This window comes from Littorina saxatilis, linkage group LG2, assembly GCF_037325665.1.
Source record: "Littorina saxatilis isolate snail1 linkage group LG2, US_GU_Lsax_2.0, whole genome shotgun sequence".
NCBI lineage: Eukaryota > Metazoa > Mollusca > Gastropoda > Littorinimorpha > Littorinidae > Littorina > Littorina saxatilis.
Window position 1 is genome coordinate 33834691 of NC_090246.1, and position 66661 is coordinate 33901351.

Sequence of the window (66661 nt, forward strand, 5' to 3'; positions counted from 1 at the left end):
AAACATTTCGTCTTGATTAAATTATCAAAACAGGGTAAGGGTTAGGGTTAGTACCCCCAAACAAACAAATTGATACAATAACTAACCAATCAATCAGTTATCTATTCAACCAATTACCCCACCAATCAACAAAACCAAACAAACAAGAAAACAAACAAACAAGCAAACCAGGAAGCACAAAAACTCCTTACCAACAAACAGCTTGTGTGCAGTAAAATATTAACCAATTAAACAAACAATGCAACATCAATGTGTCTGTTATCAGGCCCCCAGAGATTCGGTGCATGCGTTTTAATCTTACGTGGACTGACGGGAAAAAAATACACGTACACAAATCAAATGGAAACATTCTGTATCCGGTTAGGCCAATTTCTATGATGAATGTTTACACTCAACAACGTCGCAAATCAAATCAAATCAAATCAAATTTTATTTTTCGAGGGTTGTGGCATAAGCAATACAACGAGCTTTTTTTCAACCATGGAGGGAGCGGGGGGGGGGGGGGAGGGGGGGGTAAGTTTCACAAACCGAATAAACCTAACAGAACAATTAGACAGGGTAAATATTACAATGAAAGATCTGACACAAAGGAACTGTAAAAACACATAGATACACACAGGTAGACTGACAGACAGACAGGCAATTACAGACTCCAAGACAAACACAAGTATACCGACACATACACACACACACACACACACGCACACACACACACACACACACACACACACACACACACACACACACACACACACACACACACACACATCCTTGTTGACATGACTTTACATGTTCAGCACAAATAACTTTTTTGGACATGGGCCAAACAAGGGGTGTGTTGTGTGTGATTCACACGTGATCTGCATAATATGATATGTCACAATGGATGACAGAAACGCACCCGGATCTCTCACTCTCCTCCCCTACCAACTTATCCTACTTACCCCCCCCCCCCCCCCCTCCCCCTAGTGCCCCACCTACCTTACTCGAGTCCTTACCCTTAGCCATTATACATTCCTCTACCTGCCCTTCTTCGGAAAACACACTCCCTTTTCTGTTTGCGTAGCAAACCCTCGACCACCCAACCCCCCCCCCCCCAACCCGGGCTACCCTTCCGCCCTCCCCCAACCATCTTTATCTGCAACCGTTCTCCTTTGTTGTTGTTTTTTTTGGTTTTTTTAATATATATATAAAAAAAAAAGTAAAACAGAATACCCCGACCTGCTTTTTTTTCAAATGCACAGGGACTTCACATTGAGAGGGATGTGGGTCGGAGGGACCACTGAGGGGAAGGGGAAGATGGGGGGGGGGGGCGGTATGCTCTCCTGCCTTAGAGAGAGAGGAACGCGGCAGTCAATCATGTTACGGGCATCATATACTCGATTTCCCCAAAACAGCTTTTTTTGCCTGCTTTTTAAACTCTGCCAACAACGACGCATGAGGCTAAAAGTAAACCAAATCACATCACGGGAGGTTTTTTTACATTTTGCTGTAAAAAAAACAAAATAAATTAACACAAAAAAGGTAGCGTAAGAAAGAAACAAGGCATATACATCAAAGTACACCGGAAAACAACAACAAACAACATCAAAACTGACACACGCCGGTTGTTTTTAATGTACTAAATTTGTATTTTCGTATGTTGTACTTACGCGGCATCTGAGCTTGAACAAGCGCTACTACGGTGAAAGTAGCAAGTAGAATCACAGTATTCATCTGTTAAAATAGAAATAATTGAAAATTACGTTTAAAACGGAAACAAATACACACTAAATAGACGAGATTAAACAAATGTTATATTTTCAGCAGTAACGCATGTACCGGATATGAATCTTTTATTGAAGCAATATCAACACAATTCCATTCACAGTTGTCAAAGAACAAAAATGCGCGAACAACTGATTACCAAAACAATGAACGTTTTGACTACAGCGACCTCAGCTACGAAATAAAAAGAAAATTTAAACAACACACACACACACATTCATTACAGAGAAACCCTTTCGTTTCGCTAGCAATAATTGATGTAACAAACAAACAAACAAACAAAAAACTATATGAAAAAAAAAGTACTCGCACGTTGAACGTAGGTTACAGACTGAGTTTTTTCATTTGGGTTTATTTTTCCCGTCTTTACACCTGTTCCTTGAACAGACTGTTAGTTGATGACTAAACTTATATGAACATTAAAAAACAAACTAAAGATTACCTAAACTTCAAGTAAGTTAAATTAGCTTTTTCAAAAGCTATTGAAAAAGAAGAAAACAAATTGTACAATGATTTATTTGCTTAAAGAAAACGAGGTAAACAAAAATTGTTTAAAAAAGATGCCATGGAATAAAAATTAAAACATTAAAAAACGAAAATAAACTGTCCACATACTTTGAGTAAAAACAACCATGAACTGTAGAAGTATAAGATGACAACGATGCCATGATACGACGTATACACTATCAAAGAAGAGTTGAATTCACATTTATGATATCCCGCCATGTAACGCTAGATAAGATTATGTGAGCACTTAGTTTTCAACTTGTTGTGCTTCTTTGGTAGCATGTTCTTGACTTGTCATGTGTGCCAATACGAATAAAATTGTATTCGAACCATTTTCTGAAACTATCAAAGGACAAAGATTCCACGGTAAAATGGAAATCAAACACTATAACTGTCAACATATTCTCTTTTCTTTTCTTGTAAGTAAAAAAAAAAATAGGTGTGGTTAAGGTAACATAGCCAAAAAATAGGGTAGGAAGGTAGGCAATCACTTTTTTTTTGTTTTTTTTACTTTTTTTCTAATGTGTACAAATTAAACCTACTTGACAGGGAAATAAGTGTGCGACTCGAGCGCTTTCGCTTTCATTGCGTTTTCTGCACTCGTTGTTGTTGTTTTTTTTAAATTTTTTTGACAAATGTAATAAAAAGTTATAGGGTCGGCCCCTAAAAATAGGGTAGGTCGGGTTACCGTAACCACACCTATTTTTTTTTTAGGCCTAAGAAACAAACAAACTAAAAATGTATCACAACGAAGCCAAAGAACTGTAAAAAATAAAAAATTAAAAAATCTAAATTGAAAAAGAGAGAAAAACAATTATACAAACACAATCAAACTGTCAAAATAAGTTCTCACATACCTTGAAAATGAAAAGCCCACGAACGGTAGCAGTATAATGAAGAAGACAACAGCCTCAAGACTTGACAATTCTCGACAACTGCCCACTTCTCGCTCAAGCAGCAATTAAATGGCAATAGTCAGATACGATCTCCGCTATTTAACTCGCAAGGAGTGTCACTCTGTCTCCGTTTCTCTCCTTCAAGATCCGCTTTGGTTTCTAATCCTCAATCTTCTACCTGTATAGATGTTTATGAAATTCCGGGTGCCAACCTTGATCGAAACCCTCACGTACTGTGCATGCGCAAAAGGGCGTACAACTTATTCCCACATTTATTTGCACTTACACCCATTTGGCGATGACAGTCACATAAAAAGACACGGCGAATAAGCCCCTGAATCAGCAAGTTGGCCACGTCAAATCCGTGTTTGCATTCAGGTTTGTCTGCGGTTCCGGGTGACGGATAGACCGTTCCCGGACATGCGTTACTTGGTCGTTCACTCCGTGAAGTTATCGCTTGCAACAAACACGGATACTAACATAGGGCTTCGGATAACAAGAAAGTACTGCGAATATTAAGAAAGTACTACGGATTAGAAGATAATTTTGTGCCGGAACGCGAAAACTCGTCACATGTGAAATCTGAGAAACACTTTTTGTATGCAGCTATAGAGAAATACGTGTGGTGTGACAAAAGGAGTTTTCAACAAATAAAAACATTTAAAAAATGAATGAATAAATGAATACATAAATAAATAAATAAAGGAATAAAGGAATAAATAAATGCATGAATGAATGCATAAATGAATAAATAAATATTACAAAATGAAAAGAATACATCAATGTATGAATTAATAAACAAGCAAACAAACAAATAAATAAATAAACGAGAAAAAAAAGAAAAAAAAGAAACAAACAAACAAATAGATAGACAAATAGATAAAGTGATAGAGGAGTAAAGTAAACAATAAAGAAAATTAAAAAGGGAAAACATTAAGAAGGGGTGGTGGGGGTTGGGCGGGGGGGGGGGGGGGAATTGTAGGTGACGTCGGCGTTAATAAATCAAGTAATTATGTCCAGATAATGGTAAATTAACAATACACTGATACCCTTTACTCGTATTCACGCTCGGCTTGGAACACTAATTAACAAAAACCCGAATTGTATATTAGACCCAGGCGAATTAAACTTCCTGATACAGTGTTATGTATACTCTTCAGGGGCGGACGAGGGGGGGGGGCACAGGGGGCACGTGCCCCCCCCCCCCCCGAAAAAAAAAGAAAAAAAAAAGAAGAAGAAAAAAAAAAGATTTTTCTATGCTGATTCTATGACCATTTCTAAGTTCAAATGGCACCAGATGGCACCATTTTGCTTCTTTGGGCAAAAATTTTTTCCGGGGGGGGCATGCCCCCGGACCCCCCTGGCAAATTCGGGCGCTTCGCGCCCATCACAGTCACTTTCGATTCAAAGTGCCCCCCCCCCCCCCTTACAAAGCAACTGATCCGCCCCTGCTCTTCAGCTCCAGTAGAGCCAAACGTTTGTCTCTGGGTCTGTGGACGTTTTACAGTGCATGGTGACCATTTTCCCAAATGAAGAATTATGATTTAAAATGCGTCACAAGATTGCAATGCCCTTGGGGCCCGGTAGCTCAGTTGGTAGAGCACTGGACTTGTGATCGGAAGGTCGCAGGTTCGAAATCGAGCCGGGACGGACACGGGTCAAATTTTTGTGCAGACCTAGAGACGGAAGCCATGTCCCACCCCCGTGTCACTATAATGGCACGTAACAGATCTTGGTCATTCTGCCATAAGTGCGGATGCATGGCTGATACCACCTAAACACGCATACACTTGTATATCTCGTCAAAAGCCGTGAGGGCGTAAAACTCGAATCATATAACCCATAATCTTGTCCTTAAGAGGCGAAATATTTAGCATGTACGACATAAAGCACTCTCTCTTTCTTTTGCAATGCCCTCCCTCCGATGAAAAAGTGTCCTGACAGTATGAACGTGAACCGACAAGAAACATTTTCTGCGACGGTGGCAACTTTTCTTCTCAGTGCTCAGAACTTGCCCGATTGAAACATAAAAAGCCTGTTGTTAATCTGATTTTATACAAATGACAAACACATATCGATCGTGACACAGCAGTTTCAAATTCAACTGTAGTGTTTTCCGTGAACTCAGCAGTGGCTAGGACACTCGACCCCTTATTTACTGAGAATATGGTAGGGCCCATGCGACTTCCTCTTTCCTGACAAACTGACACCACGTCCCTCCATTCTTTATTATTTAGATTAGATTTGCAATTTAAGATTAACACTGAAAAACGCAACTCTTATTCGCTACCACTTCACTAATGTAAGACTGGATTTGCACTGAAAACAAGATTTGGAGGGGAGCCCCCCCCCCCCCCCCCCCCCCGAGAGTGCGGGTGTGCGAGAATTCGTGCCTCTGTGTGTGTGTGTGTGTGTGTGCGCGTGTGTGTGCCGGTGTACGTGCGTGCGTGCATGCTCTCTGTCTGTCTCTCTGTTTGCTGAAACATTTTCTCATTCTTTTTCTCAAGTTCTTCTTCTTGTCGATCACTCAGATGGAAACGCCGGTTCTCCGCGCAAATGTTGCCGTGCGCTGTAGGTCGTCCAGACTGCCACAGACCTTGTGAGCAGGTGAAAGGCGTCGTTTTTGTTGTAGTGTGGGTGCTGCTGCGACCACTTTTTGTGTTGCTTGGCCTTGAATTTTCTCATTCAATTTGTGGCAGGTATTTTGGCTTTCACGAGATTTTTTATATGGTCTCTCAATGCCCGTTGGCTACTGTACTTTCAGATTTATACGATGAATAATTTATTCACGGAATTCCGGGAGGTTTCATTATCTGTCAGCAACAAGCTCGACGATTGGTCGGAAAAGGAAATCGGATTTGGCAAACTTGACCTCTTCACCGAGACTGGGAATCTCCGGAAAACCCAAATCCGGTTTGGGTTGCGGCCGAGGGTCTGAATGCAGAGAGATTGCTGGTTTGAAAGGGGATGGGCGGTGCATACAAGTGGGAAGGCGTGAACGTTAAAGATACAGTCCCTACTGTGCACATGATTTGGCTCACCCTCCTGTTTTTACATTTAGTCAAGTTTTGACTAAATGTTTTAACATAGAGGGGGGAATCGAGACGAGGGTCGTGGTGTATGTGTGTGTGTCTGTCTGTCTGTCTGTCTGTGTGTGTGTGTGTGTAGAGCGATTCAGACTAAACTACTGGGCCGATCTTTATGAAATTTGACATGAGAGTTCCTGGGTATGATATCCCCGGATGTTTTTTTCATTTTTTCGATAAATACCTTTGATGACGTCATATCTGGCTTTTTGTAAAAGTTGAAGCGGCACTGTCACACCCTCATTTTTCAATCAAATTGATTGAAATTTTGGCAAAGCAATCTTCGACGAAGCCCGGGGTTTGGTATTGCATTTCAGCTTGATGGCTTAAAAACTAATGAGTGAGTTTGGTCATTAAAAATCGGAAACTTGTAATTAAAATTATTTTTTTATTAAACGATCCAAAAACAATTTCATCTTATTCTTCGTCATTTTCTGATTCCAAAAACATATACATATGTTATATTTGGATTAAAAACAAGCTCTGAAAATTAAAAATATAAAAACTATGATCAAAATTAAATTTCCGAAATCGTTTTAAAAACTATTTCATCTTATTCCTTGTCGGTTCCTGATTCCAAAAACATATAGATATGATATGTTTGGATTAAAAACACGCTCAGAAAGTTAAAACGAAGAGAGGTACAGTAAAGCGTGCTATGAAGCACAGCGCAATCGCTACCGCGCCAAACAGGCTCGTCACTTTCACTGCCTTTTGCACTAGCGGCGGACTACGTTCAGTTTCATTCTGTGAGTTCCACAGCTTGACTAAATGTAGTAATTTCGCCTTACGCGACTTGTTCTTCTTCTTTTTGGTTCAGGGTTGAAACTCCCACGTTCACTCATGTTTTTGCACGAGTGGGTTTTTACGTGTATGACCGTGACCGTTTTTACCCCGCCATTCAGGTGGCCATACTCCGCTTTCGGGGGAAGCTAGTTGGGTATTTAGTGTTTCTTTAACCCACCGAACTCTGACATGGCTTACAGGCTCTCACCGTGCGCACATGGTCTTGTGCTTGCGTGTACACACGAAGGTGGATAAGGCACTATAGCAGGTCAGTCATAAATTGACCTGGGAGATCGGAAAAATCTCCACCCTTACACCAGGCGGCCGGGGCCGTGATTTGAACTCACGACCTTCCGATTAGGAGGCCGATGTCTTATCCACAAGGCTATTGCGCCCGTCAGGCTCACCATCCACAAATGAAACAGCCTGACTGATTTTTCTGGGAAGAGAATTTTTGCTGTTGCAGAATTATTTTTGGCAGATTGCATATTGATATGGGTGTAAGTTACACAATTAATCAATCAATCAATCAATCAATGAGGCTTATATCGCGCATATTCCGTGGGTACAGTTCTAGGCGCTCTGCAGTGATGCCGTGTGAGATGAAATTTTATACGGCCAGCAAAGAATTCCCACTGTGCACAGGAGGCAGTCAAGCTGTTGATTGTTGGTATGAGTCCAAGCGGACGGACGCTTTTATCACTGAAACTCCTTGGCAGACTCGAGGTGGTGAACATAGTCGATAACACAGGAAGCAGTCAAACCCCCCGCGGGTTAGGGGGAAAACTGTTTACCCGATGCTCCCCAGCATGTCGTAAGAGGCGACTAACGTAACGGATTCTGTTTCTCCTTTTACCCTTGTTAAGTGTTTCTTGTATAGAATATAGTCAATTTTTGTAAAGATTTTAGTCAAGCAGTATGTAAGAAAATGTTAAGTCCTTTGTACTGGAAACTTGCATTCTCCCCGTAAGGTCATATATTGTACTACGTTGCAAGCCCCTGGAGCAAATTTTTGATTAGTGCTTTTGTGAACAAGAAACAATTGACAAGTGGCTTTATCCCATCTCCCCCCCCCCCCCCCTCTTTCCCCGTCGCGATATAACCTTCGTGGTTGAAAACGACGTTAAACACCAAATAAAGAAAGAAAGTAAAGGAAGCAGTCAAGCAGTTGATTGTTGGTATGAGTCCAAGCGGACGGACGCTTTTATCACTTGCAAACTCCTTGGCAGACTCGAGGTGGTGAACATAGTCGATATCACAGGAAGGAATGCACCTTTTAAACGTGTATTCATAACAGCAATGAGTGCACGGACAGGGTAAGGACTGGTCTGTGTTTAAAGCAGAGTTAGAATCTTCAATGACGACGGCACAAAAAAGCACGGGAAACATCAATACTCAAAAGCCACTATCACAGTCAATAAACAGCAATATAATTATAATTATGAAGAATGCTAAACTTACTTTCACAAGGGGAGTATGAATGAGTGGGTGAATGGTGTTGCAAAAGTGCAAAGAAAGAGAGAGACACTGAGCGGGGGGGGAGGGGGGAGCAGATAGAGTGAGATATCGAAGGGAGGCAGCAAAGCTCTGATAGTCGACAGGTGAGTTGACATCGGAACAGGGCCTTGTATTTAATTTGTTAAAATGATTCATCTGCTGTCACTTATTTCTATGTAGAGTGACATGAGGTGAGGGAATATCGCGGTAATGTAATCTCTCTCTCTCTCTCTCTCTCTCTCTCTCTCTCTCTCTCTCTCTCTCTCTCTCTCTCTCTCTCTCTCTCTCTCTCTCTCTCTCTCTCTCTCTCTCTCTCTCTCTCTCTAGATATATATTTAGATGAAACGGCAACATTCTTGCCCATTTCACCGAATTCACGGAATTGCCGATTTCGCGTCATTAGCAGTTGTTTACCGATTACGCGAAATGGGCAAACATTTTGCCGATTCTGCGAATTCAGCTATTCCGTGAATTCGGCACGACTTATATATACTGAACTCCAAAAGAAACGCAAGTTAAGAGTTATTTAAGGTTTTGTTAAAATTCATGCACTAAAGGTGGGTTTCAGGTGAACATTCTGCACGAGCATGAGTTAGCATAGTGTCCTGCACGTAGCCTGTAAAAATCACGTGTGCAGCGCCCAGAGTGCGCTCTCTGCAGCGTGCTGAAGATTGAGACTGTTTTTCGCTCGCGCAGCCCACACAAAAGCTGCCAGACCTGATTTTTTTCGTTAAGAGTACTCAGCTCACACAAGGAACAAAAACCTGTCTCCGTCCACTGTCTGAAATCAGCCATTTGTACAGTAGAAGCATGCCAAGACTGAGCGCCATTGACCGGGAGAGAGCAATCGGGCGATTGCAAGCTGGAAATCGCCCAGCTGCCATTGCAAATGTCATGGGCGTGGCAACCTCGACCATCTGTCGTCTGTGGACCTGATTCCAAGCCAGCGGCAGCACCCGGGATGGCGCTAGAAGCGGACGACCTCGTGTGACTACTGCTCGACAGGACCGGGTCATCTACCGTCAGCACCTGCGCCAACCGTTCCTCCCAGCTACAGAAACCTCTAGGAACACCGTCAACCGCCGTGTGCGCTCCATGAGAGACAGATGTCAGGCCCTTGTCAACGCCAATGGGGGACACACGCGTTACTGAGCATGGCGATGAGAACTTTCTTTCGGTAACGTTTTTATGTTAGTGACAATCAAAGAACATTGCCCCAAGATGCTTGATACCAATTTTCGTGAAATTCGTTCGATTATATCTCGTCAAAATGAAATGCCAAAGAATGAGATTAAATTTCTTAATCTTGCGTTTCTTTTGGAGTTCAGTATATATAGAGAGAGAGAGAGAGGGAGAGAGAGAGAGAGAGAGAGAGAGAGAGAGAGAGAGAGAGAGAGAGAGAGAGAGAGAGAGAGAGAGAGAGAGAGAGAGAGAGAGAGAGAGAGAATACATTACTGCGATATTAATGTTCCCTTACCATATGTCGCTCGATCTACATATAAATAAGTGACAGCAGATGAATCATTTCAACAAATTAAAATACAAGGCCCTGTACCGATGTCAACACACCCGTTGACTATCAGAACTGTGTTGCCTCCCTTCGATAGTTGTAAAGGGTTGTGGTTAAGGTTCGTCGTACTGGCATCAACTCGCACAAAAAATGTCTCTCCTTACACACTCCTTTCCCCTTTTTCTGTTTTTTCCCCCCCATTGTTTGCTGGGATGGCTTACATACAGATGTAGCAGTCAGAAAGACAAACAACAGAATAATGTTGCCCTCCTGAGTTCCCTTCATTTGCGGCTATGGAGGGAGAGGTTGGGTGGGGTGAGTGTGGGGGATTGTTTTTTTTGTTTTTTTATAGGCCTGGGGTAGAAGAAGCGAAAAATGTCTAAATTGACAGACAATAAGGACAAGCAATTTTTTTCTTATTTTTATTACAAGATTGCAGTGCAAAAATACCGTGTGTTTTTGCTATGGTGTTTTAATATTTAGTGCCCTTGCATCTATTTTTAGCGTGTAGAAGTTCCGTAATGATCTCAAAAGTAAGTACCTGTGTCAGCTGTGATCCGGGACAAGCATACACTCGTTAGTACCTACAACGAATGAATGTTACGAAGCTGAACGTTTTTTGATGTTTCTGGAGGGAAGGGAAGCCTCTCCTTGAACGAAAAAGGTAAATTCGACAGCAAGCTGTATAGGGAATGAAGAAGAATTGATCCAGATGCAACCCCCCCCCCCCCCCACAAAAAAAATGCGTTTGGGAGGTACATGCATAAGCCAGGGGGGGTTGCGCAACTCCTGTAACCCCCCCCCCCCCCCCTAGTCCGGCCCTGCACGCACACACACACACACACACACGCATACAAACACACACACACAACTTGCTCAGACACACACCGTACAACTCACACACAAGCTCAAACACACACTCACACACACACATATACACACACACAAGCTCAGACACACACAAGCTCAGACACACACACACACGCACACACACACACACACACTGCACTCACACACACACACATTCAGAAAACACGCAAGTAAACTAATATAAAATCCCAGAAACAACAGATCTGCAAATCTCATACTCCATTTTACGCGTCCAGTGTTCCGTTTCAAAGGGATTAGAGAGCAGCACTGATAAACGGTAGCCTATTTACTGGAAAAGTGAGACAGTAAAACTGTCACATCCGTGTCATTTTCAAGTGGGTTACCGGCGGTTATCTTACACCGGCAGCGGACATTCGACTCTCTGTCTCCGGTGCAGTCAGTTAATTATTGTCCCAAGATTTTCTCTTAATCTGGTTTTTAAATTTACTTCTTTTTACATTTAGTCAAGTTTTGACTAAATGTTTTAACATAGAGGGGGAGTCGAGACGAGGGTCGTGGTGTATGTGTGTGTGTGTGTGTGTGTGTGTGTGTGTGTGTGTATGTCTGTGCGTGTGTGTGTGTAGAGCGATTCAGAGTAAACTACTGGACCGATCTTTATGAAATTTTACATGAGAGTTCCTGGGTATGATATCCCCAGACTTTTTTTCTTTTTTTCGATAAATGTCTTTTATGACGTCATATCCGGCTTTTTGTAAAAGTTGAGGCGGCACTGTCACACCCTCAATTTTCAATCAAATTGATTGAAATTTTGGCCAAGCAATCTTCGACGAAGGCCGGACTTCGGTATTGCATTTAAGCATGGAGGCCTACAAATTAATTAATGACTTTGGTCATTGAAAATCTGAACATTTTAATTAAAATCATTTTTTTCTAAAACGATCCAAACTTACTTTTATTTTATTCTTCATCATGTTCTGATTCCAAAAAACATATAGATATGATATGTTTGGATTAAAAACACGCCCAGAAAGTTAAAACGAAGTGAGGTACAGAAAAGCGTGCTATCCTTCTCAGCGCAACTACTACCCCCCATTCTTGTCAATTTCACTGCCTTTGCCACGAGCGGTGGACTGACGATGCTACGAGTATACGGTCTTGCTGAAAAATTGCATTGCGTTCAGTTTCATTCTGTCTGTGAGTTCGACAGCTTGACTAAATGTTGTATTTTCGCCTTACGCGACTTGTTGGATCCTGCTGATGGACACAGTCTGGAGGCGTCGTAGAGAGCGTTTTGCAGGTGGCGCTGTTCTAGAACGAAATCGTTTGATACGGGGCTCTGTGATGGTCTGGGGAGAGATAATCTAATGTCTTAGGACATCTCACTACCAATTAGTGGGAGATTAGCTATTGATCGCAGCCGGGATAAGATTTTGCAGTTTTTCGTCGTAAGAAATGCAACTGTTGTGAATTTGAAATCAGAGGGTTGTGTAGAGTAACAAGCTCTAGCGTTGTTTTCGCCGCTGGCGTGTTTGTCGTGAAATTTTCTGGAGACAGTCCCCAGTTCTTTAATAAAACAATACAGAAAAAATTAAATCATGTAACCTTGTCATTTCTCTATGGCATGCGTTTAAAAAAGTGCTCGTTTGAACACCCCGTGTGAGTGTGTTGTAATTGTTTTGTGCGTATTCAGTCCTGTGTGTGTGTGTGTGTGAGTGTGTGTGTGTGTGTGTGCCGTGTGTGTGTGTGTGCGTGCGTGTGTGTGTGTGTGGTCAGTGTGTGCGTGTGCGTGCGTGTGTGTGTGTGTGTGTGTGTGTGTGTGTGCCAGTGTGCGAGCGTGCGTGCCTGCGTGCCGTGCGTGTGAGCATGCATGACTGAGCGTGCGTACGTGCGTGATTGCGTGTGTTTCTATCCATCTATATCTGCGTATCTATATCTCTGTCTGTTTTTCTGTTTGTGGAGTGTGTCTGCGTTCGTCTGTGTGTGCTTAAGTAGTACTGTTTTATACCCGTGACTGTGCCGGTGTCCTTTTGCCTGTGCCTGATCGTGTGAATTCTTCTGTTGGTCTTATATTATGCCAGCCTACTCTCTTTTGTCTCGCTATTTATATTAAAAATGACCCTTTTTAAAAATGTGTCTTTGATCACAGATTTTGAGCTTTCAAAACGGGCACGAACAAAGCGTTTGTCTGCCGCAGTGCGACTGTTGGCAGCCAAGGAATTTATGAGGACTTCAGGACACACCAAGTTATGTTAAATCCTGAAATTGTTGTGGGCACAAACAAAATCACAGTTACGGAAGCACAATCCTGCACAACACAAATACAAATACACAAACGCACACATCCACACACACACACACAAACACACACACACACACACCACACACACACACACACACACACAAGCACACACAGAGAGCATAGCACGGCACAGCACAGCACAGAGAAATATAGGGGGTTGCAGCGGCGGGAGAAAAAAAACCTGAATAATTTATTGAAACCTTTTCCCTTCGGTAATATTGTAACAAAAACGGCAAAGCTTGATGAATTAACAATAGATCTGCTGAATAAAGAGACATACAAAATTCCCAAGGCAATGTAGCCTGGTGAAAATATTTCATTCTAGACCTTTCATCGACCATGAATAATATATAATCTATGAGGTTTGCTGGTTTGATTCACACCGCCAAACTTTAGAACTACCGCGGGCTTTAGGGGATAAAGAGCTATTCCGTATTCTGTTTGTTTTTTTTAACATTAAGTCATGTTTTGGCTAAATGTTTTCAGACAGACTAATATAAGAATCGATACGAGGGTGCTAGTGTGTGTGTGTGTGTGTGTGTGTGTGTGTGTGTGTGTGTGTGCGTGCGTGCGTGTGTGTGTGTGCGTGTGTGTGTGTGTGTGTGTTTGCATGTGGAGAGAAATTCCAAGAAGAATACAGAAAGGTTGGGGCGGCACTGTCACGTTCTGTTTTAAATCAAATAGATTGAAATGTTGGTCAAGCAAGCACACAGACACACGCACACACACACTCCTGCACACAGTCCTGCACACACTCCTGCACACACTCCTGCACACACACACACACACACACACACACACACACACACACACACACATACACACACTCCTACACACACACACACACACACACACACACACACATACACACACACACTGACACACACATTGCTACGTCACACTTTCTCAGTTCCATGACCTTAATTGCTTTGCACGTTTTTACTGGTGTTTAGTTCCAGCAGCGTTAAAATCCGATACCAGATACAAACCAGGAATGTCAACGACATCTGCACAACAGTCAGGAAATACGCTGGGCAGCTGAGTGACACTCGTTTGTCATACATGGTAACCCACACAGACAAAATAATGTAAGTGCATGCGGGGGTCACTGACGTCTGTTAGTGCATACGGCTACAATTACTCTTCCTTTCATACTCGTTTTTATAGCTCGCAACAGACGACGGATAGTATTAGTTTTATTTTACTATTGGGGATGACTTGCAAAATGCGCAGCCCTTTAAATTATTAAAGGCACAGTAAGCCTCCCGTAAACCATCACAGAGCTCCCCGAGCGTCTAAATACAGTACAAGCATACTTCCATTTGAACGCTCACCGAACGGGAACATCCTGGCTGCTTTCTGTCGAGCGTGAGACATTTTCCAAGAATTTATTTTCGTAGACTTGTTCCGTTAACAACAACGGCGCCTCGTTTTTGCGCTAGACCTAACTTTTAAAATCTAAATAATAAATTGACAGCTTGTTACACAAACATTCTTTAATCATAAAAGAATTCGTTTTTCATCAAGACAAGATCTGAACAATTCGAAGTTGTGAAAGTTTAAAAAAAGAAAAGCCCGGAAGCAGGGTCACGCAAGGGTCGTAGCAGACGACGGCCGGTTTATCAGTGCAAATCGCCGTTCCTCTCAACAGTCAAAAGCCATCGCTAGAGTTCTTGTGAACCACAGCCGTTGTTTCGTGCATAAAAAAAACGTGCTATTGTAGATAAGCTCACGTCGAGTCGCATTCAAATGACTAACTATGACGACTGCATTGTGAAAAGGGAAAACTGGATCACACGGGTTCACGATGGCTCAGGGGTAAGATAAACCACGCAAAAATAAATTCTTTGAAAATTGTTCGCTCTTTACGGAGGGCACCTAGGATGTTCTCAATTGGTGAGTGTTTAAATGAAAGGGTGTTTGTACTGTGTGTAAAAGCCTGACCGTATCTGTGATGGTTTACGGGAGGCTTACTCTGCCTTTAAGTGGGTACTGCTTTGCTCTCAGATGTGTCAAAATAAAGGGCTGCATTGCGCCCAGAAACATCAAAATAGGATGATCCTTTGCGCTCAGAGACATCAAATTGGGTGCGCGTGCTGCATTGCTGTATAGTTTGCTTGGTTGCTTGCTTGGTAGCTTGCTTGGTTGCTTGCTTTCTTGTAAGTTTATGTGTTTGTTTGTTTGTTTGTTTGTGTATGTGTTTGTTTGCTTTTTTGTTTGTTTACTTGGTTTGTTTGATTTCTTGGTTCGTTTGTTTGCTTGTTGTGATTGTTTGTTTGTTTGTTTGTTTGTTTGTTTGTTTGTTTGTTTGTTTGTTTGTGAAGCTCAATTACATACTGAAGACACATTCACACAAAATCACAGAAAAGGTAAATGAAAAAAATTTGTTCGCAGCAGCACAGTTGCCATTGTAATATATAATCCCAAGGTAAGAAACCTTCGATCCAGGCAGGACATTGTTGGGAACGAAAAGCACTTTCGGAGTGAGCCCTGTCCTTTTAATTAATCTGAAGCGAAGCTTTCTGGCACCTCCTAGGACGTTGAATGAATTCCACGCACAAAGCAGTACGTAAAGTACGGAGAATGCTATGAGATACTTCAATGTTATTTGATACACTCACGGAATCAGTCACACTTAGCCATATTTGACAACATGCATTCGGATTTTGGCACACATCGACAGTAGGGGGTCTTTCGAATTTTGGCACACATCGGCAGTAGGGGGTCTGGTCTGTCTAGCCTTTGCGGCCGGCGTGACAATTCTGAGTGTGCGTTGTATTTCAGAAAAGCAAGTTCGTCATAAAAATTCAGCGCTTTGCTTCGTTCGTACAGAGCTTATTTTTGTTGCAGTTGCCCACCTGGCTTTATTTTGAGTAGACATAGCTTAGACTGAGTGACAGGCGTATTCGACTAAATAAACAAAAACGCTTAGGTCGGTACACACAGTCTTTCCTATGCTTTTGATTTGGTTCGTTGTTGTTGCTGTGTGTGTCTTTACACCCCCGGTATAGGGGTGTGTATAGGTTTCGCTCGATGTGTTTGTTTGTTTGTTTGTTTGTTTGTTTGTGTTCGCATATTGATCTCAAGAATGAACGGACCGATCGTCACCAAACTTGGTGAACAGGTTCTATACATTCCTGAGACGGTCCTTACAAAAATTGGGACCAGTCAAACACACGGTTAGGGAGTTATTGGTGGATTAAAATTATACAAGGACTTGTACAGGGACATCTTAATGGTCAAAGGGAAATAACCATTCTCACTCAGTCACTGCCACCAACTGAGAAGGTTATTTCCCTTTGACGGGGGTGGTTTTCCTACCTCGTAGGAATTTCTTGTTCTTTCTGTCTTTGTATTGTGTTTCTTGTTGTCTTTCTTTTTTTCTGTCTTTCTTTTTGTATGACTTTTGTTTCTTCTCTTTATTTCGTTCTCTTTTAAAGCAACATTGTTTGGGTACATTTGTCCCTGCATTTGGGTTTGCTTTCGTGTGTGGCCCGGAGGGAGGGTGTCCGGGTATGTGTCGGGGGGTTTACTAAACACTATGTCGGGTCCCGGGTACTGCCGGTAGTTAATTAGAAGTGTACCGTCTATTTAGGTTATCCCTTGCGTTTCACATCAAATCCTATGATCCTGCTGTTTTTCCAAACACACCGGCGTTTCATTAATCCTGTTGATAAACTACTGCTTCGCGTGGTCTCCGGATACAGTTGTTGGTAAGCAGCATATTGAAGAGTAGGAATATTGCGAAAGGTTTACGGATATTTGTACACTGACTCATAATCGGTGGGGAAAAAAGAAACTCGAAGTGTTTGATGTCCTCGATTGCATCTACACTGTAGAATGTTCCGGTGACAAGAAAGAGCGTGTTTGATAAAAGACCTTTTAATCTACTATACCCCCGGGGGAGGGGGGAGGGGGGATGAGGGGAGGATGGGGGGGGGGGGAGGGGTCATCATGTGCTTGATCATATGTTTTGTTTTTAAAACCTAGACCTTTGTTGAGAGGTTGATTGAATAATGACTGCTTACTCGGGTCTAAATGGTCGCTACATATGCCGATTACCGAAAGGTGAAAGAAGATTATGAGAATTATTATATCAATAACAATTATAAATAAAATATTTAAAAAAGGCTCCTAATATTATTAACAAGTTGTGAATTGTTCTGTATTTCATTTTTGCGGAATGTCTATCAAAGCTAATTCGCTCTAATTAGGCCTTGCTGACGGTTAGCTGAAGAGAGAACAACTACCAAGCACAAAATAAAACTTTTCCATGAGTAAACAAGCTTGTCATTTGTTTGTTTGTTTGTTTGTTTGTTTGCTTAACGCCCAGCCGACCACGAAGGGCCAAAGCAGGGCGGTGCTGCTTTGACATATAACGTGCGCCACACACAAGACAGAAGTCGCAGCACAGGCTTCATGCCTCACCCAGTCACATTATTCTGACACCGGACCAACCAGTCCTAGCACTAACCCCATAATGCCAGACGCCAGGCGGAGCAGCCACTAGATTGCCAATTTTAAAGTCTTAAGTATGACCCGGCCGGGGTTCGAACCCACGACCTCCCGGCCGATCACGGGGCGGACGCCTTACCACTAGGCCAACCGTGCCGGTAAGCTTGTCATTAGCATAAAACAAAAACGTTGTCCATATTCGGGGTCGTACCCCAACTACCCTCAGTTTAGCAAGGAAAGTGCTTGCACCGTGTCATAGTTGACCATTTCAAGGCTATGAGCACATGTATTTGTTGTGATACCATTTGTGAAAAACAGAAAAGCTCTTGCTGACACTGTGCCGACTTGCAGGTGCGCAATAACAGAGCTCAAGCGAACGACATTTAACATCGCGATAAAAAAAAAACCGAATCATGATGACTGATTTGGTCTCGAGTGGCTTCAGCTTGAATAAAAACACATTGTTGCAAACTGTGTGTATACAGGGCCGGACCCGGGGGGGGGGGGGGGGTTCCAGGGGTTCCGGAGCCCCACCCTTGGAAAAAGCATGTACCTTGCTTTGAGTGTTTTTAATTTTTTAATTTTTTTTTTAATAAATTCGCTGATTTGCCCCCCCCAAAAAAGGAGGAACCCCCCCCCCCCCCCCCCTTACAACTCATTTGGTCCGGCCTTGTGTATAGTCACGTAGGCCGTGTACGTGTCACAGTTGTAATGTTCTTTCGTTTGTGTTTGGCTCAACTGTAGTATTTTCTTTTTTTTTTCTTCCCCGCCCCCACCCCCCCCCCCCCCCCCCCCACCTCTTTTTAAGCAGCATTTGATATATTGTGATCTTATTTTATTTTATTTATTTTTTTTTTTTTTTTTGGGGGGGGGTGATTTTTTTGGTTCGAAAGGGTGTTTATGTCTTGAGTGAAGCTCGGGACACGATTTTGGATTAGTGAGATCTTACGTTTATCACCTTTGGTTAATGCAGTTTCTGTGTCTCCAGAAGTCCAATGCTCTTATGTTTGAACAGGGAGCAGAAGATAGCCAACGTTCGTCGTCTCCATTTGAATTACTCGTTCCCTGCAGTGAACGCTTAACATAAGATTGAATAGTCTTCCTTCGTGGTTGTTTACGTGTGAAGTTAAAAATAAAGTAATCTTTCTTCTCTATAGTAGCATAATTCCAACTAAAACGTCAAACTTTATAACTTAGCGATTCTACTCACAGAACAGAAGATAACAAACAGAACAGAACAGAACAGAACATACATATATGCACGTGCTCATCTTCAACACTGGAACATGACATGCTATGTGGTACCATGTCTGTTTTTCACCAATTCTCAACACGCTGACATAAATTTGATCAAAGCCACTTTGCTGGAAATGCTCCTTGCAAGGAATTTAAAAACAAGTCGCGTAAGGCGAAATTATTACATTTAGTCAAGCTGTGGAACTCACAGACTGAAACTGAACGCACTGCATTTCTTTTTACAATGACCGTAGTCCGCCGCTTGTGCAAAACGGAGTGAAACTGACGAGCCTGTTTAGCGCGGTAGTGCTTTCGCTGTGCTGCATAGCACGCTTTTCTGTGCCTCTCTTCGTTTTAACTTTCTAAGCGTGTTTTTAATCCAAACATATCATATCTATATATTTTTGGAATTAGGAACCGACAAGGAATAAGATGAAATTGTTTTTAAATCGATTTCGGAAATTTAATTTTGATCATAATTTTTCTATTTTTAATTTTTAGAGCTTGTTTTTAATCCAAATATAACATATGTATATGTTTTTGGAATCAGAAAATGACGAAGAATAAGATGACATTATTTTTGGATCGTTTAATAAAAAAAGAATTTTAATTACAAGTTTCCGATTTCTAATGACCAAACTCACTCATTAGTTTTTAAGCCACCAAGCTGAAATGCAATACCAAACCCCGGCCTTCGTCGAAGATTGCTTTGCCAAAATTTCAATCAATTTAATTGAAAAATGAGGGTGAGACAGTGCCACCTCAACTTTTACAAAAAGCCGGATATGACGTCATCAAAAGTATTTATCGAAAAAAAGAAAAAACATCCGGGGATATCATTCCCAGGAACTCTCATGTCAAATTTCATAAAGATCTGTCCAGTAGTTTGGTCTGAATCGCTCTACACACACACACCTACAGACAGACAGACAGACAGACACACACACACACACACACACACACACACACACACACACACACACACACACACATACACCACGACCCTCGTCTTGATTCCCCCTCTATGTTAAAACATTTAGTCAAAACAATACAATACAATACAATACAATAACTTTATTAATCTCTAAAAGAGAAATTGCATTGCTGAGCTTTTGTGTCCGTAATAAAACATACATAAAACATTCAAAAATAAACATTTGTTCTTTGTCATTCATACATTCTTGTGTTCTTATACATTTCTTCAATTCATACATCAATATTCTATCATAATTATGTACATACATTTATTCTTTTTTAACAGTCTGTCTTCAAACGCATCTCAGAGAGGGAGGCTAGAGATTTGTGTTGTGCCATAGGTAAAATCATGTGCTTAGCTATGAAGTAATGTTATCACATGTTATTTAAGGAAAATGAGTAAATATATGTACCAAGCGTATAACATCAGCAAAACTGAGAAAATACAGCACATTGGTTATCACATAAGAAAGTATATTAAAAATAAATTAACATGCATTCACCATCAACAATGCACAAACGAAAGTCAGCACCTTGCCGGTTATCACATATTGTCTAAGAGAGTAGAATAAGAGTATATAATCATAATCATGCAAAACAAAATCAACAATACTGAAACAATACAAAACTTGACTAAATGTAAAAAGACAAAAAGATGAGTGCAGTGTTCAGAACGAGTTGAAGCGTGATGCTCTAATATCACTGTCGCAAACACATACAGATGCGACACTGATACAGTAATTAGACTGAAACGAAAGCATTTGCCAGAATGCACAGCATTGTCATGCCGTGCCATTCTCCGACGGGCGTGTGTTGAAAAGTTGTGCATTGTATTTCATGTGTGAATAGGAGAGGATTACAAAGTGTAATCATCAAAAATATCCCATTTCATCTACTGTTTTGTCTTTGTTTATTTTTTTTACTTGTTTTTGAAAAATAAAATATATTTTTATTTGGGTATTTCTTTCCCGTTCGTGTTATGTTTGTTTGCTTGCTGTTTTGTTTTTGTGTTTTTTCCCTTCATTAGTTTCCACTTTTCTCTTCATCTTTAGCCTTTTTGGCACCTGTGCTGATGTAAAGTATTTAACTCCCAGGACCTTTCATCATATCAAGTTCAGCCCTGCGTTGAGGTAGTCCAGCATCATGCGAGGGTGAGGTGGAGGGGGGGGGGTTGAAAAATCGAGTATTATCGATACCTGACGTCATATGTATCCGAAAGTCTTTACCAGTGACTGTGATCTGTTGGAACACGTCGGGGTGCTTGAGACAAACCGACTTCAAACTTTTGGGGTTCAAGTTTTCAGCCACCATCTCGTCAATAATCAAACTAACCACTCTTGATAAGCCTGCGAAAGTCAGAGGTTATTTCCACGCGCTTTGCGTGGGGTGGCACGTTCAACTTTGATCCTAACCTTTTGTTGACAGCTTCGGGGATAAGAGCGTACACGGGCCGACTGTAGGGTCACTGAGTGACGGTACATCGCGCACGTGCTCTTCAGCATGGTGCACAGAGCAGTGATGAGAGAGACGGCGTGCTCCGCGCTTGAGGAATGTGATGATTATCAGAGCCGTGTGTTTTTCAGCGAGTTCAACACTTCAGTGTGACAGAAGTAGGCAGATTTAGACCACAACGGGTGTCAGAGAAACTAAATCGTGTGTATGTGTGTGTGTGTCAGTGTGTGTGTGTGTGTGTGTGTGTGTGTGTGTGTGTGTGTGTGTGTGTGTGTGTTGTGTGTGTGTATGCGTGTGCGTATGTATCTATGTGTTTTTGTGTATGTGTGTGTTCGTGTGTGTGTGTGTGCATGTTCTTGTGCGTATGTGTGCTTGTTTGTGTGAGTGTGCGTACATGCGTACGTGCGAGCGTAAGTGCGTGTGTCGCTTGCATTTGGTGGGAGAAGACAACCTTCTCGACAACCTTTACCAATTAATCAAGTCAAACATTTGATCTGTATTAAATGCTTAACTTGATCTGGGGCAGAGTGGCGTGCCCTTTGAGCCACAACCGTGCTGATCGAAAGCTCTCTAAATTATCGGGTCGCAGTGATTGGTCCCATTTATCTTCATCGGTCTGGCGGGTCGGGGACATTACGACGCTAATCGAGAAACGACAAATATAAATGCGGAAGAAGACGAAATGAAAGGATTCATAACACTCTGGTGCAGTGAAACCAGAATGTTGTGGTTAAGCTATGCCAACAGGAGCCGAGAATGGAGAAAATCGATGGTGATGGTGTCGGTGGTTCACCTGAACTGGGGGTGGATGGGGACAACCGAGGGATATTTGGCAATGAGGGAAAGTGAAAGAAGCCATTTGCCCTGGCCTTCCACAAAGACGAACACTTTTCAGTACTTAAACTTAACAGTTACTCGGCTGAGTCAGAATAACATGAAATAACATCAAGGTTACCAATATGAAAAAAAACACAATACCCTGTGTTTTATTTTGATGATTACACGCCCTTTCTCTTGCAAATGTTATACAGTTTCAGATCCATGCCGGTTAACTGCTTTCACTCGCTGTAGTTGAGACAACGTGAGTTAGTTTTAAAGTTGGACCATCTCAAGTTTTCTTTATGACGTTAGTTAACACTCCTCAGATAATATAAGATGTTTGGTGGCTTGTTGACAGACCAGCTTTTTTGTTGGTCCAAGGGGACCATATCGTCTTTTGTTTCATCTTTATCGACCAAGGCCGAAGGCCGCGGTTGATAAATATGAGACAAAAGGCGATATGCTCCCCGAGGACCAACAACAAAGTGCTGGTCTGACAACAAGCTACCAAACATCGTTTTTGTCATCATTTTGGTTGTGCAACAAAATGCACAATAACCCACAGGGAGACGAATTTTTAGAATCGAACTCCGGGCCACAAAGCATCGTCACAGTAGCAAGAGATAACACGTCAAACTTGTATGTGACGTCAAACGTAGCTTGTTGACGCTTTTCTTCCAGTCTGAAAATGTACAGAGCTGCGATACCTGTGAATTCAGTAAGTGTTGAGCATATTTCTTTTCTTTTAAGTGTTTAGGACTTTTCGTTGTGGACTTTGCGATTACAGAGATAAGTTGCAAATTGACCATGAGTCGCCGCGGTAATTATCAACATTGATTGAGTCTTTGAGAGTGAATGCTTACAATCGTTGTCCTCGGAAACACAAATCCAAAGCCACGATGGTTCCACACATCAAACAATCAGCCTGATTGGCTTTTACTTTGACAATCCACGTTTCACATGAAAGCTCAAACCCATTCACCACCTCGAGTTATTGCATGGGGAACATGAGATTTATTTAACAGGTGTTTGTGAATGAAAACTCGTGAAAATGATGACAATACCTTTTAACATGTTTCTGCTGCGTTGCGTAATTTCACCAAACTAAAAGCCGCTAGGAACAAGTTATTAGCGGGAAATGTACACTGTAAGATTTCAAGATGGTTTCAAGACCCTGAAATTAATCCTGATGGCTCTTCAGATACAGGATTAGCACTGGGGGGAAATTACGTACGACCGATAGCAACGTCCGACCTCAAGAAGTAAGGAAATGGAATCAGAAGCTATCAAGCTGAACTGCAGATAAACTAAACTAAGCGAAGGAATGCAAAAATGCAGTCAACACTATCAGATTAATTAGCTGGTACTACATGAGATTTATCATGAAATATTTTGTCAACGGCTGATTCGTTATCACTCAGCAGCTCTCGGCTAGTGATGTTTCCTCGTAGGATGAGACAGGCACGTAACACAACATTAATAACAACGACCCACCTTCTACCCCTCTTTCTCAACATCATCACTATTGTCGTCGTCGTCGTCGTCGTCATCGTGATAATCATCAACATCATCATCATCATCATCACTATCATCATCATCGTCATTAACATCATCATCATCGTCATCATCATCATCATCATCATCAACATCATCATCATCGTCGTCGTCGTCGTCGTCGCTGCTGCTCGTTGTTTTAATCATCGTCAAAATCATCACTGGCACCACTCCATTTCCTCAGGCTTCAGTCATGTGCAGAGTCTGAACTGCGTAAAAGTGCATTCTGAAGTTTACAAACAAAATGATGCGCAAGAACAAGAACAACAAAATAATAATATACCAAAGCAAATCCAGGCGCCTGCCAAGCCTCCACAGGAACCGTGTCAATATTTGACCCACAGTATCATCTCAACCTCTCTATCAAGATCAAAGGACGCCCTCACTTAACCTTTAAATATGAGAAGATTTTCAGATGTTCTCGGCATACGCATCGTGTTTCCGAAAACTTTCGCAGGCTAGTTTAGGTTGGGAAAGAAGGTGAACACAATTCCCGAGTAACAGTGTATAACCTTGTGATTAACCAGAGGTGGCAAACATAAGAATTAACTCATCCAGAAACGTGTTTCGGGCTTCCTTCGAGACAAATAACATTATCACAAAAAGGAAAAAAGAGGAAAAAAAACAGTCACAAGAGTTTGACACACATGTCCTAAAACAAAACAAAAGATAATACAGTTGGGAAGACTGAAAGAACATCAAAACTGCGAAATGAACACAGCCTACGTGACTCAACACACAGTTCACAACTCTCTTTTTTCCATATAAAAGGAAGGCAGCGAGCCAAGTGAGTGTTTAAACCTTAAATCCCTGTCGAGACCCAATCAGTTAAACATCGGCCTGATTTGTATTTTATCGCGATATTAATGTCGTGTGCGGGAGCTCCGTTAATGAGTATCTGCACGTCGGCAAAGTGTCAGCGAGAGCTTTTTCGTTAATAAAAAAAATGGTTATAAAAGAGCTTTACTTTAAAGATGTTACTTTACTCTGATCGGACAAAGAATTACACCAACACACCTAGTATCTTGCTTTTATTTCTGAGGTATAACTTTACAACAAAGAAAACACCTCTCATTCGTCCATCTCCGGCCGTTTTGGCGACAACAAAACTACGACAAATAAGAAAATCGTTTCTTTCGTGCATTTGTACAGAGGATTAAACGGTCTTTTATCAGTTTCGCTCTCCCTTGCAACCGGGACATTCTGGAAACGCTCAAAAAGACCACAACTCGCCTAGTTACTCTTACTCCGAGCGACGATTCTGGAGTCAGTTGAGAATGTCCGTTAGTCTTTCGCGAATACGCTGAAATAATCCAAGGCATAAAGGTGTCCCAGCTAATGACGCCAGAGGCTACGGAAAGCTCGTGTGTGTCTTGCAGAGTAGTGAAATTGATGTGTTTAAAAACAGTGAGATTACCTGACTCTAACATTATAGTCCAGGCATATTAGAGAACAACGTTGAAGTGACAATGACTATGTTTAAAATGTCCCTTATCAGAAAGTTCAACCTCAGTCCTTTGATGTTTATTAAACACATTTTCATATAAAGTTGGCGCTTCATACGGAAAAATGGCTTTGAAATTGACCCAAATCCTTCTTTGGGCTCTGTAAATGTCGTTTGGGGGTATGGTTGTAAAATGGTATCTACTGGTCACCCCAATGTATAAACTGAAAACTCTTTCTGCACCAGAACACGCAGAAAGGATTGTATCTGCCTGATGTCTGATGCTTTTCAAAATCCCCAACCACTAACACCTTCAAAACGGACTTTAACTGACACTGTTGTTTTTCCCTATATAATCCTTACTATTTTTCCGAGACGTCGTCGTGTTGTGTATTTAGCTTGCCACAACCTCATACATGGTCCTAAAAGTTAAAGTTGAAGAAAATACTAAAGATAAATGAAAAAGCTGACGCAGTGTCATTCGCACCGTGAATCCCCCCATGGGAACATACTAAAGTCTGGTTCCAAGTAGGCTCAATTTCCTTCTATTTCTTTGTATTTCTGCCTCGTAGGGGTAGGGGTGTTCAAACCAAAGGCACCTTTAAACCAAAATTCAAATCACACATCTTACAATACTAAGACACTCAGCAGTAAAAGGGTGTCTGCTGGTAAAAAATTCCAAACAATCCTAAAAGTACTTCACTACTAAAAGTGCTTTTAAAAAGAGCCGTTATTTTTCCCTCTATATTCAGTATTGTGTTTTCTGCGAACATGTAGTCTATTTAGATGGTTGTCGTGTGCACTTGAGTTGCTAAAGCGTTTTCAGTTGGGCATATGTCGAAAAGCAAAGAATTAGCCCTTTGAAAACCATCAGAACTGTCACACAAAAATAACATTTACCTATCTCACCAACTGACCAAACATAGGGCTTTTCCTTATGTATTATGTATTGTCGTGTTTTTTGTAGCATACTTGTGAAAACAGCCACCACTGTTGTAAATGATACTTTAAAGAGCATTATTTCATTTTTACAGTTGAAGGACAACCTGGACTGCCGTATATTACAGCTGTTTTACAATCAGCCAAAATTTTCTTAACAAACGTATGTTAAGAACAACTCCCATAGTGAAATTGAAGGAAAACAAATTGAAAATCCCCCTGCCATAGAGGAGCTAAAGAATCAACAATAAACGACTGCATGGATAGCTTGATGCACGAATGCATTGCGGACATGTTTGTCTCCAACCAAGAGAAAGTTCCAAAAAATCCCTTTTGTGCTTCTTATTATACAGTGACGTCAAAGACAGCCTTTTCTGCTGTTCATACATTCAGGGGTTATGGTTACACTAAACGACGTAGTTGTAGCCATACTGCCATCCAGATTTATTTTTTCATTGCGAGCAGTCACAGGGTGTTTGTGCTGTCTGCCAACCGTTAGATGACCCCGCCCAAGTCTGTTAAGGGACCGTTTGACCGTTATAGAACGCGTCTTTTTGATTTTTTGGCACAGTTGGAAACGGTTGATTTTTATCCCTACCATTGTTTCCAAACATTATATAGGAATGTTTTGTGAACAACGGATAATAGCCGCTACTCGCATGTGTAGCAAAAGTGAGCGTACATACTCACCCTGGTCGTCCAGCCGTTGTCCGTTGCCCGTCTTTATCTGTCTGTACTGAACATTACCTTTGGATATTTCTCCAACGCTATGAAGTGAAGAAACACCAAATGTTGCAAAATGTTGTATGACCCCATTTTGGCTGATTGTAAAACAGCTGTAATATACGGCAGTCCAGGTTGTCCTTCAACTGTAAAAATGAAATAATGCTCTTTAAAGTATCATTTACAACAGTGGTGGCTGTTTTCACAAGTATGCTACAAAAAACACCACAATACATAATACATAAGGAAAAGCCCTATGTTTGGTCAGTTGGTGAGATAGGTAAATGTTATTTTTGTGTGACAGTTCTGATGGTTTTCAAAGGGCTAATTCTTTGCTTTTCGACATATGCCCAACTGAAAACGCTTTAGCAACTCAAGTGCACACGACAACCATCTAAATAGACTACATGTTCGCAGAAAACACAATACTGAATATAGAGGGAAAAATAACGGCTCTTTTTAAAAGCACTTTTAGTAGTGAAGTACTTTTAGGATTGTTTGGAATTTTTTACCAGCAGACACCCTTTTACTGCTGAGTGTCTTAGTATTGTAAGATGTGTGATTTGAATTTTGGTTTAAAGGTGCCTTTGGTTTGAACACCCCTACCCCTACGAGGCAGAAATACAAAGAAATAGAAGGAAATTGAGCCTATTTGGAACCAGACTTTAGTATGTTCCCATGGGGGGATTCACGGTGCGAATGACACTGCGTCAGCTTTTTCATTTATCTTTAGTATTTTCTTCAACTTTAACTTTTAGGACCATGTATGAGGTTGTGGCAAGCTAAATACACAACACGACGACGTCTCGGAAAAATAGTAAGGATTATATAGGGAAAAACAACAGTGTCAGTTAAAGTCCGTTTTGAAGGTGTTAGTGGTTGGGGATTTTGAAAAGCATCAGACATCAGGCAGATACAATCCTTTCTGCGTGTTCTGGTGCAGAAAGAGTTTTCAGTTTATACATTGGGGTGACCAGTAGATACCATTTTACAACCATACCCCCAAACGACATTTACAGAGCCCAAAGAAGGATTTGGGTCAATTTCAAAGCCATTTTTCCGTATGAAGCGCCAACTTTATATGAAAATGTGTTTAATAAACATCAAAGGACTGAGGTTGAACTTTCTGATAAGGGACATTTTAAACATAGTCATTGTCACTTCAACGTTCCCTTCACTAAAGTGGCTAAGATGCCTGGACTATTAGGGCGACAAGGATTTAGGGTTTGTGTTCGTGTACACTACATTGGGGTGTGCACGTTAAAGATCCCACGATTGACAAAAGGGTCTTTCCTGGCAAATTTGTATAGGCATAGATAAAAATGTCCACCAAATACCCGTGTGACTTGGAATAATAGGCCGTGAAAGGTGAATGCTCGCCCTAATAGGCTTGAGGTTTGCTGGCCGATGTGAATGCGTGATAATTATTATATTGTGTAAAAAATTCTTTCTCACACGGCATAAATAAATCCCTGCGCCTTGAATCCGTGGTTGAGATATGTGCGCGATATAAATTGCATATAATAATAATAATAATGTATTAACGCAGCACATGACCCATATAATTGGTACCCTTCCTTTGACTAATTTGAAGTATCTGGCACAGTGTTGCCCCCCTCCCCCCCCCCCCCCGCCTCACCCAAGCCCCTTCACATAAACAGGTACATACAGATACAAGGACATGTTTCAGATCACGTAACCGTAACTGTGTATTTTGGATGAGGCATATCGTTTTAAAGACATTCTTGTTTGCCGAAAAGACAATGCACACTCGCCATTGTTCTCATGCCACGTGAGTGAGTCAAGCCAGAAAAAAATCTTCCAACACACAATCAAGCAATAAAGCAGCCAACCAAAGGAACTAAACAAGCCCCAAAAAGGAAGAGTCAAGTCAAGTCAAGTCAAGTCAAGTCAAATCAAGTCAAGTCAAGTCAAACAGTTTATTTACCAAATGCAAAGCACAGGATTTTGTTATGGTGTATGCATCCAAACTTCACACTCCTTCCACACGCATATTATATCATAATAAATATGTACAGATAAAGTGTTCAATTTCACTGGGCCTATTTACATGTGTACACCAACCAGACAGTTCAAAACGGACTGGTTGTTCTTTTAGCACCAATTTGACAGGAGTAATCACAGGTTACATGGATAAAGATAAATGAATTCCCTAAAATCATATCTAAAAATATAGTCATCAATATAATAAATCCGAGTACACACTAACACAGTTATTCAAATGACACAACCCTTACATCTATTAAGATATTTCATTTAAGGATACTCGATCCCTTTCAAAAAAGAGGTAACTAGATGTGCGACGGGAATGATAAATGAGTGTCTAATATGTGACCCTCCACCACGAAATGAGTCGCATGTCACCTCGCGCGGTTCTGCGCTAGGCTTAATATAAGTCCGGGGAGTGTCTTGTAACAGTGTGAGGGTCACCTTAGTCACAGGCTTATAACTCAAACAGTTTTTGCTCTTTTCTAAAACGGGTTTCACCACTGGATAGAGCATAAAAAACTCTTTAGGAAAATGTAAAAATATGAAAATCATGCAAAGGTGACATGCGACTCATTCCGTGGTGGAGGGTCACATATGTCCATTTTAAAATCTAGTCAACCCGTTTACTAAAACTTACACCTTGTGATATGTATATGTTCTTTGATCATGATTTTACTGTGGGGTCCTGATTTGGCCTATATGGTCCGCTGGACCCAAAAAGCAACAGATATCAATCAATCTATCAATCATTTTACTGTGGTAGAGCTTTTGCTCTTTCAAAATCAGTAGTCGCTGAAAATAAACTTCAGCGACAGAAACATCAATGTTGAAGTGTTATGAATGTGTATTGAACAGGCGATGAGAACAAGGTGTGTGCGTGATGCGTGTAAGTTGTGCATATGATTTGTGTCGATGAGAGTGGCTAGGGAGTGGCTGTTTTAATTAGCTGTGCTCTGGTCTTTCACCAACACATATTTAGAACATAAATTAATTTATGATACAATCATCAATGGGATTGTCTCCCGCACTTGTTAACACACCTTAAAAACCTCTTAAGCACTATTTGTTTCAAAAATCAGAACGAGCGTAAAGGTGGTTTTCAATGAAAATTAAGTTTTTAAAATGTGTGTGTGTGGTGTGTGTGTGTGTGTGTGTGTGTGTGTGTGTGTGTGTGTGTGTGTGTGTGTGTGTGTGTGTGTGTGTGTGTGTGTTTTCAATATTCAACAGTAAAGTTCAATGTTACAAATTGAAACCATCGATCATGCATATTTTATCGAAGAAGAGTGTCGAGGCATGAAACATTAGAAATGCGACCAGCCGTTGATGTCGCCTCGAATCCTGATGATTCAGCAGCAACACTTGGTGTTGTAAAACCACCATGCATTTATAAAGTTTAAACTGCTTGGTTTACAACATTGCTGACATTTCAGCCTTACCATCGCGTCGTCAGTTTTGGCTCTGTCTGTTCTGTTTGTCTTTCTATAACCACCATAAGTTCACCGCACCACGCAATTGTCATTTCAGTTCAGTGTGTGTTATGTGTGTGTGTGTGGTGTGTGTGTGTGTGTGTGTGTGTGTGTGTGTGTGTGTGTGTGTGTGTGTCTGTCTGCCTGCCTGTATGTCTTTATGTCGGTCTGTTCGCCTGTTTGCCTTTGGTTTGTGTCTGACTGGCTGGCTGTTTGTCTGTCTGTCCGTCTGTCTGTCTATTTGTCTGTCTGTCTGTCCGTCTGTCTGTCTATTTGTCTGTCTGTCTGTCTGTCTGTCCGCCTGTCTGTCTGTCTGTCCGTCTGTTTGTCCGCCTGTCTGTCTGTCTTTTTGTCTGTCACATTGGGTGTGCACGTTAAAGATCCCACGATTGACAAAGGGGTCTTTCCTGGCAAAATTGCTTAGGCACAGTTAATAATTGTCTACCTATACCCGTGTGACTTGGAATAATAGGCCGTGAAAGGTAAATATGCGCCGAAATGGCTGCAATCTACTGGCCGTATACAATTTCATCTCACACGGCATCACTGCAGAGCGCCTAGAACTGTACCCACGGAATATGCGCGATATAAGACTCATTGATTGATTGATTGATTGATGAAAGGGAGGAGATGCTGCAGGCCTAAATTCAATATTCAACAGACGTAAACTTTTGTGTTACCACTTGAAACCACCAAACCGTTGGGATCATGCATCTTTCATCGAATAAGAGTATCGTGGCATGAAATAATTATTAGAAATGGGACCAGTCGCTGATTGAGCCTCGAATCCTCAGGATTCAGCAGACAGGCTTGTTTTTATCAAATCAAAGTTATCACATTTTTGAATTTTTGAGACAATATTGCTGACGTTGCAGCCTTTTCGTCGCGCCATCATCCTCCTCATCATCTGTCTCTCTCTCTGTCTCTCGCTTTCTCTCTCTCTTTCTTTCTCTCTCTCTCTCTCTCTCTCTCTCTCTCTCTCTCTCTCTCTCTCGCTATCTCTCTCTCTCTCTCTCTCTCTCTCTCTCTCTCTCTCTCTCTCTCTCTCTCTCTCTCTCTCTCTCTCTACACTACGCAACACTACAATACAATACAATACTATACAAAGTATGTATTTATTGTCTCAAGTTGAGACATCCATCATATGGTTGGTTCGTCGCATCCGCCTCTTCTGTTTTTTACATTTAGTCAAGTTTTGACTAAATGTTTTAACATAGAGGGGGAATCGAAACGAGGGTCGTGGTGTATGTGCGTGCGTGTGTGCGTGCGTGTGTGCGTGCGTGTAGAGCGATTCAGACCAAACTACTGGACCGATCGTTATGAAATTTGACATGAGAGTTCCTGGGAATGATATCCCCGAACGTTTTTTTCATTACATTTAGTCAAGTTTTGACTAAATGTTTTAACATAGAGGGGGAATCGAGACGAAGGTCGTGGTGTATGTGCGTGTGTGTGTGTGTCTGTCTGTCTGTCTGTGTGTCTGTCTGTGTGTGTGTGTGTGTGTGTAGAGCGATTCAGACTAAACTACTGGACCGATCTTTATGAAATTTGACATGAGAGTTCCTGGGTATGATATCCCCGAACGTTTTTTTCATTTTTTTGATAAATGTCTTTGATGACGTCATATCCGGCTTTTCGTGAAAGTTGAGGCGGCACTGTCATGCCCTCATTTTTCAACCAAATTGGTTGAAATTTTGGTCAAGTAATGTTCGACAAAGCCCGGACTTCGGTATTGCATTTCCGCATTGTGGCTTAAAAATTAATTCATGACTTTGGTCATTAAAAATCTGAAAATTGTAAAAAAAATATTTTTTTTTATAAAACGATCCAAATTTACGTTTATCTTATTCTCCATCATTTTCTGATTCCAAAAACATATAAATATGTTATATTTGGATTAAAAACAAGCTCTGAAAATTAAATATATAAAAATTATTATCAAAATTAAATTTTCCAAATCAATTTAAAAACACTTTCATCTTATTCCTTGTCGGTTCCTGATTCCAAAAACATATAAATATGATATGTTTGGATTAAAAACACGCTCAGAAAGTTAAAACGAAGAGAGGTACAGAAAAGCGTGCTATCCTTCCCAGCGCAACTACTACCCCGCTCTTCTTGTCAATTTCACTGCCAATGCTGTGAGCGGTGGACCACGAGTATACGGTCTTGCTGCGTTGCATTGCGTTCAGTTTCATTCTGTGAGTTCGACAGCAACTTGACTAAATATTGTATTTTCGCCTTACGCGACTTGTTCATTTTTTCGATAAATACCTTTGATGACGTCATATCCGGCTTTTTGTAAAAGTTGAGGCGGCACTGTCACACCCTCATTTTTCCATTAAATTGATTGAAATTTTGGCAAAGCAATCTTCGACGAAGGCCGGACTTCGGTATTGCATTTCAGCTTGGTGGCTTAAAAATTAATTAATGACTTTGGTCAATAAAAATCTGAAAATTGTAAAAACAACTTATTTTTTTCTAAAACGATCCAAATTTACGTTCAGCTTATTCTTCATCATTTCCTGAGAATATGTTATATTTGGATTAAAAACAAGCTCTGAAAATTAAAAATATAAAAATTATTATCAAAATTAAATTGTCGAAATCAATTTAAAAACACTTTCATCTTATTCCTTGTCGGTTCCTGATTCCAAAAACATATAGATATGATATGTTTGGATTAAAAACACGCTCAGAAAGTTAAAACGAAGAGAGGTACAGAAAAGCGTGCTCTCCTTCTCAGCGCAACTACTACCCCGCTCTTCTTGTCAATTTCACTGCCTTTGTCATGAGCGGTGGACTGACGATGCTACGAGTATACGGTCTTGCTGAAAAATTGCATTGCGTTCAGTTTCATTCTGTGAGTTCGACAGCTTGACTAAATGTTGTATTTTCGCCTTACGCGACTTGTTTAATATTTGTTCCTGTTTAATTTTTATTTTATTTTCTGTTTTTCTCAGCTCGGTGTCAACTAATAATTATGGCGAATCGGTTTGATGAAATACATTTACAGGGCTCCCCACGAACGCCCGTCCTAGAGGGTCCCGGGACCCCCACTTTTAATGTTTAGAGGGTCCATGGACCCGGGTACCCCCTTAGCAGAGTTTTAGAGGGTCCCAAGAGTCCCGGGTCCCCAAACCCCCTATTTACATATATCGCATTGTAACCGCGAATACTGTGATATGAACTGTTTTGTTTGTTTTATCAGAATATTCTTCTTCTTCTTCTTGTCGATCACTCAGATGGAAACGCCGGTTCTCCGCGCAAATGTTGCCGTGCGCTGTAGGTCGTCCAGACTGCCATAGAGCTTCCCTTGCACCGTGGTCGCCTCCGCCCAGATCTGGCTCCTGAGGCCATCGTGTAGTGGGCAAGTCTGCAGCAGGTGTTCCGTTGTCATGCTGCCTGTTTGACAAGGGCACTGGTCTGACTGGCCAATTCTGAGCTTGGTGAAAAGGTGGTGGTTCATTCGGTTGTGGCCTGTCCGCAGCCTGAATATGAGGACCTGCTGAGACCTTGTGAGCAGGTGAAAGGCGTCGTTTTTGTTGTAGTGTGGGTGCTGCTCCAACCACTTTTTGTGTTGCTTGGCCTTGATGATGGTCTTGGCTTCTTTGAAGGTGGTTGATCTGTCATTCTGGTCCTTCGTAGTGCCCTCCTTTGCCAGAGTATCTGCGAGGAGGATACTTCAACAAAACCAAGTCAAATACAACACACACGAACACTTTGTTCCCGCGTAAAAAATGGGATAATTAGTGTTTGCACTTTGACTTAGCTGACGACTAAAGTCTGAAAAGAGTATACGGGACGCACGTACGACAGAGGAAATTGAGTGCGTCCCGGGACCCGCTCTTTGCTGGTTTAGTGCGTCCCGGGACCCCCTCCATGAATTTCTAGCACGTGATTTCGGCTTATAGTGCGTATAGGACGCAGGGACGCGCTCTATGGGGAGCCCTGATTTATTGTCCGAGATGCACCAAAATCTCTTCATGCAACGCTCAACTCTGACAGTGATCTTGCACCAACTATCAGAATAGGCCTCGTTCTTATGTTTTTTTGACAGAAAATGAACATTTCAAAACGTCCGAACATGTCAGAATAAGACAAACTTAGTCCTATGCATTGTTGTAAGACGAACATGTTATTAAACTGCCTGTAAGCTCCGCCTCGTTGCGTCGTTATGCAACTGTTCTGATCGAAGAAGGTCATACTAATTACATATTTGCTGTGTGCGGCAAAAGCACGATGTTTGTTGAACAAAAGAGACATGGAGTTCTATACAATATTAGTGAGAAACCGCATAAAAAGCCACGTTCTTATACGCACCACGGGACATGCTCGTAGTTTACAGCAGTGGCATACGAAAATTTCAGATGTGCATGTTCCATTTGATTGTCGTTATTGTGTGTGGTGTTAGAAATTTTCTGAATTAACTTGTGCTTACTGCTGTGTTGTGGTGTAAATGTTTCTTCCTCTTCGTTGTTTGAACTGATATTGGTGATGGTACGTTCTTTTGGAGACTGACGCGACTTGTGCCACAGAGAGGTGTCCACGCCTCTTCTCATCGAGGACATCGTGCTGCATGCATCTCATTAGCCAGATTCATCCTCTTTTGCGGTAAGTTTGCAACTCCTGAATGTACTTCCAGTAAACGATTCACATACAAAAATGCTCTTCGTCATAAAGAGGGCGTCATCTTAAAAAGTAACCGAACTATGGTTTGGCATTGGATAACTTCAAAGGCTGAACTGGACACACACAATAGATTGTTTTTGAATACTTGGTTTGCAGTTTACATATTAAATAACATTGTACTGTACAGGAAACAATGCGCTTTGTTGTAAAGGGGGCGTCATCTACAAACAAATAAAATAAAAGATCTGAAATTTGGTTTATCGAACGTTAGAAAGTAAATTCAATAAATGTTGTTTCTTCTTTGATTTACATATTTAAAGCAAATGATAATTGTTTACATATGAATTTCCTCAGTGTGCAATCTAATCTTGATAGTAGATGGGTGTTAAAAGGAGGGAATGAGGGGAGATTGAGGGATCGAGGGGGTGGGGGGGGGGGGCGGGGAGGGTGGATGTTAGAGAAGATGTGAGTCGGAGTTGCGCGTCCAATTTTCAAAACCTCATCAAAGTTACTCATTTTTTTAGAGCTCTGATTTTATACCAATATCCAAATCCTGTGACACGTTTTTAAATCTAAGTTGTTGGAAAATAAAAGGATGTGATAAATGTAGTTTCCAATTTGGAAACGTTATTTCTGCTTACGGGCAATGGCGCTTTGATGCACATGTGCTTGGAATAGTATGATTCGGACCATGCTGAGTATTGATCAATAATGTTGCAAAAAAACAACTATTGGAAGACACGGCAGTTTTTTTGTGTTTTTTTTACAAATATAACTATTGTGACATCAGAACAAAACATGTTGACCCAGTAATTACATATTGCATACATATCTAGGCCCCTAAAGAATATCACACGGTTTTACTGAATGTGTGTGTAATCTTCACACTTCCAGTTGCTTTTGGTTGAATATATTACCAGCTATTGTGTTTTCAGCGTAGCAATAGGGTCCGATATTTAGACGAGACAAGTATTATTATTATTATTATTGTGATCATTTTTATCATTAATCGACTCGTCGCATTATACTTGTTCGAGTCTAAATATCGGACCCTATTGCTACGCTGAAAACACAATAGCGATTATATAGCTGTTCTGACCTTGATTTGTTGTTCCAAACTTACAAAATGACAGTTTTTGAGTCGATGCGTTGATCTCAGGTTTTGATAGCAGTTTCTTATGCGCATTAGTTTTGCGCAGGCGCCACACTGACTTCGAAAAAACCCTCTATTTGACAACACAGCTGTTAAACAGCTTTTTATTAGTTCATTCGAATACAACAAAAAGAAGTTTGAGTTTTTTTTCATGTTGAACAAGACTGCTTATGAAGAAGACCAAAGCACAACATCAACGGAAAACTAGAAACAACTGAAGAACTAGGATGCAACAAGGGGAGGAGAAGAGAACAGCTAATCCGTACAACGCGAGCAGACGACAAGAAGTTTTCAGTTTGGGTGAATGGCATAATTTATACTTGTCTCGTCATGAAGCGAACTTTTCAACCTAAGTTATAAACGACTACATGAATGTTAGTGCCATGGGTTGTACATCAATACTTCAGGGGGGAAGTGGGGTATTTAGTGTGGAGTTACGAGATAAGAAAAGCCGAATGCGAAACTGAGTTTGTGTTAGTCGGCAACTGAGCTCACACAGGCACACAAAAACGGCTGTTCCGTTTTACTCCCCTGTTTGTACTACATCTTTCGACTTTGGGCATTTTGTGGTGTTTAGGGACAGAAAATAATTGGTTTAGTCCTGTTTCATCGGGAAGTTAGCAGAAAAGGGTATGCTATCGACATTTGTAAAGCTGAAAAACATTCCCGAGAAGAATTTCAAGTTGTCAGTGTATGCTGTTGTCGATAGAAACATCGCCGCGTGGTACAGATGGGTAAACCGGAACCATGCGTCTTTGTTATTGACAATATGCTTTTGGATATTGAGAAAAATGGCCGACTTCCGTAGCATTATGCTTTGATGATCGGAAGAGACCATCCAATCACAGCCCCCGAATTCCCCCACGTGTTCATCAGAATAGCTATATAGGTAAATTGTTTCATTTTACTATTTCAAGATATATATATTGTGGTTATTGGAATAAATAAATAAATAGAATGTGAGGGCAATCAACAATTACTGAAAGGATAAAATGTAAACATTCTGATACATGTATAAGTCAAAACATGGACGAAGTTTTTCAATTGTAAACATTTGTCACCATTCAAAATCTTCTTTCCGGTGGATAGCTTTGCAACTTTCGGGATCTTATGCCTGCGCGCAATAAGTACTTCAAGTAAAATGACTGAACATTACAAGCAGTTCTTCAAATGTCATTCAGCTCTCTGGACACAGTTTAAAAAGACCGTCATTAGTTTTTGGCGATTTGCATTTTTTTTTAAAGCATGGAAAAACAAGATTATTGCAAGTACTGCAAAAGTCGTATTTGCATTTATTCATGTACCCCTGGTGAGTATAGTCAAATAAAACTTTGGGATTTTTGTTATTGCAACTGAAGTCAAATAAAACTTTGGGATTTTTGTTATTGCAACTGAAGTCAAATAAAACTTTGGGATTTTTGTTATTGCAACTGAAGTCAAATAAAACTTTGGGATTTTTGTTATTGCAACTGAAGTCAAATAAAACTTTGGGAATTTTTTTTATTGCAACTGAAGTCAAATAAAACTTTGGGATTTTTTTTATTGCAACTGAAGTCATGCATTTTGGGGATCTGCGAGGATCATGTCCTATGACCAACTGTGCAATACTACCACACACGTAAATCAAAACAAAAAAGTGAGGGGTTTAAAACAAAAACAAATCCGGCGAGTTGCAATAAATCTGACAAAAATGCCTGTCATGTTCAGACATTTTACTTGCAGTATCTCTTGTCTGTATGCTTGATGGCATAAGATCCTGATAGTTTCAAAGCAATTCACTGGGTCATTGCTCAAGGACATCTTTTGTTTGTTGTGACACAATAATATTTCGTTTGCGACCCCTTACGCGATTAATTGACACATACATCATTCAGAAAACCGCATCACGGTGGCCGAGTGGTAAGGCGTCCGCCCCGTGATCGGGAGGTCGTGCCCCGGTTCGAACCCCGGCCGGGTCATACCTAAGATTTTAAAATTGGCAATTTAGTGGCTGCTCCGCCTGGCGTCTGGCATTATGGGGTTAGTGCTAGGACTGGTTGGTCCGGTGTCAGAATAATGTGACTGGGTGAGACATGAAGCCTGTGCTGCGACTTCTGTCTTGTGTGTGGCGCACGTTATATGTCAAAGCAGCACCGCCCTGCTATGGCCCTTCGTGGTCGGCTGGGCGTTAAGCAAACAAACAAACAAACAAACATCATTCAGAAAGGTGTAACACAAGTAGTACACAAAACGACCCTTCCTAGATGGACAATGGATGGGACTTTCTTTTATGCTAGTGTTGCCTAATTTTAGTCTTTGTCGATTCTTTGGAAGTTATACCTTAGAATCTGTAAGATCGACTTTGGGGGGTGCCTTCATTTGAGCGGCTTTTAGGTGACCCTTCTAGAAAGAATTTTCAGGCAGAAACGTGTGCAAGCTTAAGTGACATATTGTGCATTCGAACTCGTTAACTGAGATACAAAAAGTGTTTGACAAGTTTATTTTTATATTATTAATTTCATCGAAGTGTCGCACGTTTTAAGTGAAATATTTTTTTCATCCTGCGTCGTCTTATATCTTTCGGAAAATTTGCAGAAGTTACATATGGCTTTTATGTTCATACTTTAAAGAGGGTTTGTTCTTAGAGACAACCCGGACAAAATATTCCTATAAACAGATAGTTAAAGGGATACTATATATTGATCTGACCGTTTTGGAGGAGTTTCTGGCAAATTTTGAGGAATCTGAAGAATCTAAGGAATCCACTGCACACGACACGGTTTGCTCGAAAACACACCACAAGTATGGTAATTAATTAGAAAATTAAACTAGACTTACGCTAGGAAGTTGAAGTTTAATTGAAATTATTAAGAGTCTATTGACAGGAACGGAGGAGTTACGTGAGTATTGTGCGCGCATGAGCAAGAAGTCAATGTTAAGAGCTGTGTGTGGTCACTAGACTGACGACTTATAGGGAGGGTCAGTTTATTGAATCATCATAAATCTACTGACAAGGGAGGGACGTAACTCCTCCGTTCCTGTCAATAGACTCTTAATAATTTCAATTAAACTTCAACTTCCTAGCGTAAGTCTAGTTTAATTTTCTAATTATTATTCATCTATTGACTACGTCACTACGTAGTCACGTGAGACTTCAGAAACAGTCTATGTGAACTCACACTCAATCAGACAATTAAAGAGTTCTAACTTTTATTCTCAAAGTAACCATCAAGAATTATCTGACCAAAATTTGAAACAGAAACATCTTTCTTGTAGAACTTAACAAACACTCTGTCACTTGCCCAACTACCAGCTTTGAGTATAGTTTTCAAGGGCACACTCTAACTCGCACTTCGTGTGGAATGTGCTGTGTATTTCTTTGTGTCTATGCCAGCACTCCGTAACACAGCTTTGATCCACCTGGAAAAAGTCTGTTTTCCTACAGCACAATGAGGTTTTGAATAACTGATGAAGAGTTGCTTCCCTTTCCTTAAGGGCTTAGTTACAGTCAAATATTTCTTCAAGTGACGTACAGGACAGAGTTTCTCATTATCTGTGAATTCGAGTATTTCAGCAGGTTCTGTGTGAAACCCAGGTTTAGTAGTCTTATGCTTGCTTGAAAACACTATCACACACTTCTGATCAAAAACTCTGATATCATCCACCATTAAAGAATGTAGAGCATGTCCCCTTTGACCTGTGACTAAAGCTACTAAGGCCAAAAAAAAAAACAGGTGTGGTTACGGTAACATAGCCAAAAAAAATAGGGTAGGTAGGTAGGCAATCACTTTTTTTTTTTTTTTAACTTTTTTTTCTAATGTGTACAAATTAAACCTACTTGACAGGGAAATAAGTGTGCGACTCGGGCGCTTTCGCTTTCATTGCGTTTTTTGCACTCGGTTTTTTTTTTCTTTTTTCTTTTTTGACAAATGTAATAAAAAGTTATAGGATCGGCCCCTAAAAATAGGGTAGGTCGGGTTACCGTAACCACACCTATTTTTTTTTTTAGGCCTAACATACACGTTTTCAGTGTCAGTTCCTTCAAAGAAAGTTCATGCAGTTGATGAAGCTTGTCAAAATAGTCTAATACAACATTCACATTCCAGGTGTCAGTATACTTAGGGAAAGAAGGTCTTTCTTCAAAAACACCTTTAATCACTCTGCACACAACTGGATGACTTCCTATCGTCTGACCCGATAGCATGGGTAAGTAAGCTGACAACGCACTACGGGCAGAATTGACAGTACTATAACCTGCTCCAGCGTCAAACAGCGAAGCAAGAAAGTTAGCTACTCTTGCAGGTGAAGCTATGTCAGCATCAAAACTATTCTCTGAAGCATAAGATCGCCATTTTGAAATATAGCAGTTATACACAGCTTGAGTCGATGATCTGAAAGACTGAATCATCAGGTCTGCAGCACGTTGTGAGAAGCCTTCCTGGAGATAGCGTTCCCTGATACATTGCATACCAGAAGTCGAAGGGAACGATGAAGAGGGTGCAGTATGCCCGGGTGAGAAGGTAGCGTCAAGAGTTCCTTCCCTTCCATCTCCACTGGTTCCTGGATCAGGAGATTGTTGAGCAGAGGCCACCAAACCTGCGTCGTCCAGCGTGGAACCACCACCACTCCAATGCCCATGTCTTGACGAATCTTCATGAGAACTTGTGTGATAACACTGAAAGGAGGAAATGCATAAAACTCAACATTTCCCCAGTTCATGGAAAAAGCATCTACAGCAAATGCTTCTGGGTCTGGCTTGTAGGACACATACCTGTCCATTTGTTTGTTTAACCTGGATGCAAATAAGTCAATAGTAGGCTTCACCTGCAAAGAACTGAGAGCCTGAGTTAATACTGTCTCATCCAGCTTCCACTCTGTATCCAGATTTATTTTCCTTGATTCAGAATCAGCAGCAGTGTTATCTTTCCCTGCAATATGAGCTGCACTTAGCCAGATATCATGAGTGATGCACCACAGCCACATTGTATTGGTAATAGAGTCACACGTATCCGAATGACTAGTACCCATGTGATTGATACAGGCAACAGCCGTGGTATTGTCAACAAGAATGCGCACATGCTTACCAATAAGTTGATCCTGAAAGCACAGCAGTGCAAAGTATGCCGCTTTTAACTCAAGGTAATTAATATGGAACTGTGTTTCAACAGGCAGCCATAAACCACCTGACTGTGCGTCTCCAAGTGCACAGCCCCAACCTGTGAGACTAGCATCAGAAGAAAGAGTGATATCTGGTGCAGACTGGTGTATGTTGTTGTAAGAAGCCGACACATTATCTATCCACCACTGTAGTTCTGACTTTGCAGAAAAAGACAGACTCATGCAACAATCAAAATCCCCTTTACTGCTAGCAAGCGCTGCTTTTTTCTCCTTTTCAAGCTGTCTGTAGTATAGAGGCCCATATTTCACTGCAGGGAATGCCGCTACAATTTTCCCTATGACTTTGGCTAAGTATCGTATTGTCATTGAGAGTTTGGACATTGCAGTCTTACAACACGAAAGCAGGTCTGCACTCCTATCAGGTGTAAGAGTGGTAAACTTGGTTGTGTGACTCGATATCAAACGACAGTTTATGCCTCAAAGGATTTCATCCCCCAGTGCGTCTTGATAGGCCAGATGGATATGGAGGGGTAGCTGTTTATGTGAAAAACGATTTTATTTGCAAACCAAGGCCTGATTTGTTAATTCCAGGCCTTGAAGCAGTCTGGGTAGAAACTAAATTATTGCAAGAAACTGTGCTGGTTGGTTCATTTTACCGACCACCAGACTCTCGGATTGACTATTGGCACTTGGTTGACGAATCTGTAAAGCAAGTAATGAGAACACCACATAAATTTCTAATTCTTGGAGACTTTAACGAAGATTTTTTGAATAATCCATCTCCCCACTTTCTTAATTTAATACAAAAAAACAATCTGCACCAGCTCGTTACTGAACCCACACGTATTACAGAAACTAAATCCTCATGCATCGATCTGATCCTGACCACGAGTATAAACTTAATCAGTGAAGTTGTAGTGTTACCCCCCATTTGTAGTGACCATTCTGTGCCATGTGTAAAATTAACGTCACAGAGATTAAAAAAAGGTCAGTTCAAAAGGACTATATATAATTATGCCAAGTTAGATGTTGATACATTTTTGTTTGAATTGAACAAAATTGATCTTTTGAACACAGTTTTAAATGCGTCCATTGACGAAGCTGCTGCCTTGTTTTCTGAACATTTATTCCGTGTTGCAAAAACATGTATGCCTGTTAAGATAATAACAGTACGTGAAGATGATGCCCCATGGATGACTGAACATATTTTACAATTACGAAACGCAAAAAATTGTATACATCAAGTTGCTAAGCGCTTAAATACACCTGAGCAGTGGGCATTATTCCGCCTGACTAGAAATCAGTATACAGATGAAATTCGTAAAAGAAAAAGAGATTATTTTCTAGAACTTGATGAGAGGATAAATTGTAAACAGAACTTCGGAAGCAAAAATTGGTGGCAACTTGTTAATTCCTTCTTGAAGAAAAAAGGTGTTGCATGTAACGAAATTCCACCGCTAGAAGATAATGGAAAAATTATTGATAACATTTGTGAAAAAACGATTTTGTTTAATAATTATTTTGAAAGCCAGTCTAAAGTTGAAAATCCAGACGATCCCCTGCCCGAGGCAAATTGGTGTAATACATCTTTATCGACTTTTGAATTAACAGAAGCTGAAGTTGTCCAAGTGTTAAGGAATTTAAATTTATCCAAGGCCGTGGGCCCTGACGGAATACATAATAAATTGCTTGTAGATGGATTACCTGTTATCGTTCCACCGCTTACAGTTCTCTTTAACAGATCCTTGTCTGAGGGTGTTTTTCCAGTTGTCTGGAAAACTGCCCACATTACGCCCATTTTTAAGAAAGGCGATAGGAGTGCTTGTTCCAACTACCGTCCAATCTCTTTGCTGAGTTGTATTGGGAAGGTGCTTGAAAAATGTATACAAATCCGTGTGTTTGGTTATTTGAAAAATTATGATTTGATTACACACTGCCAATCTGGTTTTATTGCTGGTGATTCGACTGTTTATCAACTATTGAGTATATATGATGATTTTTGTGTTGCACTTGATAAAAACATTATGTCACAGGCAATATTTTTTGATGTATCCAAAGCTTTTGATAAAGTCTGGCATCGCGGTCTGCTCCACAAGCTTGAGGCGATAGGTATAAGAGGTCCCTTGCTTGTTTGGTTTGAACATTACTTGAGCGATCGCAGACAAGCAGTAGTATTGAAAGGAACCAAATCAAGTTATGCTACCCCTTCTGCTGGTGTCCCTCAGGGTTCTGTCTTAGGACCTCTTTTATTTCTCATTTATATTAACGATATTGGTGTTGGTCTTGAATCAGTGTTGAAACTCTTTGCAGACGATACGAGTATGTATTTAAGTTTAGATAACGATGATGTACGAGCAGAGATTTTGAATTCTGATTTGGATAAAATTCGCACATGGGCTTCTAAATGGAAAGTCACTTTTAATTGTCAAAAGACAGAATTGTTGGACATTTGTAGGCAACAAAATGTTTTACTTCCACCATTGTATTTCGAAGATGCACACTTAGTTGATGTTGAAAATCACAAGCACCTTGGCGTCATTCTACAAGGTAATTGTAAATGGGATTCCCACATAAAAAGTCTAATTGCTAAATGTAGAAAGTCAATTGCGTGTTTTGGTTTATTCAAGCATCGTTTAAACAGAAAATCACTTGAAGTTATATATAAATCCTTTATGTTACCATTGTTTGATTATGCGGACGTTATCTGGGATAACTGTACACAGTGTTTGGCAGACGAGTTGGAGACATTGCATCTCGATGCAATCCGAATCATTGTAGGTGCAGTACGTGGCACAAGCCACCAAAAACTGTATAACGAATCGGGTTTTGTGCCCCTGAAAGAAAGGCGACGTCGTCATAAACTTTTGCTGTATTATAAAATTGTAAATCGTTTAACCCCAGAATATTTATATTCCAAACTGCCGGTCCTGGTTTCCGATGTAAATCCTTACCACAGACGACGCCCTCTTGAACGTAAGTTTCCATTGTGCAGAAGTGAGTTATATAAATCTTCATTTTTTCCTTCAACGACAGCTTTGTGGAATAATCTTCCAGAAAATATACAACAAACGCAGTCAGTTGGTGAATTTAAAAGGTATTTGACCGATGGAGATGTTGTTGTTCCACAGTATTATTATTTAGGCAACCGCCAGGGACAGGTACTTCACAGCAGGTTGAGATTAAACATGAGCGATTTGCAACAAGACTTAGTTAACCGACACCTCTCTGATAATTTAGAATGTACGTGTGGAGCATGCCCGGAAGATTCTGAACATTTCTTGTTACACTGTCCAAAATTTAAAGAACATAGAACCATTTTATTCAATAGTCTGCCAACACACGTTCTGGACTGCAAAACACTCTTGTTTGGAAATACTGATTTAACTATATCTTTGAACACGAAAATATTCTCTGTTGTACAAGACTATGTTATGTTAACTAATCGCTTCGGCTGATATTATATTAACTGTGCAATTGATGTAGCCAGGCATTCTCTCCCTCCCTCTCTCTCTCTCCCTCTCCCTCCCTCTCTCTCTCTCTCTCTCTCTCTCTCTCTCTCTCTCTCTCTCTCTCTCTCTCTCTCTCTCTCTCTCTCTCTCTATCTTTACCCTATTTGTATAAAATATAATTAAAGATTATCAAGATAAGTGTTGAAGCTATCACTTGTTCGTCATGTTTTGCTATCTGAATGTGTATTGATTATAAGTTCAAGAACGTGTCCATAAGCAATCTGCTTGTTAACGTTCTCAATGTTGTTATTGTTTGAAACGTGTGTATGAGAATTTGAATAAACACGCTTAAACCAAGAGTGGTAATCATCTGCTTTGAATCTATGATTACCCCAAAATACTGAACACAATGGCTGGGCTCAAGCACTGACTTTCCTGGGTGAACAATGAAACCAACTGATCGCAATAGTTGCACTGTATCAATCACATTTTGCATACATGCTAGTCTTGTCTCAGCAAGTAACAGAGAATCATCCAGAACAAGAAGAGCAAACGCTCGATCGAGTCACTTTCGCAGTTCTGAATATTATATGAGGCATCAGATGGACAGGAAGAAATTGCTATTCACAACACAATGAGTCACGTTCACATAAAATTTGAGCCCGGTCACTTTTATAGTTTCCGAGAAAAGCCCAACGTTAAGTTGTGTGTTGCCGAACAGAAAAGGCTAGTTATCTCCCTTGTTTTTCTGATAACGTTCGTAAAAGGCTACAGATGTAAATACTTTGATGTAAAGAATAATCCTACAAAGTTTCAATCACATCCGATGAACTTTGTCAAAGATATAAAATGTCTAATTTTTCCTTTGACGCTGACCTGTGACCTTGAAAAAGGTCAAAGGTCAACGAAACCATCGTTAAAGTGTAGAGGTCATTGGAGGTCACGACTAAACAAAATATGAGCCCGATCGCTTTGATAGTTTCCGAGAAAAGTCCAACGTTAAGGTGGTGTCTACGGACGGCCGGCCGGACGGCCGGCCGGACGGCCGGCCGGACGGCCGGCCGGACAGACTAACACTGACCGATTACATAGAGTCACTTTTTCTCAAGTGACTCAAAAACGGTGGACAGATGACCTTTCTCTCTCAAGGTAGCAAACACAGGCTTCAACAATTTTGTAAATTTGCGTGGAGCAAGTGCGAGACCATTTGGCATGCATTTAAACTGCCACATCTTACCATCCCATTCAAACCTCAAAAACTTTTTGTGGCCTTCAAAGATTGGTACAGAATAGTATGCATCCTTCAGGTCTATGGAAGCCATGAAACAGTCTTGCGTCACCAATTTCAACGCAGCAGCTTGTAGCGTTTCCATCTTAAAATGATGGTAAGCTATGTCTCTGTTCAAACACTTTAGGTTAAGAATCATCCTGTGTGTGCCATCTTTCTTTGGCCGTGTAAAAACAGGTGAAACAAACTGCCCCGGTTCAAATTCGCACTGCTCTATCACTCCTTTTGCACTCAGCTTTTGAATCTCTGAATCAATTACTTTCACTTCCTGTTTGTTCAACAAAGGTTGGTTTTTAAATGGACTAGATCTAGGTGTTGATCTAGATTTATTAAACTCAAGGTGAACACCAGACACGGTTTGAATGATTTCAGGATCTGAGGTTAATGATTTCCAGATATCCAAGAACTGCTTTATTCTACCACCTTGAAAGAGAGAGGTCTCCATCTTTATATATCTGTGAGCAAAGAGGAGAGACATACAGATAGTTCTCTCACCTGAGAAGTGACAGCATCGTCATTTAGTTTCTCCTGGGGAACTGCGCTCTCTGACTGTTCTTTCCCCCAAACTGCCTCTTCTGACTCTGAAATCTGTTCTGCCACTGCGGCTGTCTCATGCCTAAAAAAGGCTTTCGACCATTGTTTTTCCACGGTTTGAAGTTGAACCCACGTCTATCCACATTCGCACCTGTACTCTGTGCATATCTGTCGAGCTCTTTGGCCTCCTTTAGCGAGTTTGACAAATTGTCACCGAACAACTGTTGGCTGCTAATTGGCACCGAGTCCGAACACAGCCCTATCATGTGTTTTGGGAGGTGTGGGCGTAGCGCATAGCGACGTCTTAGGGAGAGCTCTCTGCCGGCATGCCCAAGCATAGCGAGCGCATCCGAGTTAGCTTTGACAATGGCTTTACCGGTTTTCCCGTCTTTCATTGACTTTTCTCTCTGCGCTTTAAAAAGTGCCTGCGTGGATGACGTCACTGCAGTCGCGGCTTTTATCACAGCGCGTTGGATAGAGGCTAGCTTCAGGTCCGCCTTTTTTGCGTTCACGGGCAACAGTTTCCACACTTCAGTGTTTACTTTTGGCACTTGCAACTTCTGACAGTTGATGGGCCTTGGGTATAGATCTATCCTCTCAGCAAACTTATCTTCGCCCAGTCCTTTGGCAAACCGTTTATCAATCAAATCGGCCATTGAGGAGGCTACTGCGTCAGCAGTGATTTCTTCTCGGTCTAGTTCACCATCAATTTCTTTCATCAAATCTTCGTCCGAACAGACTATCGAGAGTACGTCATCCTCAACAAGGATTTCTCCATCAGACGAGTCTGAGCGATAATGACTATCAGATTCAGAATCCCCATTGCTCTCAGGCTGATTCGATTCGACCTTGCGCTTTTTCATGAGCGTCTTGCCCTTCTTTGCATTAGGAGCACTAGCCCCCTTTCTTTTGCAACCTTGAGGCTTTTCAGACTGTGATTCGACCAACTCAGGGCCTGTCTGTGCCTGTAACCTACTTTGCTGGCTCAGCAGCGTGGGGTTCGAGAGGGCAGCGAACCTCTTTTCCCACTTGGCATCTAATTGTTGCATCAAATCTTGGATAATTTGTTGATTCGCTTGTTCCGAGCTTGGCTTCGGATTAGGTCTATCTCCTGACTCAGCAGGCCCGGCTTTCTCATTATCATTCATTTCCGACACACAACACAGGTGGAACCGGTCACAAGCCCTCAACGATTTAAATCACTGTCATTTATGAAAAAAGGGGCAACTCACCTTACAAACGAATTCCAAACACAAAACGTTATTACACAAACACTTTGCAGTCGAAAAAGAATTAGTCCTGCACAAAACCAGTTCGATGAACCACGATTTAATCCATGGTGTGGAACAGCTCGTCCATTACCTTCAAGCTCTTACCGCCAATTGACTTCTTGCTCATGCGCGCACAATACTCACGTGACTACGTAGTGACGTAGTCAATAGATGAATAATAATTAAATCAAAGCGAGGGAATAAACTTCTAGGCAATGTTTCTATCCGTTTCTGAAAACAAAGTTATTCTAGAGTAGAAGCGCCGCCTGGCGACTTTACGACTAGCGCCCTCTATGATGCGGCGATTCTAGTGACAGCAAGTCAGGCGTACACAGATATCTTGCATCAAAGGAAGTATTGACTGCCTAAAATGGCTTGAGAAAAACAGCTATGGACGTTAAGGCCACTCGTGAAAGAAAAAAACACACACAAAAACGAGTGCATGTGGGAGAAGAAAAAGATGAGATGGGACTGTTGCTTTTTTCAAGTAATTATATTTGTATACAGGTAGTAAAAGGGATCGATACAATTGAATGTATGTGGAGCTTTGTGGAGTTGCTTTTTTGTTTGCTTATTCCGTTCTTTCAGTTCTGTGTGCTTATTCCCTTCGTTCAGTTCGGTGTGCTTATTCCCTTCATTCAGTTCGGTGTGCTTATTCCCTTCATTCAGTTCGGTGTGCTTATTCCCTTTATTCAGTTCGGCGTGCTTATTCCCTTCATTCTGTTCGGTGTGCTTATTCCCTTCATTCAGTTCGGTGTGCTTATTCCCTTCATTCAGTTCGGTGTGCTTATTCCCTTCATTCAGTTCGGTGTGCTTATTCCCTTCATTCAGTTCTGTGTGCTTATTCCCTTCGTTCAGTTCGGTGTGCTTATTCCCTTCATTCAGTTCGGTGTGCTTATTCCCTTCATTCAGGTCGTGTGCTTATTCCCTTGATTCAGTTCGGTGTGCTTATTCCCTTGATTCAGTTCGGTGTGCTTATTCCCTTCATTCAGTTCGGTGTGCTTATTCCCTTCATTCAGTTCGGTGTGCTTATTCCCTTCATTCAGTTCGGTGTGCTTATTCCCTTCATTCAGTTCGGTGTGCTTATTCCCTTCATTCAGTTCGGTGTGCTTATTCCCTTCATTCAGTTCGGTGTGCTTATTCCCTTTATTCAGTTAAAGAAAAATCGTTGACGGTACACATTTGTCTGGAATAATATGCGTGGAAAACCTGCGTCATATATTCATCGTTTATAATTTAAAATAAATGTCTTGTTCACTATTTGTTTTCAGGCCAAGCATAACATCATGACTGGACGCCACCCTGTCTTCCTTTACGTGTCGTTGCTGTTCTTCTGTCAGTACATACAAAGCTCTACGGCCACCCCCAAGTTTCTATACCAGGAAAAGAGCGTTCATTACCAGACTATACCAACACGCTGTACAGGTACAGAACAGCAGCAGAAATATTCAAAAGATGTATCATTTTGCAAGCCTGTCGCTGTGGCGAATAATGCGACAAATAAACCTATCATCATCACTGAAAAGGACTTCAACTGCTCTGAACCATTTGCTTTCTCGGCATATCCCGCCGAAAAATATATATTTTCATTCGTGTTGAATGTAACTTCCATGGTGCCTGACAATAATGACATCAAACATTGTGAATTTGTCGCCCAAGCCCCTGAATCGATGATATATAAAGTGATGGAAAGGAGATCTGTATCTGTAGTTAGTGATACGGGGTTACAGATAGTAAACGTGTTTGTTGAAGAAAACATTCAACTGCAAGAACTACAAAATGGGTACTTGTACACCACAAGTAACGTTCTGCTCCTGGGTATACCAAAGATAGGAGGAAAAGAGGGCGTAATTGAGTTCAAAGCTGTCCCAGCCTGCTACGGAAAATTAAACTCCATTCTCTACAGCGACTGTGAAGGTGAACTTGATTCTAATTGGTGAATAATTATCTTCCTCTCTGCCCCCCCCCCCTCTCTCTCTCTCTCTATCTCTCTCTGTCTCTCTCTCTATCTCTCTCTCTATCTCTATCTCTCTATCTCTCTCTCTCTCTCTCTCTCTCTCTCTCACTTTATTATCCTCGTTAAAGGCACAGTAAGCCTCCCGTAAACCAGCACAGATACGGTCAAGCTTTTACACACATTACAAACACCCTTTCATTTAAACACTCACCGATTGAGAACATCCAAGGTGCCCTCCTTAAAGAGCGAACAATTTTCAAAGAATTTATTTTTGCGTGGTTTATCTTACCCCTGAGCCATCGTGAACCCGTGTGATCCAGTTTCCCTTTTTCACAATGTAGTCGTCAGTTAGTCATTTGAATGCGACTCGATGTGGGCTTATCTACATTAGCACGTTTTTATGCACGAAACAAACGTCTGTGGTTCACAAGAACTCTCGCGATGGCTTTTGACTGTTGAGAGGAACGGCGATATGCATAAACCGTTGTCTGCTACGACCCTTGCGTGACCCTGCTTCCGGGCTTTTCTTTTTTCAAACTTTCAAAACTTCGAATTGTACTGATCTTGTCTTGATGAAAAAAGAATTCTTTTATGATTAAAGAATGTTTGTGTACCAAGCTGTCAATTTATTACTTAGATTTTAAAAGTTAGGTATAGCGCAAAAACGCACCACGGTCCAAAAACATTCTGATAATCATCGATCCACGGCTATCGCCAGTTTACATCGATAGAATGAGACCCGAAGGGAAGTAACTCATTTTTGACCTGAGTTCAGGATGGGTCCAAAAAGTGTTCGAGACAATCTGCAAAATTAATTCTTCAGTAAAAAATTGCTCGCTTTTTACGTAGGACACCTAGGATGTTCCCGTTTGGTGAGCGTTCAAATGGAAGGGTGTTTGTACTGTGTGTAAAAGCCTGACAGTATCTGTGATGGTTTACAGGAGGCTTACTGTCCGGGCGTGATTTCCGGTATTCGGAATATTCATAACAGCCGTCCAGCACCAAAACGAGGCGCCATTTTTCAGAGGAGCAAGTCCACGAAAATAAATTCTTTGAAAATTTCTCACGCTCGACAGAAAGCAGCCAGGATGTTCCCGTTCGGTGAGCGTTCAAATGGAAGTATACTCGTACTGTATGTAGACGCTCGGGGAGCTCTGTGATGGTTTACGGGAGGCTTACTGTGCCTTTAATAAGAAATTATGAAATGCGTAACAGCGATAATAAGTAGTTGGGCGGAGATGTGTATGCTATTTGTGTGACTTTCCCTGATTTTCAAGAGTTTTCGCTGTCAGTGTACTGTTTTTGACTCTGTACATGTGTGTGTTTGTGTGTGTGTTCGTTTGTTTGTGAGTGTGTGTGTGTGTGTGTGTGTGTGTGTGTGTGTGTGTGTGAGTGTGTGTGTATGTATGTGTGTATGTGTATTACTGTATGTATGTGTGTGTGTGTGTGTGTGTGTGTGTGAGTGTGTGTGTGTGTCTCTATGATTGTGTGTGTGTGTGTGTGTGTGTGTGTGTGTGTGTATTACTGTTTGTATGTATGTGTGTGTGTGTGTGTGTGTGTGTGTGAGTGTGTGTCTCTGTGTGTGTGTGTGTGTGTGTGTATGTGTATTACTGTATGTAAGTGTGTGTGTGTGTGTGTGTGTGTGTGTGTGTGTGTGTGCGTGTGTGTGTGAGTGTGTGTGTGTGTCTCTACGTGTGCGTGTGTGTGTGTGTGTGTGTGTGTGTGTGTATGTGTATTACTGTATGGATGTGTGTGTGTGTGTGTGTGTGTGTGTGTGTGTGTGTGTGTGTATGCGCGAAATGAGGAAACCAAGGAGGGGGGCGGGGGCAAAATGGGACGCAAAATAAGGTGTGGGACTTAAAGACTCCGGAAATAACTCTGTCGGCTTTGTATGGGTCGTGAAAGAGTAAATACTCTTGCTTTTCTTGAGGCAACCTGTCCACACGTGCTGCTTGTCAACGTGTTTAAGATATACCCCTCGCTAGTGACTGGATTACAATGTTACGCAAGAAACAATACTCATGGGTGTGTCTGAAACTCGTTAACAAGGAACATGCGTGGAAAGCTTTGTCTGGTGTCACAGGTAAATGAACTACAAACTCTACCTTCATTGGCTCTGTCGACGCTCGATTTTAATCATTTGCTTCAATTTATATAATAAACCGCCAACCGTCGTCAAGAATATTTTTCAATTCTTATTCTATAAGGTGTCAACTTTTTCTTTATTTTCTCAACTCGTAATACTTGTATTTTATTCATTTTAATTCATTCCAAATGTTTTAGTGATGTATTGAATATCAAATTTACAATGGGGTTGTATAATTATCAGGTACTTCCTGTGAACGATTTTCTACCACAATTAAACATTCTATTTTTTAGTATCATTACATCGGCTTTTCGGAAACCCCAATGGTCGATTGTATCACCGCACGTCGACTGTAGGTAATGGTGGAAAGCTACTTCTAATAAATGCACTTCTGTTGGTGTCGGTAATTTCATATCCGTGCTGAAAAACAATGTGACCTGGTGCAGTACAGGTAATACAAGTGATAGTGATTCAAAAATGGCTGCCTAAATGACGGGGTAAAAACGGTCATACACGTAAACATCCACTCGTGCAAAAACACGAGTGTACGTGGGAGTTTTAGCCCACGAATGCAGAAGAAGAAGAAGAAGAAGAAGTGATTCAAAAGAAGACAGAATAAAGAAAATACTAGCGAAATTAAAAACTAGAGTTTGTTCAAAACCTATCAGTAGGCAAACGCGCTTTCGGCATTTGCATTTTCCTAAGAGTTTAGATGTTCTATGTATATTCCCTGCGCTTACATGATTACACTGTGAAATTCAGTAGTTGTAGCTGGTAAAATATCTCTGTTGAAGACCGGTCTTCGGCATACCATAACTTAAACATATAATGTATGGTTTCACGGTTTTGCTAATTACTGGGTTCTAAGTCATCTTTTGCTACACGAGATGTACCCACTGTGTCTAACGAAAGATTGGTATACGTTTCTTATTGTTTGCAGGCTACATTCAAACACCAGACTGGGACAAAGGGCGGAATTTCCCTCCGAACTTCGACAGTTGCGTGACACTGGAAATTCCCACTAACTTTACCATTATGATCAGTCTTGTCAGTCTTCATTTGGACAGAACACAAGATTGTTACTATAACGAATTTACTCTTCATATGGGTAACGACTGCCGTGAAATCGGACAAAAAATATGTGACGTTGGAGACCTCGATCCGACAATCGTTGACAATGAGACAGCTGTGTCTTTCAAATTCAAAAGCAGGTGGGGAATACAGATGAGGGGATTCAGACTGCTGTATTCCTTCCATCCAAACTGGGCCACACCCAAACAACTGCCTGGTGGAAAGTGGAACTGCAGTGGTTCATCCTTTGATGACTTCCAGCAGCACTTCGTCTGCAGTTCGAATGTTTATTGTTCTGACGGGCGGGACAAAAATGTGTGCGACGCAGGGAAGCATTGTGGCGACAACATCGTAAAAATATCAGGAGAAAGCTGCTATCGAGTCGTACGACCTTCCGCAAACTACACATGGACGCAAGCTTGTCAATACTGTGCAAGCTTTGGTTCACAACTGGCTGATCTAACCAGTGAAGACGAGTCGCTTCTGAGGACTCAAAATGTGTCCTTGTCCGACATAAACGTTTTCTCCGGGTTCAGATTGGCTCCTCCAACCACACCTGAAATGTAATCTCTATTTCTTGCTGATATGAAAGGAACCAACGTAAAAGTCAGACTTATTATTAAAATGTAAAATTATTCTTTAAGAAAGAATTGTGAGTAAGGTGCAGATTAAACCCTGGTAATGTGGCGACGATTAGCTAAATCCCTGTAAAGTAAATACAAGCGGACCCGCTTACGAGACGCTCGCTTACAACATTGTCCCCTCTTTGGCCAAGTATTTAAAAAAAATGTGAATGTCATGAAGCTTGTATTAAATCTGTTTTAACATGAATCTTTAGCTTTAAGAAGGGTGTCTACAAGAGGTACCGTTTCAGATAAGGCTTGGTTATAGGTTTCGAGCCTGCATATTGTACTAACTTTGGAGGATAGTGCTGAGGTATAAGCAGATTGAGAAACGTTGTATTTGCAATGTGAGCTTCCAATACAGTGCTAGTGATCTAGTGTTTTATTTTTAGATGGGATATCAGACCAATAAATACTGCAGAACAAAAAACCCAGGAAATAACACATTAATTGTGCATATCCACATCTAATCCACATACATTTAGTTAACACATAACTGTTCGCCTTATGGCTAAGTGGTCGACATACAAGAGAAGTTTGAAGTCCTCAAGATGCGACATGGGCAGAAGGAGACCCTAAATAGTACCGTTGACACAAATCTCAATTGCCAAGAGTTTAGAGGCGATAACAAAACCATTAGGTGAGTCTGAACGACATTGAAGCTCACCTGTTTAAATAGAGAAATGTTCTGAAATGAGTCATGTATAATTTATACAACTATGGCTGGTATTCACAATAATCGACACCTAATTGGTCTCCAAACCCAAATTTCTCGATCGCATCTAAAATGAAATATTTGGAATTGTTGTCAAAAGCACGACAAACATCGACTGACTGTCAATAAAACTCCAGGTTGTATTAATCAATTTGTTTACAATAACGATGGTTTAATCAATAAAATCTGATGATTTTACTAAGCCATGTACACTTAATTAGCTTAATTTTTATTGATGATATTACTGAGTACCGTGGAAAAGTATTTTATGTCTATATAAAAAAACAAGTCGCGTAAAGCGAAAATACAATATTTAGTCAAGTAGCTGTCGAACTCACAGAATGAAACTGAACGCAATGCCATTTTTCAGCAAGACCGTATACTCGTAGCATCGTCAGTCCACCGCTCATGGCAAAGGCAGTGAAATTGACAAGAAGAGCGGGGTAGTAGTTGCGCTAAGAAGGATAGCACGCTTTTCTGTACCTCTCTTTGTTTTAACTTTCTGAGCGTGTTTTTAATCCAAACATATCATATCTATATGTTTTTGGAATCAGGAACCGACAAGGAATAAGATGAAAGTGTTTTTAAATTGATTTGGACAATTTAATTTTGATCATAATTTTTATATATTTAATTTTCAGAGCTTGTTTTTAATCCGAATATAACATATTTATATGTTTTTGGAATCAGCAAATGATGGAAAATAAGATGAACGTACATTTGGATCGTTTTAAAAAATTTTATTTTTTTTTTACAATTTTCAGATTTTTAATGACCAAAGTCATTAATTAATTTTTAAGCCACTAAGCTGAAATGCAATACCGAAGTCCGGGCTTCGTCGAAGATTACTTGACCAAAATTTCAACCAATTTGGTTGAAAAATGAGAGCGTGACAGTGCCGCCTCAACTTTCACGAAAAGCCGGATATGACGTCATCAAAGACATTTATCAAAAAAATGAAAAAAACGTTCGGGGATTTCATACCCAGGAACTCTCATGTCAAATTTCATAAAGATCGGTCCAGTAGTTTAGTCTGAATCGCTCTACACACACACACACACACACACACACACACACACACACACACACACACACGCACATACACCACGACCCTCGTTTCGATTCCCCCTCGATGTTAAAATATTTAGTCAAAACTTGACTAAATATAAAAAGCGTACCTGTTATTCCATGACCTCTTCCAAGGTGAAAAGAACTTTGCCGTCCTCTGGTCGCTATCTATCCCAATTGGCTTTGCATTGTTTTGTTGCAAAATGTAAATCATACTTGGTGTTTTTTCCACCTTCATGTATGAATAAAACACAGGGACGGACCTGCTTTCTGGACCTCTTTCAATGAAAGCGACCTCAACTCCCGTCCTGAGTTATCTGTTTGTGTCACAAGGGTCATATCCTTCAAGATGTTTACAAAAAGATACTCTGTTTATTTCATTCTTTTGTCTCTGAACAGAATCGAGGAACTCTTTTCGTTTTGCTTTCTTCCTGCTGGAATGGCAGTGAAAAAAAAACGCAATTAAACTTTCAAGAATTTTGCAATCAGGTGGTCAAAAGTCTAACGAAGGCTTATTTTCCAACAAAAAATCAACAATCACATTATTAAGAAAAACAAGATAACATTTATCTATAACTTATGCTTGGTATAATAGGAAGGTTACCGACCGTGCAATATATAAAAAAAAATTACACTAGCACTGAAATATATATTTCCATCAATCGGTTATCTCTGTAGGGTACTAATACAATAACTGTTGGTAAGAAATATTGAAATAAAGCCAATAAGCTATGAAGAGACTCTTCCCGGTAAAAGAAACTTTAACGCTTGCATAAAACAGGTGCCACTGTAAATATTTAAATCATCATTCAATTGCATAAAATTCACAATTACAATCTTTGTATGCTTATAACTTACAATATCAAATTCGTTATTTAAGATAAATCATAATCAACACAAATCATCTGCTCACCACCTACCTTTTCAAGACACGCATTTACTTGTGTCCAGATCCTCCGAAAGCGGCGTATGGCTGCCTAAATGGCGGGGTAAAAACGGTCATACACGTAAAATTCCACTCGTGCAAAAACACGAGTGTACGTGGGAGTCTAAGCCCATGAACAAAGAAGGAGAAGAAGACTTGTGTCCAGAAATGGGTCTTTGTTCCATACATTTTTCAGAAAAGACGTACTTACCGTAGGAAAATTCGTTTTCAAATTAAACTTTCAAACATAAAATTTAATGTCCTTTCTGTTTTAAACACCAATGCTTCATCTACATCATAATTCTTTATCAAATGTAGAATTGCATCGATTCTTTAACATGAAAATGAGGAATGAAACCGTCTTTGAAATTAAAGTTTTCATGTCATGTGAAAAGCGACACTCTGGTTTTTCCAAACGTAAACTGTACTTGCTGAATTCAGATTAGTCGCCTTTCAGAACATTGGAACAACTCATTGAGAGAAAAAATATATAGAATAAAAACCTTGCTAAGCCATTGTGATCCATCGTTTACAGGTATCAGTCCACGTGGATAGGATTTGATGACGTCTTGGCTGTGCGGTTTAACATTAACATTACTGAGTCCAGACAAAAACAATACTGCAGCATGAAAAAAGAAGGATTGAATCAAGCACTCTCAGGCATTTCCTGTGACAAAGGCATGAATGCAACCTTTGTTTGCAAAACAAAATTAGGAAGCGCGGCTAAAAACACCAGTGACAAACTAATCACACTCCCGAGACCTCAACTTTCTACTGAGAATATTACATGTGTCAACAACCACACAACACATAACTTTCTGGTTTGTGATGTGTCAACGAATTGCTCAGCAGTGGATATGTTTTCGAGCATTGCCTGTTCCGAAACGTTTTCTCCAGCGATCCCGTTTTTCACGTGCAAACACCATGAACAGCGTATCCCGTTCACTCTGGTGTGTGATCATCGAGATGACTGTTGTGACGCCAGCGATGAGGACTTTTGTCACTTTCCAGCCTGCTCCAGAAAGACTGACATCACTTGTGGAAATGAAAAACAGGTATAGTTATGTCCTGTTTCTGTTTGTTTGGTGAACGTGGATTAGTGTTTTTTTTTCTTCTTTTACATTCGGGCTTTTCTCGTAGTTTCGGATCAATGGAATCATAATAGATAACCATAACAATGAAAATACATTGTGTGAGGACGGATGCATGTACATTGATTAAATGCCCCACAGGGATGTGCTTGAATAGGTCGATCTGAAGATATCTTTTTGAGACCGCAATACTACAGCCCCTTTTTGCCTTCAACCTAAGTGACGCACCTGAGACGTAATGTTAGGGGGCTGGCATATCATTATGTCATGTTGCTTGTACATAATTATGTCATATTATCCGCGTTTACTTCATTTGTGTCACGGTATCTATGTGCCACCAACAATAACCACAATAAAAATGCTTTGATTTCAATCAGTGCTGCTGGTACTGCTGAGCTGAGCTGAGCTGATATGATTGACATTCAGATTAACACGTAAATTACAATTTAAGTCATGCAAAATACATGCAAATCTTCTGATTGTGGTTTAAATCAAGACGAACATCGCACGTAACACACACTTAGCCTGTGAACCAGTTTAGGGAACATCCACTCCTGGCCTTGTTGTAGGTAATCTTGATGATTTTAGGTCATAATTATTGAGTCCTGACTTCGATCCGGGTCACCATGATCATGACTTCATGTCGGTTTACAGTGAGGTGGCACATACACACGGTGACACACCATATTCATGACTTTCTGACCCTAGCTGGCATCATAAAGTCGGCGTGGGCCTCATTTGTCCAATCAGAAAATACCCTCCTTCGTATCTTCTGCAACTGCATTGGGAACCTACATGTACCGACATTTCAGATGTTCTGTAAATTCCCAGTTTTTTTACACATTTTTGAGCATGATTTAAGCAAACATGTTGTATCTCTAATGTTCTTGCGTGGATTTAAAATGCCTACCTGTCAATTGACACTTTTGCTGAACACTTTGGGCAGCTAAGGTGTTTTGGTATGACATGGCTTCCTGGCAGACTGAAATGACTCCTCTTCCAGACAAAATTTAGTTGATAAATGAAACCGCAACATACTAGGGGGGGGGGGGGGGGGGGGGTTGGTATGGACACCTTACAATGTCACGGAAAGAAAGTCGTGACTAGCACATTTTTTTGTTTTTGTTTTTTTGCAGTGCATCGCCAGACACCAGAGATGTGACAAGGTAGCCCATTGTGTTGACAAGAGCGACGAAGACAAGTGTGGTAACATTATCAGAGAAGGAGATATTAGTTCTAATACACTGGAGCCATTTGCCGTGGTTGACTTTACCGGTTTAGGTAACTTTACCGTGAAAAGTTGGAACGACACCACATGCCCAGAGACCCACTTTCAGTGTCCACCTGACGGGTACTGCATGCCGGTGTACGTGCGGTGTAACGAAGTCAATGACTGTCCAGGGAAGGAAGATGAGATTGACTGTGACCACTACACCTGTCCAGGATTCTACCGCTGCCGCGATTCAAAGATCTGTCTTCACCACGATCACCTGTGTGACGGCGTGTTCCACTGTCCGCAGCGTGACGACGAGCTCCTGTGTAATTTTACCTGTCCTGAGAACTGCACATGCTACGGTCATGCCTTTATTTGTACAGCGCACTTTTCAGCAGACCAGTATGGGGAACTACGCTACCTTAGCGCGCCACACACCGGCATGGCTCTGAGTAACGTCTCCAGCAACAGATTTTTGATCCATCTTGAACTGCAATTCTGCGGTATTTTTGAAATAGGAAAGCTGGACCTTCCTAACCTACAATATCTCGACCTCAGTTACAACTATCTCGAGAACATTACAAGCACTGATCTGAGTCAGCTGCACAATTTGCGCGTTGTCTCCTTTGCGTTCAACTTTTTGCTGATTACCGACTCCTTGTTTGACGGACAAGAAACATTTTCAAATCTGTATGACGTGAATTTTGCTGGTGCATATTTTCAGGAACACGGGAACCCTTTTTCGTCTAATTTTCCTAATCTGATCAAATTGAACCTTAGTTTGACCAAGCATGCTTCCAGTTTTCGGTTTCCCAAAGAGCTACGTAAGCTTGACCTTAGAAAATGTTCTAAGCTAACGTTTACCCGTGATGAATTGGAAGGTTTTCCAAAACTTGAATACCTTTACACTGACAACTACGAACTCTGCTGCAAAACTATTTCACTACAAAAAGTCGACCCAGAAAACTGCCACGCGCCCAAAGACGAGCTATCGTCTTGCGATGCCCTGTTGAGTTCTGAAGAATACCGAGTGTTCTTGGCTGTGTATGCTGGTATGGCACTATTCGGTAACCTGGGAAGCTTCAGCTATCGGGTGTTCTTTGAAAAAGAAGCAGTCAAGATGGGGTTTGATGTGTTTGTTGCTCATTTGTGTGTGGCAGACTTCATGATGGGAGTTTATCTGGCAATAATCGGCGTGGCGGACAGGGCGTACTATGGAAACTACCTCTGGGAACATACAACCTGGAAACAGAGCGTAGCGTGCAAAGTGGCTGGCTTCTTGTCCTTGTTGTCAAGTGAGGTTTCAGCGTTCCTCATCTGTCTCATTACCCTTGAAAGATATCTAGTCATCAGCTTCCCGCATAAAAATCTACGTTTCAGCCGATGGTTAGCCCATGTGGCTTGCTTTAACATGTGGATCATTGGGGTACTCTTGGCTGCTGTTCCTCTCTTTCCAAAGTTTGAACACTGGAAATTCTACAGTCAGTCTGGTGTCTGCATCCCATTGCCCATTACCAGGCGAGATTTCCCTGGCAAGGATTACGTCTTCGGCATCATGATCGTCTTCAACTTCATTCTCTTCATACTCATAGCCATCGGGCAGCTTCTCATCTACCTGGCCATCCGCTCCAAGTCTGTGTCAGCAGGCAGGTCCAGCAACAAGTCCAAGGAGATGGCTGTGGCTCGCCGCCTCCTCGCCGTGGTCATGACCAACTTTCTTTGCTGGTTTCCTATCGGTCTGTTAGGCATTCTGGCAAGGTGTGGGGTGCCCATTCCAGGTGAGGTGAATGTGGCGATGGCTATCTTTGTGCTGCCCTTCAACTCGGCCCTCAACCCTTTTCTCTACACGTTCAGCTTGCTCATGGAACGACGCCGCAAAGCTCCGCGAAATCAGACGGCGCGTCCTTCTTCTCTGCAGTCTACGCAGAGTCAAGATACTCAGATGGTCTTGCGCAGTAAGACTCTTGACGAGGACGAAGCCTGGAAACTCTTCATACAGTTAGTGGAGGACGGAGTTTTGTCGCTGGATCGCGTACGAGACCATGTTAATGACACTGGCAATTAATGGAGCCCTGTGACTGTAAGGTTCTCTCCCTCAGTCTCCTTGGTAGTATTTCCAGTGAACGATTCTTCCCTCTAATCGGGCCCCTGATTAAGGTACATTTTCTGATAACCGTATTTGGTTTTTAGTACACGACAAAACATTTCAGAAATCGACTTTGTGATGTTGTTATTTTTCTACCTGTAACAAGCTGTTTTGCTTGTATGGACCAGTATTGTAAATACCGATTTTAAGGGCGATAATTGACAACGCCTTTTTACATTTAGTCAAGTTTTGACTCAATGTATTAACATAACTGAAAATCGACACGAGGTTGGTGATGCATGTGTGCGTATCTGTGTGAAGCGGTTCCCAGAAAACTACTCGAGAGATCTTCATGAAATGTAACATACAAATTCTTCCAGATGATATCCCCACACAAGTCTTGCTTTTTAAAATAAAAATGTTTGATGACATCATATCGAGCTTTCGTGAAAGTTGAGGCAGTGCCGTCACGCCCTCGTTTTTCGATCAAGCCATTTTTGACTAAGTCCGGTTTGACGTAACCAATGCCAAGGTCGCTCTTTCGGCAAAACTATCGATTTTGTGTCGCGCGAAGTTTCAGCCTGATTTGCTGACGTTCAAAACTGGTAAAAGTCTACGGTGAACCTGTTCTTAAGTTAAAAAACAAAACAAACATCTTGCAACACGCAAAGATAATGCTACAGAAAGTAAATGCCTGATGAAGAATTCTTCATTATTCGTCGTTGTTAGCCTGTTCACATGACAAAAGCAGTGTTGACCTTCTTCGATGCAGGCGATATAATGTCAGCGTTTAAGGTTATGGGGTGTATTTAAGTTGCAAATGGGGATAATGCAAGAAATATCCCTTTCTCCGGGACTATGACTGATAACAAATGGTATGGGAACATTCTCATGTGGAGGGACAGGAGAGTTTAGGTCGAACCAGTGAAATATCTCCTTAAGATTGAGGTGCCATTCTTGTTTCCAACCTTGGTAATTGAAGATTCCTGCGCAGCTAAAAATAAAATGAAATTTGACGAATTCTAATAACAACTGCACATGCTAAGATAATTACACAATGGTTTAACTCTCCAAAGCGCTTGCTAAGAAGGTTACTTCATGGTTTCCCCGTTTATGCAAAAGGTTATACCACCTTTTACCTTATATAAAAATTAAAAATGACGCATTTGACCAAGGAAAAGTCTGTGCAGTCAAAGAGTGTAAAACGATATCTTCAATACAATGTGCCAGCGCTTTGAGGTCTTGGTGAAAAAGTACAGTGGGTTCAGTTTCATTGGTCGACAGATTGACTGAATGTGTTAATTTCGCGACTTGTTAGGTATTGTTCTACTTTTTTTTTAAATGCTGCATTATTTGCGTTACGAGCAAGTCTTCGCAGAAATATTATCAACAAATATCCCGCATGCAGAATGCGTCGGCATGCTGGTCTACCCCAAGTCTGAATAATTCAACAGATTGATTGCCGTGTAACCGTTCCTGTGAAACTGTTAAAAGCAAATTGCTGGGTTTTTGTTCTTCTTGAAGTTGAACAGTATTTAGTTCTCTGCAAATAGAAATGTGCACATCCTAGATACTGGGTCACAACTATGGGACATGGACACCAGGAAAAAAAGTAGGACTGAATTGAGTGAAATACTCTTTTTTAAGTGCAAAAGACATGCCTGTATCTTTTTCTGTCAAAGAGAGGACCTTTCATATCGGGGTTTCTTTAGAAATGACAATTAGACACATGCAGTACGCTCTATGTCGTGGGTTACATGGTTTCCACTTTAGGCTTCAATATCCCACAGGAAAGAACTTTAGCTCAGTTATTGCATGTGGCATGTGGACAACATTGATAAATAAATATGCAAACATGAAAGTTTCAAATTACAAGTTTCCATAAGTTAACTAGATCGAAGTAGAAAGTGGAAACCGTAACCCACGCAATTTCCAGGTGCAAAAGTTTTTCTTGTAGGTCAAATGTAGCAACTAGCCTTTTGGGCACCCTTTTGGGTTTTAATACATGATAGAAAGATTTAAGTGAGCAAAAAGTTTTCGATCTGTGCTCACTGGGTTTATGTGTATAGAGATAATACTGTCGTGAGTTACATGGAAACCATAGTTTGTAATGTCTTTTATTTCCAAAGAAAAGAACTAAAACTTGATTATTGCAATTTGCATGTGGACAACATTGATAAATAAATATGCAAACATGAAAGTTTGAAATTACAAGTTTCCATAAGTTAACTAGATCGAAGTAGAAAGTGGAAACCGTAACCCACGCAATGTCCAGGCGCAAAAGTTTTTTTTGTAGGTCAAATGTAGCAACTAGCGTTTTGGGCACCCTTTTGGGTTTTAATACATGATAGAAAGATTTAAGTGAGCAAAAAGTTTTCGATCTGTGCTCACTGGGTTTATGTGTATAGAGATAATACTGTCGTGAGTTTCATGGAAACCATAGTTCGTAATGTCTTTTATTTCCAAAGAAAAGAACTAAAACTTGATTATTGCATGTGGACTACATAGATAAATAACTATGCATACATGAAAGTTTGAAATTTTCAAGTTTCCATAAGCGACAATCCTAAATGAGAGAATTAATCGATTGTCGATCGTGCGTTGCAAAAGAATCGAAAATTTCATAATGGCGCCGATCATGAGAACACATGTGCTGCTCAAACTTTGCACCAGATCAAGCTTTAATCAGCAAAATATCGCAAAATTCGTCGATGAATATATGCTACAATTGTCAAAAAAGATGTTACAGGTCTCAAACAGTGAAGATACAGCGTGGTCTGTCGTGAGTTACGTCTCAAAAACCGGAAACGAATACGATTGGGTGGATAAATTCTCATTGTCTATTCACATGACCGGGTCAAACGTCATGAATGGAACTTTCGACGGTGTTCCCGCGATCTCACAACGCGTGTGTGATAGGCAATGCGGGATTTGTCGTCTGCTGTGGCCATGCTTTCGTGGGTTACAGATGGAAACGAAACAAGGGTGGGGTACATTCAAGCGCGATTATAAGCTGAAATAAATTTGTTTCCTACCGTAGTGCTGTGTTTTGAAAACCTAAATGTTGTTGAAATAAATAAATAATGACTTTGAATAACTTTGAGGTTTCCTTTGTTCAGCAGATCGCATTTTTTGATGAAGTTGAAACCGGAAACGACGGTAACCCACGATTACGTGTTTTCTTTGCCGATCAAACTCCCAGAAGAAGAAAAATAGATGTAATTCTTGAGTGTGTATGTCGAGAATAATCCTTCAGCTGACCCATAAACATCACAATAAAATTCACAGAGCTTTATTCTCTATTATGTACAGCTGCAACACAGACTGGTGTATTTTTGTCCCAGTTTTAGGTGCTGTTTTGGGGGCATTTTGGCTAAAAATTAAATCGTTTAAAACCCACAGCAATGTTTGGAAACCCAAACTTGGTTGTTACAGTAAGTCAAATCCATCCCCTTTGACATCAAAGCATCCCCTTTGTCATCCATTGCTCAGAGATATTGTGACAGTCATTCAAAGTTGACAACCCATAGTATTTCCCAGTATCTAGGACGTGCACAAATGTTACAAACGGCATTTCATCTCGCTTGTTGACGATTTTATTTCGTTGTTTTGCTTGAACTCGTGAGGTTTTCTTTCAGCTTTTTTCTACACCGACGTATGCAGTCAATTTTTGGAAGGTATATCGGCACTATTGAATGTGTCTTTTAAATATTCAGCGCGGTTTCTTTTGTAAGATCGTTTGTACTTACAATTACCAAATGTGTGCTGCCCTCGCTTCTTCACTTTTCCAGACAACGTGTTTTAATGCCATTTTTGGTGGCCTTTAAAAGTAACGCGTGTGGTGTAAATTCGGTGTGATATCTTTCTTCTGTGTGCTAAAACTGACGAATTATTTGTTTTTTTGTCTACATTTTGAAATCTGAAGTCTGAAGACTGACCTGATCAGACCACTTTTAGAAACGCCGATGTCATAGTCATATATATTTAATGAATGTTGACATTTGTATGACATCTTCGACAATAGTGTATACGTAGATGGAACTCTGTTTGTATCATGTCTATTTTTTCAAAGCTTTTCGGTGTTTTCCTCATAAGAACGTCAGAAAGACATATTTGAACAATGTGAAGTGTCTTGCAACCATCAAATGCGACAGTTTTCTTCGCTCAGGCACACTGACGATCGAATATGTGACCCTCCACCACGAAATGAGTCGCATGTCACCTCGCGCGGTTCTGCGCACGGCTTAATATAAGTCCGGGGAGTGTATCCAGGTAACAGTGTGAGGGTCACCTTAGTCACAGGCTTATAACTCAAACAGTTTTCGCTCTTTTCTAAAACGGTTTTCACCACTGGATAGAGCATAAAAAAACTCTGTATGAAAATGTAAAAATATGAAAATCATGCAAAGGTGACATGCGACTCATTTCGTGGTGGAGGGTCACATATTTTATTTTATTTTTGTGTCTTATCTCATCTCTATATTAAGATCTCTTTACCTTAAAATAATTGACGTCTTTGTCTAACATGCTTTGGGGACAATGTTCCACTTATGTGTATATGTTTCACCGGAGTGTGAAGCAGTTGCTTTTGTTTTATTGGTATTTTGATTAGTTTCTGTATCTACGAATTTCTCTCTAATGCTTTTCTGGATAAAGATGAGAGCATCTATGGACTTCTCCAATCCCTTGAACGTTTTTCAATGGTATATATCTTTTTTATTGCATGTTTTTGATTATATATATTCTATGATACTGATGAATTGACGTTTGTATGCCATGTTCTTATTTTGATATTATCTGTTTAAGGACTCCTTGTCCTTCAGACTGGCACGGTTGGCCTAGTGGTAAGGCGTCCGCCCCGTGATCGGGAGGTCGTGGGTTCGAACCCTGGCCGGTCATACCTAAGACTTTAAAATTGGCAATCTAGTGGCTGCTCCGCCTGGCGTCTGGCATTATGGGGTTAGTGCTTCTTCTTCTTCTTCTTCTGCGTTCGTGGGCTGAAACTCCCACGTACACTCGTGTTTTTGCACGAGTGGAATGTTACGTGTATGACCGTTTTTACCCCGCCATTAAGGCAGCCATACGCCGCTTTCGGAGGAGGGGTTAGTGCTAGGACTGGTTGGTCCGGTGTCAGAATAATGTGACTGGGTGAGACATGAAGCCTGTGCTGCGACTTCTGTCTTGTGTGTGGCGCACGTTATATGTCAAAGCAGCACCGCCCTGATATGGCCCTTCGTGGTCGGCTGGGCGTTAAGCAAAAAACAAAAAAACAAAAAAACTATTTGAAACCTAAATGTGTGTGATCCTTCTGCCTTCAGATTGTAAACATTAGTGAACAGCCTTGGTTTTTCGTATCCATATTTTCTTACACTACTTTCAGAATCTTACTTGTCGTTCTTTTCTTTTGAAAATAGGGCAATTTTACGACTTGACTTTTGTTGTCATGTATGCACTTCATAAGTCCCCTTTTTTCAGTAACATAGACGGGCCACTCTGCCCTCAACTGTAGTGTATAATTGCAACTTTAGAATAATATTGTTTTCTGATTGAAACCATTTTTGAATAGCATTTTACCAGGTTAAGTCGAAGCTGCTTTTCCCATTTTTACCCAAGAGACCGACTGTACTTGTATATTGTGTTATTGTATTTGTCAGACTTGATTGTACCAAGTCCCTACACATGTTGTAATGTGCTTAGAGCCAAATATTTTTGTTTTTTGTAAGGGATAGGCGCAATATAGATACACTTTATTATTATTATTATTATTATTATTAAGCCTATGTCTTTTCAGTGTTACTCTTTGACATAGTTGATTATTAAACATGCTATCTCTTGCGTTAAATTCTGTGTATATTTTTTTTATCTTCGGTACACAATTTTAGTGTTTCTACAGCCGATGAAGTTGCCTATAGTCATTCTTCCTGGCATACTGCAGTTGAATTCTATGGTGAAGATGAATTATTATGTGTAGCATACTGCAGTCACGGTTGATGAGGTTGCTGAATCATTGTTCCTAGCATATTTTAGTGTGATCATAATTATGGTGTTACTGAATTATTAGTCTAGCATACTCCGGGCACGGTTGATGATGTTGTTTAATAATTTTTCCTAGTATATGGCAGTACGTCAAATCCTATGGTGTTGCTGAAT

General features: G+C 40.8%; 3 protein-coding genes across 4 annotated transcripts in view; 1 reads left to right on the forward strand and 2 right to left on the reverse strand.

The window, feature by feature from the left end:
• Positions 1-3352, reverse strand: part of LOC138958810 (cadherin-99C-like) — a 15672-nt gene extending 12320 nt beyond the window's left edge. Inside the window, exons 1-2 of one of the 2 annotated variants that reach the window (XM_070330104.1) lie at positions 3132-3352; positions 1653-1716 (exon numbers count right to left, since the gene is read on the reverse strand). In XM_070330104.1, coding sequence (XP_070186205.1) covers positions 1653-1716 — 64 coding nt within the window. In that variant the 5' untranslated portion in view covers positions 3132-3352. The remainder of the gene's footprint in view (positions 1-1652; positions 1717-3131) is intronic. The other variant, XM_070330105.1, reaches the window with a different exon arrangement.
• A 35857-nt stretch (positions 3353-39209) lies between these two features.
• Positions 39210-47591, reverse strand: LOC138958811 (uncharacterized). Its single transcript, XM_070330106.1, has 2 exons — positions 46367-47591; positions 39210-40691 (listed from the first exon to the last, which is right to left on the reverse strand). Exon 1 carries the CDS (start codon positions 47551-47553, stop codon positions 46390-46392), a length of 1164 nt encoding a protein of 387 aa, XP_070186207.1. The 5' UTR covers positions 47554-47591; the 3' UTR covers positions 39210-40691; positions 46367-46389.
• Positions 47592-52943: 5352 nt separating this feature from the next.
• LOC138952717 (G-protein coupled receptor GRL101-like) lies at positions 52944-60490 on the forward strand. The gene is made up of 2 exons (XM_070324428.1): positions 52944-53141; positions 58349-60490. Exons 1-2 carry the CDS (start codon positions 52944-52946, stop codon positions 60488-60490), a joined length of 2340 nt encoding a protein of 779 aa, XP_070180529.1.
• Positions 60491-66661: the final 6171 nt, after the last annotated feature.

What these genes read in the sequence shown, in the direction of transcription:
- LOC138952717 (XM_070324428.1), top strand. Translation starts at nt 52,944, where the DNA reads ATGAGGGGATTCAGACTGCTGTATTCCTTCCATCCAAACTGGGCCACA. An exon ending in AGCATTGTGGCGACAACATC is followed by an intron (nt 53,142 to 58,348) that starts GTAAAAATATCA and finishes GTTTTTTTGCAG; the next exon opens with TGCATCGCCAGACACCAGAG.
- LOC138958811 (XM_070330106.1), bottom strand. Translation starts at nt 47,553, where the DNA reads ATGAATGATAATGAGAAAGCCGGGCCTGCTGAGTCAGGAGATAGACCT.